The sequence below is a fragment of the Dasypus novemcinctus genome, chromosome 28 (genome assembly GCF_030445035.2).
Source record: "Dasypus novemcinctus isolate mDasNov1 chromosome 28, mDasNov1.1.hap2, whole genome shotgun sequence".
NCBI classification, from domain to species: Eukaryota; Metazoa; Chordata; class Mammalia; order Cingulata; family Dasypodidae; genus Dasypus; species Dasypus novemcinctus.
Window position 1 is genome coordinate 31,195,435 of NC_080700.1, and position 72,089 is coordinate 31,267,523.

Genomic DNA, 72,089 nt, shown 5'->3' on the forward strand with positions numbered 1-72,089 from the left:
TACATTTGGTGTTTTGGGGGATGAAAAAGTCATTATATGGAAGAGATGATGTCTGAAAAGTGATAAATATTTTCAAGAGTTTTTATGACTAACAGTTATGAACTTAAAGCCATTTATGTGAGGTAAGTGCATAAATAATAAAGTCCTTCTGTTATCGACTAGATGCCTCTGATGTGGACCAAGCATGGACATAATAGCCAAAAGGCTCAGTGCCAATCTCAATCACTCTAGTTGACCTCAGAGAGAACTTGTTTGGAGCCAAGAGGGGATTCCAAGAGACGTCCTGATGGAAAAAGATCACTACTACCCTCACATTGCCTAAGGATAGTGGGGAGGCAGGAGTTGCCATTGTTGGGTTGACCCTTGGCTGCTCATGGGCCAGAAATTTTGGCATGAATGCCCATGGGATTTCCCAAAGCAAATGTTCCCTTTACCAGGTTGGCAATGAACTGCTCTCATCTCTGTAGAGCACATGCCTTCTGCCAAGTTTTCCTTCAGTAGGGTGCACAGACTAACATCTTAGCTCAGCAGTGAGAGTTTCACCAGAGAAGATATTTCCCATGTTCTTTTCTTCTTCTCCTTCATGAAGACACTGGAGTTGTGGTTTACAAAGCATCTATATAACAGGGTGGGGAAGAAGTCATATTTGTTGCCGGTCTTCTGCTAACAGGCCTTACCTGAATTCTCTCTTTTAATCCTTAGAAGAATCCTAAAATTTAGCTATTGTCATTTATATTTTACAATGAGACGTACTTGGCCACAATCATGAAGCAATTAAGTGTTAGCGCTAAGATTTAACCTAGGCCTGCCTCACTCTAGGCCCATTTGCTGTGCAATCTATCATTCTACGCCTGTGGTAAAAATATCACTTGATAAAACACAGAAGATTAAGAAAAACCTTCATGATAAAGGTTTGTGCCCACCCTAAGAAAGAGTTGGCTGATTAATTACTGGCTTACTTGAGGCTTTTGAGCTCACGAGTACCTGCTGACTGAATTTACTTCCTAGTTCAGTACGATCTCCAGCCTCTTCTACAAACATGGTTCAAAAATTCATGTTGAATGAAATAAACTGGCACAAAAAGACAAACCTTATATGAATTCATTTTTAAGAAATACCTAAAATAAGGAAATTCATAGAGACAGGATAGAGTTTAGAGGTTATCAGGAGTTGGGGTGAAGGGGCAAGGTGGATGGGGAGTTATTGCTTAATGGGTACAGAGTTACTGTTCGGGGTGGTAAAATTTTGATAATGGATAGCAGTGAGAGTAGTACAATATTGGGAATATAATTAATGTCACTGAATTATACACATGAAAGTGATAGAAAAGGAAATTTTGTGCTGGATATCTGCAATCACAATAAAAAAATTTTAAAAATCACTGAATTGAAGTTCGGTAATTTTACATTTTGTGTTAGAACTCTTAAGCAGAAGGAAAGGCGAGAGAACTATGGAGCACTTTCTGTCACACTAAATCATCCTATTCTGCATAGAAATTAAGACAATAGGAGATGGTGTGAAAGAGGGAAGATGGTATGGGTATTTCAATTGTGCATCACTTTACAAAGACTTTAAAAACTCGTCCTACACAGAGTATTACATATTGTGTGATTCCACTTATATAAAATGTAAATATAAATCAATTCATAAAAATGAGAGGAGATTAGTAGTTACGTAGGTTTGAGGAAGGAATGCTAAGGGGAGTGGAGTCCTTCTTTTTGGAGTAATGAAATTGTTCTAAAATTTTTTAGATGATGAATGTACAACATTGTGATTATTCTAAAAGCCGTTGATTATACACTTGGGGTAGAATAGCCAGAAACAGCAACTATGTACAGTGGGGGAAGCATAGAGAGATTGAAAGATGAGGAATTTTCTTGTTTGTCTGTTGTTTATTATTATTATTGAAATAATTAAAATGCTTTAGTAATGATTGAAATTATGAATGCACAACTATGTGATTATAGCAAGTACCATTGATTTGTACACTTTGGATGAACTGCATGCTTCATTAATATGTATCAATAAAATTGATTTGTTTGAAAAAAAAAAACTCATCCTAAAAGATAAAGGTTCTGATGCCACTAGTGACACTGAAAAAGAATATAGCAGGAGGAAGTCATGGGGTATCAGGGAATCCCCCTGTTTTCAATGTAACACTTACGAAATCTAAAACGTTCAAAATAAAATTTAAAACAAAGAAAGTAGCAGGCTGTTAGAGAACTTACGTTTTTCAATAAATTACAGAAGAAATTTGCATGCATGGAAAATGTGTCTCATTGATTTAATGTCTGACTTCTCAGCTTCACTATATAAACATATTTAAAATTTTCATTTCATGAGTAAAATGTGCATTTAGGTTTCCTCCAAATGTTATCCATAATCCACCCCAAATCCCTTCCCTTATTATCTTGTGTCTACACTTTTCAAAGGTTTCCTGATTTACACATGTAGGCCTTGACTTTTCCACCATTTTCTGTAGCAAACACCCCCATTCTACAACTAAATTAGAACCAGGGGCTTTCAGTTCTCCTCCTGTCACCTCAGATGCCCTGTCCTATATCTTATTGCTTCACTGTCTGACTCATTCCAGCCTGCCTCCAAATTCAGCCAAATATACTTGTTTTTCTTCTCAATCTCTTTTTTCTCTCTCTTTCTTGCTCTCTCTCCTCCTATAGCCCCTGTCTTTCTCTTACTCTTTCCCCAGTATTTGCCTCCACCGTAATATTCATGAATTCCCCCCAAAAGCACTTGCAAACTGCAAGCTACAGTGTTGTTTTTATCTTCTCCTTCTATTGATGAACAGGAAACTTTTTAATGAATATGATAATGTGATATGGATGCTTAAGAAGTCTGTTGCTCCTTTAGCTTACTTTCTCTCTCACTCTCTGATTTGGAATGAGAGAGGGTCAAGAGAAGTACAGTTTGTATCAGCGAGGGATGTTCCTTATTGTTACATTGTTTTCTGAATCATTTCAGTGATGCTTGCCAAAATTAACTGAAAAATTCTGTTCCCTTGTTTGACATTGAGAAACAGTAGGAGGGATGATTGCTAAATGATTGCATCACATACAACATTGGGTGGGTCAGCAAGCTGTAATGAGGATTGTGTTATAGAGTGCCTCTTACAAGAGCCCGTAAATCTGTATTTCGACCTGTGAATGATAAAAAGGGAAAAATCTGTAACCAAGTAACAAGCTTGTAAGGGTTACAGGAAGCAAAATGTTAATACCTCCATATTTGAATTTTTTCTTCCTTTCCCCCCAAAAGGAACCCTGCCAATTATTTTTAAAAAAGGGAGAGAGATCGATTTACAGAAAATCTTTTTTTTTTTACAATTTATTTCCTGTTATTAATCTTTAAAGTATAAAATTGAGGCTCTAGCTAAATGTAGGACTTCAGTGGTGAAATTTTGACCACGTGAACAAATAAATAAATATTTACAATCTTTGGCAAAACAAATGTAGTTTCATTTACCTGTACGAGAAGTTTGTTTTAAGAAAACATAAATAATTTACAAAAATATGGTACATTCTAAATATTAACATCATCAACCCCACACCACTGAATGGTTTTGACCAAACACCACCAAAACAGCAAACCTACACATTCTTTACAATTGTTACATTTAATGAAGTCTCCCAATCCTTGGTTGGTCTTGGGAATACAGTTCCACAAAAAAAAAAAAAAAAAGTGCATCAAAATAAAACAAACAAAAACAACCTCAATGGAAGCAACAAAAATAACCGTATCAAAATGAAAGTGTGTAATTAAGACCAAATTATAGATCCTTTCTATTTGACGTAGAAATGAGATCACTATTAACAGAAATGGGAGAAAGAGTTGCCCCACATTACACAAACAAGAAAACCTTTTTTAAATTTTACCCCTTATGTGGAATGGGATTAACAAATATATTCTGCAGAAAGATCATGCAATGTAAAGAAAAAAGAAATCAAACATGGGTAAAGTACTGTATGGCTAGTTAATTGGTGTTTCTAGTAAGACTAAATGCTGGTATTCAGCAATCAAATTTCTTAAAAAATCCTATATACAGCAGATAGGTAGCAGTAAAAAATATTGCATTAAAATTATTGGCAACAATATATATTAAGGTTCCCTTTATAAACTCTTCATTATTTTTTATTTATTCTATTACATTTTACACAGGCTTTATTATGACAACATAATATGCTAAAGCCTTATATTCTGATAGGAACATATTTTGCTATAACTGTATCTATACATTATTATATACTGTTATATGTTTATTGCTAGAAATTATACTGCATATGTATTACTTGGTATCCTTAAAATAAGTTATTGGGGAATGGAGGTGCATTCCATATTCATTTAATAAATATTAACAAAACATTTATAACTGGAACCTTAATGAAATGTGTTACCAAATTAGTAAAAATAACTTTTTCATAGTTTGCAAAGCCTAGAATAGGAATTAGACGCCAAAGTGCATTTGCAATTTGCCTACTTGTCTCTTCTCCGGTAGCAGAGATTGGCAAAGAAACTTAAGCAAAAATTCATCAGAATGCAAAATCAAATGACAACTGAGAAGAATTCTTGTCAAGAGTGATCAACTTAAATTAAGGTACTTTTGCTCTGTTAAACTTCCACTTACATTAAGTTTTGCCATTACCAGGTTCACCTCTGGAATCAATTTAACTCCATATTGTAAAGATATTACTTTCTTGGTAAAACTACGTCTCAGCAGAATACAAGGAGTTCCATTGTAAGAGGAGAACTGGGGTGCAAGGAGGATTATATTAATTTATTTAATTATTTTTATGTTCCAGTTAGTTAATGGATTATCTTATATCACTTGATATCAGGCCATAGTCACTTATGGTTATCTTCTAACCTCTTCATTATTATGGCATCACTGCAACCTTGAGTTGACCCTTTTTTATATCATTGACCCGTCAGGATTTGCATTGTTGTGAAATAGCTCTAATCCAAGAAAAGTGATAACTTTAAGCACTGAAAGTGGTTTAACAATAGTTTTCCTGCTTAATTTATGATAATGGCTTATGCACAGTATTCCCTTCAACTCCATATACACATAAATACAATAAGTAATTACATTTTATATGTAAACGTCATCTTTTTAAACAAACAAGAAAAAAAACAATGTAATGTCATACTCAGTTTTCACTCCACATAAAGTCTCATACATTATGGAACTGTTTTTCCTGAAGTGGGTTAGATGTTCATCTTTGGGGTCCATTGATATTTATTCTCTGAAGGCACTTAGGCTTAGAGTCGATGATAGGAGGTGAAGAACCACTCAGAGCGAGGGCAAGCAACAAGAGGTGCTGCTAGAGAAAGAGAAGCTGGAAGTACCGGGATGAACTGAGGTGTCTAGGAAATGCAGCATATACAGTACGGTGCTGGAAATGCAGCAAATCTTCTTTAGACATCTTAAAAAAAAAAGGTAAACTGAATTAGGAACCCAAGACCATGGGTTGTACCTGGTTTTGTCTTACCTATAACCTAAAACATCTCTATTTTAATTAAAATTGTGACTGCTACCACACGGATGGATGGAAATATGAAATGTTTGAAAGGCAACCTAAAAAAGGGAAGAGAACACTTAACCAGAAGCAAGCAAAGAAATCAGGGGTCTTGTGGTACTTTCATCTCTTTACTATTTGTGTGATTTTCAGTGTGTGATTTTTGAGAAACATTCCTGAGCCTTACTTTCCTATCTGTAGATGGTCAATGGCTTCATGTCTTCTTGATGACAAGGGATTGGACCAAATGGGTCTCAAGCTCCCTTCCAGGTCTATAATATTATGGCTCAGATATATTCCTGAAGCAATAACTACAAGAATGTCCTCCCTCCCTTCCTTCCTTCCCCTAGTTCTTAATTTTTAACAAGGGTAGAAATCTAAAGTGCCCTCAGTGTTCCAGCAGGTAAAGAAAATACAGGGAGCTGTAGGAAGTAGTAGAATGGGGATGGGTGGAACCTGTGAACTACTGGAAAGTGTTTGTCTTGTCAAAAAGCATTCAAACTCAGTTTAAAACAAAGAAGCAAAAATTTTAAAGAGTGTTGTGTGGGTTCAGACAAAACACCTGCTAGGAAGGAGCCACTAGTTTATTATCCTAATTTTTAGCTTTTACAAAAGGAAACACAACATGTGTGTTTCTTTCCCACTCCGTGTGCCTCCAAGACCTCCCCAGGGAAGCGATGTTAGCAAACAAACCTCTGCATTCGTATTTGAGATCCGAGAAATAGACCATTTCTTGAGAGAAGACAAACAGTCCTAATCGTCCACCAGCGTAAGTTTGGTCATAGATTGGTCCTGAATCTGCCATGACCTGTTTGCCTTCGTGCACTAACACTCTGGAACAGAAATAAAGGGAGAAAAGAAAAGAGAGAAGTATTTACTCTGTAGAGTGCATTCTCCAAAGGGCTGGAGGTTGATGGTGGTGAGAGCTGTTGAGCCAGCAGAATCTGCCCATCTCTGCTCAGGGTTTCAGTATAACCAGTGGGAATGATGCTTATTTTTTTTCAACCACTGGTCAGTAGTTACCCAGTGCCAATTCAAAGCACTCCTTCCTCCTAACTCATGTCATTGCCACAATTAATTAGCCCACAAACAATCACCCATGCGAGTTTTCCGGTAGCCTACACTCTTAAGGACCAAAAGGCTGTTTTGTAGGATGAAGAGTCTTAGTCTATCTCAGGTGGAGTCAGCTCCTTCCTTTGGCCTGGGAGCCACTTTCTCCACCTGTTGGTCCTAGTTTTCAGGGCCTGAATCTTGTATTAAAACAACATACTCAGGGAGCAGATGTAGCTCAAGTGGTTGAGTGCCTGCTCCCCAGGAATGAGGTCCCAGGTTCATTCCCTAATAGCTCTTAAAAACAAAACAAACAAATGCAAAAACCAACTCAGGGGAGCAGGTGCAACTCAGTGGTTGAGCACCAGCTTTCCACATAAAGGTCCCAGGTTCAATTCCCAGCCCGGGTTCCTCAAAAAAAAAAAAAAAAAAAAAGCATACCTATTTTACTCTCTGCTAGATTGTAAGCCACATGAAAGCAAGGACAAGAGACTACCCCACATGCCTAGAGCAATGTTTGATAGTTCAAAGGTTCTCTGATGGGAGGATAGAACATGTGAATAAATGAAATGAAAGATTCCCCAGTGGAACACTACGGAAATGTCACCATCATAGAAATTAATCTCTGGAGATTTGTTTACTATTACTGAGGACATGTATACTTCTGGAAACTGTGAAGAATCCAACTGGGTCTTGGTTCTTAGTAACTAAATTTAAGCTTGCAAAAAACCTTACATTATCCACATTTTGTTTTGATCAAAACTGATCACAAATGCTTTCAAGCCAAGAGTACAAAATTACGTTGAAATGGCATTTGCAAAAGTGTTATTCAAATTTGTGTTTTAAATCCAGTCTCTTTATGTCAGAAATATGAATATGTTCTCCAAATGATGCAAAGCTGATACTGTAAAGATGCAGATATTTTGCTTGACCTTTCTGTCCCATGCCCAGGGCTTTATTTAGGAAGAATAATGCACATCAATTCTCCAACTTATTTAATGAATAAGAATAGTCTTATTTTCCTCTTTCAAATATATATATATTTCTTTGAGGTACCAGGGACCAGGATTGAACCTGGGACCTTATATGTGGAAAGCCAGTGCTCAACAACGGAGCCACATTGACTCCCTGAGTTGGTTTTTGCATTTGTTTTGCTTGTTGATTGTTTATTTGTTTGTTTGTTTTTAGGAGGCACCAGGAACTGAACCCAGGACCTCCTGTGTGGGAAGCAGGCACTCAACCAGTTGAGCGACATCCTCTCCCTTCAACAATATTTTTAAAATCGTTAATGTATAATAGAGATGTGAGACAGAAAAGAGGTGTTTAAAACTGAAGAATCAGGAGAAGAGCATACAAACTGCAATGAATTGGGCTCATTTGTCTGTCAATATTCAAAATTGCCATCAAAGGGCAAGAAGTTCTTGAATTAGGAAATCATCTGATAGAAATGTAGCTAGAAAGGAGAAGTCCTTACCTCATATAACCTGTCTTAGGTCTGTGAGTCAGATGCCACCTGTAGGCAGTATAATCTTTCCAGCCAATATTTTTAGGGTCGTGCCATAACGTACGCACCTGAGGGGAAAAAACAATGCTGTTGAGTACAGCTGGCACCCTGAATTGTAACCCAAGTTTCACAACACCAAATGGAAAGCAGAAGGTTTCCTATGTAAATTACCCCTGTGTCTGCATGGCCTATATCTCTCTTTAATACATTCCATAATATAAATCTCTAGTGTAGATACAAAATCGATTTACAAGAAGCAAAGTAGTCCAGTGTTAAGAGTACAGGTATCATCCCCAAATCCACAAGACTGAAGAATGAACAAACATAAGGGAGGAATGCAACTATGGACTAAAGTGGACTTATGATTATTCTAGCAATGGAGGAACTTGTAACACTGATATAAAGACAGTAATCACCAGAGGTTCTGAGGGGAGAGAGAGGGAAGAATTGGTAGAACATGAGGCATTTTGGGACATTGCAATTTTTCTGCATGGAATTACAATGATGGATACAGGCATTATACATTTTGTCAAAACCTATAAAAGTGTGTGGTGCATAGTGTAAACCATAATTTAAGCTATAGACCATGATCAGTAGCAGTGCTTCAAAATGTGTTCAAAATGTGAAGCAAAGGTCCAACACCAATGAAAGATGTTAATGTCGGGGAGGGGGTGGGAGGTATGGGAATCCCCTATCTTTTCGGTGTAACGTTTGTGTAATCTAAAGCTTCTTTCGAAATAAAAATAAACATTGAAAGAAAAACAAAAAAGCAATGAATAAAGAGTGCATGCATTTAAGTCGGAGAGTGATAGATTCAAATTCTGGGTCTGCTACTTCCTAAACGAGGGACCCTGTCCTCCTTATCTCTAGAAGAGGGGGTAGAAGTATGTCCAATATGCAAGAGGATTAGCAATTGTGTTCATAAACATAAAAACATGCATAGCATGTTTACTAAAGCAGGCACTCAATAATTTGATGGCTGTAATCGTTTTGACTGGAGTAAATATACATTTAAAAGTTGGGGCATCTTCAGAACAAGTTAGGACTGCCTGACTGAAATATCATGCCAAAAGTAAAGTAAAAGACCCACGTCTGCTTGCACCTCGTTTTGCTTACCTGCCCTTCCGTGTTCCCAGTGTGCCACAGGGCATTCCTTAGATGCTCTCCCGTGCCTGTCGTGGAGTTCACCACTTTGAGAGACACACCAGAATAGCCATAAGCCCGGGTGGGCTTGTCTTCCCAGTAGGTCTGAGTGACCTGCTTCCACATCACCACGTAGAAGCGGCTGCTGGATTGGTAGCCAAAGACAAAGCCAGCGTAATCATCATCCCGGTCGGTATTGACGTAAAACGTGCCACTGAAGTCAACAGACCCAAACTCGTCAAAACCTGGATGCCAAAGGGATTCAGTTAGAAACACACCTTAAGGAAATCCTTGAGTTGGCCCCCAGGTTATTCAAATGCAGAGAGCAAGAGGCTGGGGTGGGCTGTCCTCCATCTAACCCATGTTTGGGAACTGTAAAATCCATGAGGATTGTGTGATTGATTTTGGGGGGATGCCACTTTAAAGTTCTGGCATTTTTGTACTATGTTCTGGTAATAGATGTTTTAGAGACCAAGTCCATAAAATAAAATAAGAGTGCTCTTCCATTACAATGTAATAATAATATGGTGATACATGTGAAATTACAATTAATGTAACTTATGGATGATAGTTAACAGTAATATAATATTTTTGCAGCAGTGGAAAGAAGATACTATATCAATTCTAAGTGGCAACAATGAAGGGTGTGGGATTTTTTCCTTTTGGAGTCATGAAAATGTTCTAAAATTAACTGAGGTGACATCAGCACACCTCTGTGATGAAAATGAGAGCCACTGAGTGCAAACTTTGAATGGATTAAACAAAGCAGGGGGCTGTATGGTACAGTAAATCCTGTGGTAGATGATGGACTGTGGTTCACAGAATATGAGAACATTCTCTCATGAACTGTAACAAATATATAATACTAATACAGGAGGTTCCTAATAGGGTGGGCTGTTAGAAAAATGTACCAAATGTAAGTTAAGGACTACAATTAATAGGAATATTTTGATGACGCTCTTTCACCATTTGTAACAAATATGCCACAATATTTGTTATTGCCTTGTATGACGAGGTGCATGTTTGGTCTGTAAGTTTACAACTGCTACTAGACACTTATTGTTTACGTATGCTTGTGGATAAATGATATGCTTCAATAAATGTCTTTAAAATGACCAAAAAATAAAATGGCTTATTGCATATGAAATATCTGTCATGATTATTTAGGCCAACAGTTTTATTTCCATGCAAGGATGTGGGGTCCCAAAAAAATGACACTAAATCCCAGGTACATGGTTTTTAAAGAGCAGCTTGTGTCCCCCTTGATCTCCTTCCACTCAGGGAGCATTTAGAGCATCATAGAAGGTAGTTTGGAGGCTCACCTACAGCGATGCCAGGGTCAGAGTTGGCCGTCTGAACCAGCTCCTTGCCTTGATGACGAATAACCCAATTGGGATCAATCTGCGTAGTCCCCTTGGGGTCCAAGGGAACCATCTGGAAGTTCCTGAAGTCCGTTTCGCTGATGGCATTGTTTTCAGGACACACGTCATCAATATCTGGGACGTTGTCATTGTCAAAATCATCTTTACAAATATCACCCCGCCCATCGCCTAGTCACGAAGGAGAAGAGTAAAAAAATCATAATGAAAGGAAAGAAAGCAGCTCGTCAGACTTTGGTCTTCCTTTCTCTGTCTGAGAAAAGTTAATACGTTATTCTCTGAAAACGTAAAATGCTTTGTGATATTTTGTAGATGGTGGCGTCTGGACGCTCTTCATTGATAAATAAAGCAGCAAAGGGTAAGGGGAATCAAATTGCCCTGAGTCAACATGTCACACCTCAACTGGGGGTATGAAATCTGAAGGATAGTCAAGTAATAGCTAACTGAATTTCCAGCTTTTTTGTTCTGATTTTTTAACTTCTATCACTACCTGCCCTCCCCCGCCCCATCATATTTGCCTATAGTCTCTGGAATCTAAGGCACAATTGCTTTGTGAATGATTTGCCCTAGGGGTGATATGGACCCTCTCCCACATATATCCCCCCCCCCTTTTTTTGAAGGCTTCTTGACACATTTTTTCAGGGAGGTGATGGTAGGGGGTAGTGCTGGTGCTTAAGGGAGTCAGATACCCCATATCCTGTACTGGTATAGAGAGAGAGAGATGAACTAGCTGACCTTAGGAGCTCTCTATTTTCATGGTAATAATAAGAACCCTACAGGCACATCATGGCTTATTAAATTAGCCCATTTTAGTGCCTATTGTTCCAGAGGAAAAAAGATATCCAGTTCAATTGAATCACTCATTACTTTCTTTAAACTATTTTTTTCAGTTCTGTTCAATAACAAGTGTTGCATAGTTCCTGCCTGGCACATAGTCATGTATAAGGAAATTTTTAAAAAGTACTAAAACACTCCTCTGCATATCAGCTTCTCTTTATCCCAACCCACTTCCTGGGTCAAAAGTCCCAGAGTCCCTAGAATGGCCATGTCCAAGGCCATTCTAGGGTCCACAGGATGGAGGAATAGAGTATGGATTAGAGTGGACTTACTGATATTCTATTCATGAACTATTGTGATTAGTAATCGAAGAAAATGTGGCATTGGTGTGGAAAAAGTGGCCATGGTGGCTGCTGGGGGTGGGGAATGGGAGGAAGAGATGTGATGTGGGGGCATTTTTGAGGGTTGGAGTTGTCCTGGATGGTGCTGCAGGGACAGGTACCGGACATTGTATGTCCTCCCATGGCCCACTGGGTGGACTGTGGGAGAGTGTGGGCTATGGTTTGGACCATTGACCATGAGGTGAAGCAGTGCTCAGAGATGTATTCACCAAGTGCAATGAAAGTCTCATGATGATGGAGGAGGTTGTTGTTATGGGGGGAGGAGTGGGGTGAGGGGGGTGGGGGTATGTGAGAACGTCATATTTTTTTAATGTAACATTAAAAAAATAAAGACAAAAAAAAAAGCCCCAGAGTCTGCTCTTCTGGGTAACAAGCTAACGAACCTCCCAAACTGAGCAGCTGTGTAAGACTGAACTCATCCATTCTCCTATCGAGAGAGAGATTCCCGTTTTCTGCTAAAATCCTTTCATGATACTCTCGGAGATGGTGGACTTGGAGCTGCACTTCGGCTCTCAGTGAGTGTTTCCATGTGCTTCTTAGTCATGTTGGCTGAAAGACGCAGTAATTCCTTATCACAGTTGTTTAAGGACAGGTCTCCAGACTACACTGACGCCAGCCAGGATCCTTCTCTATAAGGTACTTTCTCACAGCTTCCACTAGAAGCCAGATGACATCCAAACTGCAGTTCAGCACAGCTGTCCACCTTATTTATTTATTTTTTGGAGATTATGATATGAAAGATCACAATTCATTCTGGTGGTTTTTTAAGTCCCTCCAGTTCCCGTATTGTTAGAGACCACTTGTTTATTTTAGCTGCTGGGTCAAACAGATTTTTCTCCTCTGTTTCACACCCCTGCTCTTTGACTGGTCTCGACCCTCGAAAAATAAATCTGGACTGTCACCTCACTGTCATCATGTGCCAAATTACTGTTTCATCCTATGTTCATAACTGTCATTTTTTTTCCTTAGAAGTTGTCAAAAGTTTTGGAAACTCTTGAGATGCTGATACATTTCCTCATCCCAACACACACAAGCACACACTTGATGCATATCATCTGCTGAATGATATACACACAGCAAAAAGCCACAAGTGTACTCAGCAGTTCAGGCAGCAAAGAATCCCCCAAACAAAACAAAACTAATCTTCCGCATATCTAACACCTGAAGACACCCACCAGGGTGGTTGTTGTTGTTGCTGCTGTTTTTAGGGGGTAAGGGGATGAACCCACGACCTCATACATGGGAAAAGCACCTCGTGTATGTGCTCAACTACTGAGCCACATACACTCCCCAATGGGAGTTGGGGTTTTTTTGTTTGTTTGTTTATGTTGTTTTTAGGAGGTACCAGGGATTTAACAGGACCTTGTATATGGGAAGCAGATGCTCAACCACTTGAGCAAAATCCACTGCCCCCACCAAGGATTTTGAGTTGATTTCATCTCATGGATACTTGTGCCTCGGCAGGGTTGTCCTCAGGCAACGCTCTCCCCAATACATGGACTCAGAGACAGCACTTACCATCCGAGTCCTCTTGTTCTGGGTTGAAAACGAGCCGGCAATTGTCCCTGTCATCAGGGATCCCGTCATTGTCGTCATCGGAATCACAGGCATCCCCCTGGCCATCATTGTCATGGTCCGCCTGGTTGGCGTTGGAGATGTAGGGACAGTTGTCCTGGTTGTTCTGGTGGCCGTCTTCATCAATGTCTTCGTTGTTATCACACTGGTCACCCACAAGGTCATTGTCCACATCAGTCTAATCAGAGAGGGCAAACGGAAAAAGGCAGATGTGCTTTGTGCATTGAAACGGAAAGAAAGACATGCGGAATGTGAGGTTGAAAGAAATCAGGGGAGTGTTAGGGTTTGATGACTTCATCTTATATCGTAAGTGACCTTATTTTATATTTCTAGTGTAAGAGGCTGAGAGCCAAGGAGAAGATATGATTTGCTTGAGATCACACAGCTATCAGAACTGGGACTTGAACCCGGGAATCGTGGTCCAATGATCTTACTCTTCTAGGCTACCTCTCTACCTCAATTCATTTTACTTATGCAAGACTTTTGTTCCTACATCAGGAAAACAAGAGTCCGTCAAATGCATAGTCCTTTTCTTACATTATCTGTTGTGATATAATCTATGAACTAGATTCTATGATCTAAGACAATGTCTTTATTTTCACTTGTCTCATCCAAAGGAAAATCTGTAAATGTAGCCAATTCCTGTTCGTATGAGGGAAATACAGAGAAGATTAGACAGAACCACTATCTCACTTTAGATAGTGAGACAAAGGCATCTGCTCTTTAATACAAGAGCCATGCTTAGCTTTGACTTCAGTAAATGTTTTCAATTAAAATAACTGAAAACTCTATGTTGTCATGGCTTGGCAGAGTTAATGGAAGATGATAAAGGCATATTTATACATGAAATGGATAAGTATTTCAGACCCTCACCCCCTCTTCTTTGAACACAAGCTAATCACCTGATCAGGATTGTGCATCAGGGGACAATTGTCACAATGATCACCCACTCCATCACCATCAGTGTCTCTCTGGTCAGTATTGTAGACGTAGGGACAGTTGTCTCGTTCATTGAAAACATCTGTAGGTATTTAAAGAAAAGTGATAGCACGGTCAATTTAGAAAGAGTGCACTGTTTTTCCTATGGCATTCAATTATTTACAGTCAAACTTTTCTTTAATAAACATGGCATAAAAATACAGAAACGTAAAATATTTTAAATTCACAGAAGAATGTACGTAAGGCCTCCCTAAAATTCAACTTTCCTTAGTTTAAAAGAGAAGTGGCTATTTTTTAAAAATATATTTTTGTTGCAGATATTGTGAACTTGCAAAACAATCATACAGATGTATAGATTTCCCATACAACTCCACACCCTGGTGGAATATTTGTTACAGCTTATGAGACAATATCATCAGACTATTACCACCAATTATGGTCCATAGCACACTTTTGGCACACTTTTTCCGTACACCTCCATTATCAACACAGTACAGCTTTGGCATTGATGCAAGAAAATCATAGTACTGCTGTTAACCAGAGTCTATAGGTCACACCAAAATAGCATGGGTTGTGGGAAAAACACACCTAATATAAGAGAAGGACTATAGTTGGTAGTAATATTTTGATGATGCTCTTGCATAGTTTGTAACAAATGTTTCACAACAATGCAAAGAGTTTGTGGAGGAGTGATGTATGAGACCCCTGTGTGATGTTATGTATGTTCATTTTGTAAGTTCACAATCTTTACCACATACTTATTGTTGACATGTGTTCAAGTATGAATGATATACTTAAATGAAAAATGAAAAATGAAAAAAAGAGAAGTGGCTCTTGGAGATTTCTGGGTAATGTTGCATGCAGAGGAGTCACTAAATGTGTTCTCACAGTGAAAATCTCTGAGCTTATTATATTGATTATTTTCCTTCGGTATCCACTGAGCAAGTATGTATTGAGTTCCTAGAATCCGATTAGCTTCCCAAGCTATGCTGCCTTATGATGTACATTAGTGTACATAAGTAGGAGAATAACAACAGCAGAGATTTAGGGAATTTTTGGATGTAATACCTTAATTCAAGAAATCTGAACATAGATAACGAATTCCATTAATATAATATTTGCCTTATGGAAAAAGAAGAATTAGCAGTGGACTACAATAGAACATCAGTAAAGAGGCACACATGGTAAACCAAAGCATCACAAAATAGTCAAAATAGAAGGGGTCTGCTCTCTGCCTGGAGGAGCTTGCACCAAGTCTCAGTGTGTATTTCCATCTTTCTCTCCCATTTCTCTGCAAGCTCTGTTCTTCTCCCCCATTTCCCATCCCAATAAATACTTTTTACTGGCCTAATTTTAAAAAAAAGAAAAATGGAAGAAATCAAGGCAAGGCAGGAAGTAGTGAAACAATAGGGGGTCAAGGCCAAGAGAGAAAGGATCCCCTAAAATTAAAGGAAGTCAAATGTAAGGACTGGGGGTCTGCATCCTATAATTAGAACCTAAATCATGGGAGTATTACAGAAGAGGTCCAGACACTGTCTCAGAGGTGTGGGTGAAAGCAGGAATAGATGCTAAGTGGCCTGGAAAAGCTATATTAACAGTGAGACAAAATAGGAGGATAGTGGGAATGAAAGGGGCTGATGTTGACAAATGGCTGGGGGGAGAGAACCAGCAAAGTGATGGAGAAGGCTGACAGCTAGTGCCAGTTGCGACAGAGCAGAGGGCAGCAAAGGAGCTTGCATATTATTTTGGCCCTAGCTGGCTACTGCCTCTCTAGAAATACTTGTTTCCTCTCCATATACACTTCAGAAAGGAGTGAACTAAGAACGTGATGCAGTGCTTTATTCACTGGGTAAAGTTACAGCTGATTTCAGAATAAAGTGACACTGCTTTCTGTGCCTGTCAACCTGGTATGATGTTAGAAGTTACCATGATACGCCTATAATGTTCCCACTCTCTGAGTCTACCTGAACCTCCTTTAGGAGGAGCTGTCATTGGGTGATAAGAATAAGGATGTGAATGAAAATATCCCAGGAGGGCTTACGCAAGAAAGATAACTCTCATCAGACCTCTTTAGAAGCACAAGAAGTTTGATGAAGAGAGAGAACTGGGTCCATGGAGTTTTGTATGGCATGTAGGTGTTAAAGAAGATGCGACTTAGAGGACTAGGAGGATGGGGCCAAAAAAGGAAGAAGCCAAATGCTTAGATTTGTAAAGGGTTGTCCTGAGGCTGCTTACCGGTTCAACCAACCCAGGGGAGAAGATGGGTCAAAGGGGCAGAATAAGGATGGGCTTTTTAGGAGAATAGTTTCATGGATTCTTTAACCTATATTATTAATACTACATAGATGAGATTGAGGTTTCCCAATAAAGCCAGAAGAAAGCATGGAGTCAGCAAATACTTCAAGTGGGGAACCTTACAACACAAGAAAATGAGGACAAGAACTGACCGTCCCCATCAATGTCCACCGAGCAGGCATCCCCCTCTCCGTTGTTGTCTGTGTCAATCTGCGCAGGATTGTGCACATAAGGGCAGTTATCACAGCGGTCCCCAACCTCATCTTTGTCGTAGTCGGCTTGTCGGGGGTTGAACAGCAGCTGGCAATTGTCCTAGAAACAAAAGAGGAAGACATTTCCGAAACAATGCAAACATCCTTTTTGGGTTGCTTGTAAAATTCCTTCGCACTGAAGTTATTTGTTCAAAGTAGATCGACATAGTCAATATAGAAACAAATAAAGCCAATTAGCTCTATTTGAAGGCTTGTTTGAGAGAACGTATTTTTTAAATTATTTATGCATCTGTCTCCCATTAGAAATTTTTTGGTTTTCTTGGACAAAAACGATAAACATCACGGTGAGGCTGGATATGTAAATGGCAAATGAATGTATGAGTCGATGAGGCCATGAAATTCAGATGAAGGAAAGCTGTGAATATAAATTGAGTTACCCATCCATGCTAATGCTGTATTCTGTACTAATTGGTTAACTATTTATGTTCCACAATTTTCTCAGAGAAACCATAATATTTAAATACTGCCATGAAGTCTAGTATATTACCGTGTTCATGGCTTGCCCATCACTGGCAGACCATAATAAAGAAGGTAAGTAAATAAGTTATCTTTTATGAAATTAAAACTAAATTAAACTATGGAAAACATGCCCAGACAGCTCTATGCTCTGGTTAATCTGCTTTTGTAAATGATTCTCTATTGTGACTGTTAGGAATTACAAGTTTGCGCAAATACTTGTCAAGATAATGGTATTTACCAGAGTAGTTAGTATAAAGCCCTCCTATGCCCTGGATTGCTCTGTTCCTCACATCAAGAGAAGACATTCAAGTGGCACAAGAACCGGCCTACCTTCTCATCAGTCACACCGTCGTTGTCATCGTCATCGTCACAAGCGTCACCGATTCCATCTTTGTCAAAATCTTCCTGCCCAGAATTAGGCAGATGGGGGCAGTTATCCTGTAATTAGAGAAAGTACCATAATTAAAGATTTATTTTATATGTATATAACATAAAATATAAAATCATATATTATCTGCTACTTCTTTCAGTAACATAGGTAAAATAAAATAATTGATATAAAGCTGAAGAGGTAAATGTCAGACATTTGTCCTTACTTGAATACATAAGAATAAGAGATATTTCGCCTGCCAGTCAGAGGCATATGCAGTTCTTTTTAAGTACTGCCTTAGAAATTATGCTTCTAGTATTAGTGACATGAGACAAAAGAAACTTGTTTTTTTGAGCCCCGGATCCCTGTGAAGTTGCCAGACAACTCCAGAAATAAGTTGAGAATAAAGAACTATTCCCCTGTGGAAGTGTAACAGCAAGGATAAATATTTAGTCTTCCCTTCCCTTCCCTTCCCACAAACTTCAACTCATAAATCAAAAAACCAAAGCTTCTAAACCTGTGGCCCTCATTAGCCAACAGGTTTCAAAGAAAAGAGCCTTTTGAAAGTGTATGCTATCTCTTCAGTAATTGAGGCTTAGAATTTGCAAGTACCTCCTCTATTCCAACTTTTATAGTACAGGGATAACACATGAAAGCAAAGTAACTGAATAAGTAAAGTCACCATTTCAGTCCAACTAGACTATAATTCAAAACTGAGCTGAACAGACACAAATGCTGTGAGTGAATTGGAAATACCTGGAAAGGGCAGCTAGCAAGGTATTTGTTTCAATTGCATTAACATATGCATTGCAGAAGCCCCAGGGACAGCTCCACCAAATGCATTCAGTGTGGATTATTCATCTAGAACGTGGACATTTCAGGTGGAGGCAGAGTTCAACATCGATTGGGAGATCCAGATCCCAGGGAGGAACTGGCAGAGTGAAAGGATTCTGGGGGGAGGAGTGGGGTGTCGGGGGTGGGGGGTATACGGGGACCTCATATTTTTTGAATGTAATATTAAAAAAATAAAGACCAAAAAAAGAATAACCAAATTGTAAACTTTATGGGATTAAAAAAGAAAAAATAGGGTGTCCAAAGAGCTCTAGAAGGTTCCTGTTAACAGATGTACTTTGAAATCTGTTTGTCCTTGTAAATCACATATACGTTTGGGAGTTATGATGTACCATTTTCGAAGCCAAGTTCCTGCCTGAAATTTTACAAAAATGAGAAAATGAGAATGTCCTTAGGGCGACATTGGCTTAGCTTCGTGGGGCAAATTCCCGTTTGCTTTTGTTGTTGCTGTTTTATGTTGTGGTGCCAAGTGTATCGTTAATTGTTAATGGAAAGCTGTAGCAATAATTATACCCAGGAGGCATCTACTCCCCTTGGGGGATGACCAATGTCGCCAAGTGAATGCTTTATTTAAGGGCATGGTGAGGAAAGAGGGGCTATGGGGGTTAGGGGAGGCACAGAGCAGGTTGGAAACATTGCCTCACTTATTTCAGTGTTAATTATTTTTGGTTTCAGTCATTTTGCTATCTTTAACCAAGAGGGCTTAAAAAAGAAAATTGAAATGAAAGCCTTTCTTAAGCAAAATTCACAAAAATCAACAAATGCCTATATTATACTACAAATGCCTATATTATACTTTTATAACTGATATGTTTTGTTGTAAGTTTGTAGCATTTACACTTCTGCAGTGATTATAGCATAAAGCAGTGCTAAGAATTTTGCTGGAGGACAGCTTGTAGAGTGGACCGAATGGTACGCCCAAAAATATATGTCCACGTCCTCACCTCCGTAACTTGCGACTATTACATTATATGGCAAAAGATATGATTAAATTAATGATCTTGAAAGGGGGAGATTTTCCTCTATTGTCCAAATAGGCCCTAAATACAGCCATATGTACCTTTACAAGAGTGAGGCAGGCAGTTTTTGGACAGACACATAGAGAAGAAGATAGACACCGAGGAGAAAGCCACGAGCTAAGAAAGCCAAGAAATGCCTGGAGCCACCAGCAGCTGTAAGGAGCAAGGAAGAATTCTCCCTTAGCACCTCTGGAGGGAGTGTGGCCTTGTCTACACTTTGATTTCAGACTTCTGGTCTCTGGAATTATGAGAGAAGAAATGTTTGTTGCTTTAAGCCACCAAGACCCTGCTAATTTGTTACAGCAGCTACAGGAAACTAATACAAGCTGCTATAATTCCTAAGGAATTTCCATTCTCCCAGGTGGCCAAATTGCTTTCTTTTACTATAGCACATTAAGGTCTTTGCAAAGAAACATGACTGACCTAATTCATCTGAAGATATTTTAGCTTCTCTATGCTTCAAACAAAGTGTGGACCCCCGCTACGCCATCTTCTTTCCTCCTCCTCAGTTATCGCAAGACTCTTATTTTATTAGTCAACAGGTTTTAAGATGCTGTTTCCCCTCCCAATTCCCCAAAATGAGCAAGGTAACAGTATGACTACTTTTTATAATGATCTCTGGAATGTAATGAAATGAATGAAAAACCAGCTCAATCTGATCACAAAATTCCTTTAGACAAGATGACTGGGAAGAACAGTCTGATGGCTCTAGTGACATCGACCCCACACTCCCTCCATCTCCACGACAGTAGGCAAAATGTGTGCACTCTCCGGTGTGCTGAGGTCTCAAAAGAGAAATGTAGGATGAAACTGGAAAAGTTTCCAGAGTGTTTCATTGTTTGGGGCGCTTTCATTATTTCCAAACCTGCTACATTCCCTCCTAACTTAGAAATACTAGAGTTTGGGAGGAATGGATGAAACATTTTAGTCATCATAGATTCTTTCCTCTCCCTTTATTATCACTTTCTCAAGCCTTTCCACTCACCTGGATGCAATGGGAGGTGGTATTGGTGGCACAGACCAGGTTCTTATTGGGCCAACCATCCAGATCAGAATCTTCCCCGCAGATGAGCCCATCGCCAGCATAGCCGGTCTGACACTCGCACTTATACATAGGATCGCTGAAGTGGCCCAGGTAGATGCATTCCGCGTGTTTGTGGCAGTTGTGAGTCTTGTCTTTGCATGGGTTTTCAGGTTCACACACCTATGGGAGGGAATGGCTGAATGGGTTTCCAGCAGGTGTTGCAACTTGCTGGGTAAAGATTGTGAGACCAGGTACTCACAGGCAAATACAAAGGTGATAAAGGTTCAGGCTGGTAGAGCTGTTGTGGAGATCATAGGCTCTATGCAAGAATCAAGAACCTTGGAATTTTGGTTTTTTTGGAGGTGATCCTGAAGCTCTTGGATTTATTTCACAGACCAATACGAATAGTATTTCTGAGCCTGCCTGAGGCTTACCATGTGATATTACTGAAATTTTCAAAAAAAATGTTATCTTGATCCTCCTGGGTTTTTGCATTACACAGCAAATCTGAGTTCATCATGCTGATAGAATCAGCCAGATGGCAAGCAGAGCTTAAGCCAGCTCTCCATTAGGATCCACGCAAGCAATTATTTCTTTTCCTTTTCCTCCCCCAAAATGGTGCCCCATTCCCTTCCCTGTCCCTGCCTTCCTTTTGTCTGGACACTTGTGCGATTTAAGAAAAAATTTTAAAGCTTTTCATGATAGATACAGAAAGAGCCACATCACTTACTTGCTTTTCTGACCTGGCAGCCTCCAGGCCGACCCCGAAGGGCTGGCTCCCTTTGTAGCGTGGGGGACACGGCAGGCAGTGGAAGCCAGGGTTGGTGTTGACACAGCGGGGGGCCTTGTTTATGGAGAAGCAGACATCTGCGACCACTGCGCACTGCGGGAAAACAAGCAGACCCATGTTCTCCTCGCGCTCTCTGATCTCCACGTGAAGTTCCACTGCCTGACAAGGGCCAGGGAAGACAGGGCACCCACCTCATCTAAATCCTCACAGTGGGTGCCATTGCCGAGGAAGCCAACTGGACACGAGCCACAGGACCACGAGCCGTCGGGGAAGCTGTTACATTCTGCTCCAGGAAAGCAAGGGTTGGACAAACACCCATCTGTGTCAAGAGGAAGCAGAGTAGAGTGAAGGCTCACTTGTGTTTTAATTAAACAGCAGACTAGCTCACAAAGGGATAAAAACACTGGCTAGCCCTGGAGAAGCCCTTCCTTTCTCTACTGCCCAAGGCTTAGGAATTTAGTTATACAAAAATTAGGTGAGCTAAGACTATTTGGGGGATGTGCCTATAGCAGAATAGGAGAGAGTGATCAAACGTTAAATCGCTAAGAACAAATGAATTCTTAAAGGTAAAAATGTAGTAGGGTACAAGAGAATGTGCAGATTATATTCCCTACGGTATACAATACTCGATATAAAATTGCATAATTTGAGTTTTACATAAAATACTAGAGGCAGCTATATAAAGCAGTGAGAATAGAATTGTTTTTTTTTCTTTTTCTTCCCTAAGTTATCTATGCATTTTCCAAAAAACAAGTATATTTTTAATTAGAATAAAACACAGTTAAGGCTTAAAATGTGCAGGTTCCTATTCAGAATGATGAAAACGGTGGTAATGGATGGTAGTGACAGTTGCTCAACATTGTGAATGTAATTAACAGCATTGAAATATATATTTCCATGTGATTAAAAAGGAAAATGTCAGATTGTATATATGGTAACAAAATAAAAATTTTTTAAATATCCTTGGAACTACATGATACAGTGAATGCTAAGTTAAACCATGGACTATAGGAATAGCACAATTATAAAAATGTGCTTTCATCAATTGTAACAAATGTCCCACACCAATGCAATGTGTTAATAGTAGGGTGGTAAATGGGAATCTTGTATTTTATGCATGATCCAAGATCCAAGTTCACGGCATGGCTCACTGTCATCCAGTGTATACCCACCAACTGGGCAGCTCTTTTTGTTGCACATCTGATGCTCCTTGACATCCCCCACACAATCCTTTCCTCCATACTGGGGCTCCGGGCTGTTACAGACTCGAGTCCGCTCCCGAATCCCTCCAGCACAAGTCACTGTACAGGTTGACCAGGGGGACCAGGGGCTCCACCGACCATCGACTGTGGGATCAGCACACAAAGAGAATGGTCAGGAAGAGCCACAAAGCAATTTTACCCACATGTGGCATCAGAAGCAAAAGCACAATGAGATAAGTGCATTGGGCTCAACCGATAGAACATCCACCTACCATATGGGAGGTGCAGGGTTCAAAGCCAGGGCCTCATGACCCATGTGATGAGCTGGCCCACATGCAGTGCAGCCACATTCCAAGAGTGCCATACCACACAGGGAAGTCCCCTGCATAGGGGAGCCCCACGCACAAGGAATGCGCCCTGCAAGGAGAGCCACCCTATGCAAACAAAGTGCACCCAGGAGTAGCATCACACACATGGTGAGCTGATGCAGCAAGATGATGCAACAAAGAGACACAGATTTCCGGTGCCACTGACAAGAATGCAAGCAGACACAGAAGAACACACAGCGAATGGATGAAGATAGCAGACAATGATGGGGAGGAAGGGGAGAGAAATTAAAAAAAAAAAAAGCACAATGAGGCAATGTTGCTATATATGGGAGAAAAATTGGTTTCATTCTATTTTGATTGGACTGCAGGTAAGAATGTGACTGTGCTAATAAGCCCTTTCTTGATAAGATTCGGGTCGCATCAGAGATGATGAAATTTCAGGTGGTTTCATTTTTACCTCTTAGAAGAAAAATTCCACAACCTTTTATATGCAGAAGCATAGGACTGTTTACAAAAGGCATTACGGGAGCATCACCATAATAAAATGAGGTGAGCGCTTTTCTGAAAAGTTGTTTAAAATTTCATTTCTTTTTAAAAGGTTACCAAGAATCTTTTGCACAAATGAATTGTAATGAAAGGGATCATCCTACATCCCCCCTTTTTCCTGAGTGTTAATCTTCCTTAAAATAAGTTCTGTGGGTTGTTAACCCTTTGAACTGCATGCTTTCTGCAAACCCTAACACTAGCTCACCCCAGATTCCAAAGGAAAAGGCCATTTTTTATGAGCCACATTGTACTACACCATCTATTGTTTCAGCCAGTCCGAATTCACTACTGTCACCATGTGCCCTGCTCTGGTGTGTTTTTCCTTTCAATGAGGATAGAAGTCTCTGTTAAGCATAGATGAAAGCAGAATTAATGCATGCAACTTTAGTGCTGGGTGCAGGTGACTGCCATTAATTCTGAAGGTCCAGTTCCTAATACAAGCCAAGTCAAGGTGATTGTAGAGCATTTTATTATATCCCTCTGGACCTGTATTGGGCCTTTACTTTATTAAAGCTGGACTGGGCTAAAAACTGACCACGGCATCTGATGACCCAGTATCTGCAGTTAACTCAGAGCTTTCTCATGAAACCAACAAGCGCAAACTACAAAGGATGCTGTATCTCACACACACTTACTTGGGCACGGGGGACCCTGGCAGGCTTTTGTCTCCCTTCCGCTTCCTTTGCAATTCTTTCCCCCCATCTGTGGGACCGGCGAATTGCAGAGACGAATGCGCGTGATGTTGCCAATTCCACAGGTCACGGAGCAAGAGGACCACGGGGACCAGTGACTCCAACCGCCATTTTGTCGGACTAGCAGATGGAGAAGCATGACACAAAGACATCAATATTTTGTACCATTTAGCGAAACAGGAATTGAAACCAAAAATTCACCCAGAGGAGTTGACCCCCTACCAGATATCTGCCTTAATGACTACCTGGTATTTCACAGCTCGAAAGGAATGCACACGAGAGCCATTATCTAAGGATGGAGAAATGCCTCACCTGGTCCAACCCCTTGGACACAATCAAAAGGCCAGTTCCCAGCCTATCAGAACCTGCGGAATATGATGCTGGCCCTTACAAAATCACATAATTTGAGACCATGGCTTGACAAGAGCCCTGCTTTCCTCCATCTTGCAGGTATCAGGACTGAAGGAACAAAGAGGCGCCCTCTGGCACTTACTGCGATGATCACATTTTCCAAGACTGCACACCCTTGTCTGGATGGAAGGTCCTAGGCAGGTGTTGCTGGTAACGTCACATGACCGGCCTCTCTGTTGAGTCCCAGAGCCACAGGTGACGGAACACTCGGTCCACTCTGCCCATGGAGACCAGCCCTCTTCACTGTCCAAGACTGTGGCCCGAAGAAGCAACAATAGACTTTCGTTAAGCTTTCCACTGGATGGATTATTTCACAAAACAAAATTGATAAATGACCCATGGAGCATATTTGCTTAGAACACATGCATTCCAGAGTCTGAAGATACTGTACTGCTTTCTGGCAGGTGGCATAAGACTGCTTGCTGGTGAAGAGGTAGGTCCCTTAGCAAACAAATCCAATGTTACTAAAAGTCTATTACCTGACAGAAGTTCAGGGACTATCTTCCAGGTAAGGAATGAAAAGATATTAGTTTGCTAGATGTACGTTTCGATTTCAGTGATTGAAGCGTAAGGTGGACTGTACAACCAGAAATTTCAGTGTCTATTTTCTGAGTGATAAGGAGATTTTAACCCAATCTATGACCAGAGAAGTTGTTTAGTAGATTTTTTAAAAAATATTATACAAAAAAATGTGCTGAGTTGTCTTTACTGAGGCTCATCAAGGTTAAGATTTATTTCCATTTTAACCGTCTTTTGCAGAATTATGTATGACAATTATTAATTGAAATCACAGACTAACAAATGTAGCTCTAAACCATTTCAATTGGGGAAAATGAAATAAAAAGTTAATTTCCTACAAAGAAATCCTTCACAGGTAATTACAAACCCTAAACAATGGAAAAGATAGTAAGATAGTGCAAGAGTTGTTTCTGATAAATAGTAAATGATACTATTTATTTTATATATCATGTTCAGGTAGTAGGAGAACCCACTATATGAATGTTCTATAATTAAATGTTGCAGAAAGCAGGGAAAAATAGTCAAGGAGGTCCTTTGCTGTGCTGTTTTGCTCTTAATAAGCATAAAACATTTCCCTCTAATCTGAGTGTAGGCTCTTAGATTATCAAAAGAATAACTGTATCCTATCCAACAAACAATCAGATTTTGTGAACATCTAGTGAACACATAGTATGTCAGGCACAATCACGTATATTGTATTGCTTCTTTTCAACATCAGACTAACTGTGGTCAGGTGTAATTATTCTACATTTTACATGTAATGAATCTTAAACTCAGAAAAACTACATTTTGCTAAAATTCATAGAGAAAGCCTCAGAATGTGACTCCAAATCCATTCTCCCTCTACATCCAGAGATTAAGAATACAGAGGATGTCATAAAAGTTCTGGGGCCACCAGAAAAAGAAAGATTAATTTCCCAGCCCTGTGCCTTTCCCACCAGGCCCAGCAACTAATGTGAATCTCCAGGTTAAGGTCATTTTAGAAATGGAGGAATTCCAAAGCAATAGAAGAAACCTGGAGGGAAGCAGGTACTAAAACCAAACTTCTAGTGGCACTGGGAAACAGAATATGGCCCAAGCCTTTGTTTCATCAATTCCAAAGCTCCTACCCTAGGAGTATAAAGATGAAAAATAGAATAAGAATGAACCAGGAATTTCTGAAACAGATATACTATGAACTAACCAATTCCATTCAATTCTGCTGGAAGATATGAGAAAGAGAAGATAAGTGAGACACAGTGCCTATATTTAGAAGCAGTCACGTCTCATGGAGGCAAAATTCTTATCATAAAAGCAAAAGGACAAGTGTCACTGGAGAAACACAAAATACTATGGGGGTTCACAGAAAAGGGAAATAAAGAGAATCGGGAAATGTTTAGTGGAAGTGATAGCTCTGGAATTGCCTTTAGATGGATGACTGCGAGATTGGAAGAGTGGTGAATAAAAAAAATAGAGACAATGTGTAAGCAAAGACATAGCAATGGGAAAATTCTCTAGATGTTTGGAAACAGTGAGTAGTTTAGTTTGAAAGGAACATAGCATGTCTCCAGTGCAAGCAGAGCTTTGGATGCTGACCTAAAGTATCTGTTAAGGACCTTGGCAATTGGGAGCCACTGAAGGATTAAGAGCATTGAAATAATATCAATAGAACTGACTTTTGAACAATTAATTTCAGCAGAAAGTATGGAATTCAATGCAAAGGCTTTGAGTGAAACTTCCATGTCATTTCAGTCCTTTGAAACACGTTGGGTTTCCATAGTATTCTGGGAATTCTAAGAATAAAGACATGTCATTTCTTTCCTCCTGAATCTCGGTTTCTGTTGCTTAGAACTTATTCCTAAAACTGAGAATTCATTATGTTGGTAATGGTGTATTGTTTTTCTTTGTCGTATTTTCTGTTATCTTTTTTGGATGTGCTTGCAATGATTACTCATTGTCTTAATAAAGTGGTAAATTGAAGTTGTGGTCTCTGACTCAGTGGTCTGTATTTATTTCAAGGGTTGACTCTGAGTCAGAAATGCAGGACTCCTTGATCTTGGGCAAATAGCAGCCTCATTGGGACTCAGTTTCCTCATCTGTAAAGAGACTTGACTACATAAAGAGTCATTTGGATGCCTGAGTTCCCAAGACTCACAAACTCTTTGCTGGTAGTCAGTTAGCAATGAGAGTGAATGACTTTGGGAGTAAAATATTTTTCTGCTTCTTTTTTTCTCATCTATTTGTATTAACTAACCTTAACCTCATTCTTCTCTGCCAGTATAATAGATAGGTAAATATACCAGCTAGTTAGCTTCATACAAAATAATAGATAGGTAGATAGATAGAGATATGATAGAGATATATTAATAGACAAGATGATAGATACATTGAGACATAGATGGATGATTGATAGATAGATAGATAGATAGATAGATAGATAGATAGATAGATAGATAGATAGATAGATAGATGATAGATAGACTAAAGAAACCCCTAAAAGCACAGAAATCCTATTCACTTTTCTTATAGTACTTACCATGGAAGCAGGAAGGACAACATTCACCTTCAACAAAGGATGGGTTGGCACAAGTCACTGGTGGGCAAGTTATTTGGTGGCAAACAGTTTTAAATTTCTGTAAGTAAAAGAGATATTCACATGACATGCATTTATAAACCAGCTTTTTGAAACCTTACTACAGGGGCTGGTTTGCAGAGAGTCAGTGGAATGGTATAATGTTTTTGTTTTTATCACCCATAGATCTTACCTATTACAAACAGAAGGGATTTGAAAATATCAAATCTCTTCCTTTGTCAGTGCTTGGAGCCTAAGATAAACAGCAGCATCCAAAATGGCACATTATGTCCTTGTCCCAATCTCTAGAGGATGGCATTACAGTCATGACAAACACCTTCCACATACTTTGGGTAGGAGAGGAGAAACGGGGAGACAATGTAAACATGTATTTTTTGGTTTGAAGGCCGTCACCAGTGGAAACTGAATAACGTTGAATAAGGAAAAGAAATTACATTACCTAAAATATTTTTTGAACATGGCTTGCACTTCCCCAAGTTTTCTGCTGAGCTTCAGTGCCATAGCAGAATTACACACAAACTTGGAGGACTCCCTGGCCTGGTTATAGTCCAACTCTGTCTCTAACCACCTGGATGACCTCGGCCAAGTCACGTCACCCCCTAGATTTGGGTTTCTTTATATGCAAGACAAAGAGATTGAGTTAAATCATCTTCATTCTTGCTTCTCCATCTAAGACTCATACTCATGTGTCCTTACCTTTCTAAACACATTTGGCATTTGCCAATTGAATATTGTCAGTTTTCAGATGATGGAGATCTACCAAGTATTAAATGGTGGTGAAAGAGGAACTGTAACTTGACATCTTTTTCTTGCCACACAAGAGAAATGTCTTTGGCATCTCACCTTGCAGGTGCAGGTGGTACAGCTGTCCACCACCCAGGTTTCATTGTCTGCAAAGAACCGGCCATCCTGCCAACATGCTGACATGTTCTTCATCTTAGGACGGCCACCAATGAGCTCCCAGAGAAACTGGTTATCATTCGACTGGAAAATTAAGTTAAATACAAACAAGCACATTTGTGGATATAAAAGAATGTTCTTCCTGACTTAAGTAGTAAAAACTTGCTTGGGAAATGGTAGAGCTTAATAAAGGTAGAGGATCAAATCTATGTCAAATCTTCTCTTAAGTATATTCATATTACAGAGCCCATAACTAAATAGACTGTCTCCATGTTCATTGTTGATTTTTCTACTGCTCTCCACTCATTCAGAAGCATTTACTTAATACATATACTTAAAGGCTCATTGCCTTGACATAGCCATTTAATGGGTTCTAACTACTTGACTTGAAAGACGCTCTTTTTTTAATACAGTGTCAAGGAAAAAGACAGACATAATTCCTGTGGTCCTGGAACTTAGAGACTAGCAAGGGAGTTAGGAAGTTAAGAATCAGATGAGTAAGTGAAAATTACACCAATGTCCTCTACATACGTTTACCTTCCTCTTTCTAAGTATTCTCCTCAGGCTAATGTTATATGGGTACGTTTTCCCCTAATGTGGGGGGCTAATGACACTTTTGGGAATTTGATGAAAGACAGGGATATCTCTTACACAAAAGGACAGTTGTTCACTCATCCTAGATTTTTGTGCGATTTCAGGGAATTCACAGATTCCCTAAACCCCAGAGTCTAAGCCGAGTGACCTTTTCCTAAAAACTCCTTTCAAAGTGAGAGTGAGAAACAGCCAGGTGATATGCTCATTTCCTCATGTCTCGTCCTTTCTCTATCCTGAGCTCCTATGCACGTGGACCCTGTGACCTGCATACACAATCAGCATTTCAGCAAGACGGAAGCAGACTAATTTCCTGACATGTTCTGGAATTAAAAGTGATGTTGTGTACCACAAACCATGTTGATGAGAAAGCTCCACTGCCATCCTCATCCCATGAAGCAACTTGTTACCTTTAGATTACCCACAAAACAGAGCAACCTCATATTATATGTAATATTCTTAATTTCTCCTTGAGGAAGTAACAGCTACTCACAGGAAATGAATGAGTGGAGGAAGGAAAGAGTGCTGTTAATGCCTTCTGCTTTCCTTTACTTCCCCAATGCCATGTAAATGTGGGAAATTCCAGAAGGTGCTCTTTATCACTTGGTTGTTTCCTGAGCTAGCTCTTCTGGACTTTGACACTGCATCAGCCCTTGTTCTGCTCCCTCAACCCATTCTCCTGCTCTCTGCCTCCCAATGGAATGGAATTGTGTTGCCCCATCACATCCGGGGCCAGTGTCCAGCTTCTAAATTTCCCAGAACCAGACAACATTTGGAGACTCCTTTAATATGGAGAAGAGGATGGAAACACAGACAGGGGCCAAATACTACTTGCAAAAGTTGTCAGAGCCACCTCCACACCATACACACACACACAATTTCTCTCTCTGCTCAACTGTAGGTCTCTTCCCCTTCATTATTCTTTCCCATGGTTCTCTCCTGACATCATTTATTTAATGTCCTTTTGGTGTCACATTAAGCAGTTTTTACTGTGCTTTAGCTTAGACAAATAGACACCACGGGATTATGTGGCTGAAAAGAAACTCATCACTTTCAGTCTTCCTTTTTTAAGGGAAGCCATCTTGAAGCACTGTCTTTCAGGACAGGTTCTACTTTTCAAACTTCTTCAGCTTTTCCTCACAGCATTCAAACCTTTATATAAATGGATCTCCCTCTGTATTTTCAGTTTTATTTATTGGTTGTATTTATTCACAAAATTCAGAATTCATTTTGGAGAATTTCTCTCCCATGACTGCATTTTTATTCAGGATACTTTATTAACATCTATAAAAATTTCCTCTAACTTCCCTCTATACTAAACAGACATGTCCAATGAACTTGGCATAAACCTCTATATATTAACCGTTACTTTTTAAATAGAGTCCAATGTCTTTTCTGACAAGCACATATTTAGTCGCCAAAAAGACAACTTTAGCTGGACTGAGGAGGGCAGACTCCATCTTATTCAAGATGCCTACTCTTGTTGATCCTTACTTTCTTTTGGAGACACTTACCACTTTGTTTAGATTTTCACTGAGCTGGTTCACAATGATGTGAAGTCCAGAGATTTCGTTGATCATGTTGCCCAGCTCTTCACAGGAACGCTCGCACACTTCAGGCTTTTTCTCCGAGCTTTGGCCAACGTATTCAGTGGTCACATGAGGACTAAGACGTAGCGTCTCTGTGTTTTCGTTGATGGCGTTGACTTCAGCTGAGGGGGAAGCACGTCAAGAACACTGAATGGGATGGGCCAGAACTGGCCCCTGATGCTGACGACAGTTTGACCTTAGAATTGTACATTGGTACCCAGCGGTGAGGATGACTCATTTGTTTTCTGAGTAGCTTAATGCTAAATGATACCCAAGAAAGCAAGAATCAACGGTAGCCGTTGTCAATGATGACCCTTGCTTTTGAGAAAGGAGTCTGTCCCATTCTGTAAGAGTACATTTGCTTAGCAGTTAAAAATAGCTCATTAGTGAAGCAATGTTTTCATTTAGGAGTAGAAAAATGTAACAAACATTAGATGCTTTTACACTTAGAAATGCATTTGCTTGATTTATGTGTCATGTACCTTATTCAAACTGAGGCAGCACTAACAACGTCCTGGTTTTTTAACGACGATTTCCTATTGACAGTCAAACCCTAAATCTGTTTCTGTTTTCAAAGCAGTTTTATTGAGCTATATCAACACACCAATCAATCCATCCAAAGTGTATAATAATTGGCTCTCAGCATAATCACAGAGTTGTGCATTCATCACCACAATAATTTTTAGAATATTTTCATTATTCCAATAAAAAAACCCATACCTGTTAGCAGTCACCTCTCAATTCCTCTATCCTTCCCCAGCCCTACATAACCACTTATCTATTCCTGTCTCTATAGATTCATTTATATTTACATTTTATACAAATGGAATCATACCACCACTAGTACTTTTTGTCTGGTTTCTTTCACTTAGCATAATGTTTAACTGATTATTATAATTAAAAATTTTAATTAGAGAAATTGCAAGTTTACATAAAAATCATGTAAAAAATGCAACATTCCCATATATGCCCCCTCTCATTGTTGGCACTTAGCTATTGGTGTGGCACCTTTGTCACCACTAAGGAAAGAATATTAAAATAATAATGCTAACTATAGTCCAGAGTTTGCATTAGGTGTATTTTTCCAATATTCCCCCCTATTATTAACACCTTGTAGTAATGATGCACATTTGTTATAATTCATGAAAGAGCACCCTTTCATTTATATTATTAACCACAGACATCGTCCACAACAAGGAAGACTGTGTTATACAGTTCCATGTTTTGCCTCTAGCTTTCCTTCTTCAGTCACATATTCTCCATATATTCTGATGATTTCTCTCATCTCTTCATTTACCCCTATTTTCCACCCCAAAACACTCTTTCTTATGGCTTCTTGTTCTATAGTAAAACAAAGTTGGTTGTCTTCATGCTCAAACAAGAGATTTCCTCAAGACCTCACCTTTATTTTTCCGGATGTTTTTCATGGCATTTTTCTACTGGGCTTCAGTGTCAATTGCCCGAATTCTAGGGTAGACACTCACAGAATCCTGGCCATGAGTACACTACTTCTCACTCCCTCAGAAATTGTACCAAACCTTTCTAAAGTCTTAGTTCATGGGAGAAATGTGGATATGACAAATAAATTGCAAAATTCATTTTGGGCAAGTCCAGAAACAGAAGTCATCATCAGATCAAGCTGGAGCTATTTAGAGTCACCAGTGCCAAGGGCTCCAGGCAAGAGTTCATCTTATTTATTCACAATTCATGCTCCAATTTCCTCTCTGGGGTGATAATAAAAAATTTAATATATTTTAGTTCTTTCAGACATTCCATTATGGAGTTATTATTTTAAAATGCTACAATTCTATCAGGCATTCCTTTATTGAGATTTTATTACTAGGTCACAAAGTCCTTTGCAATTTGCATTAAGTTTGACAATAAGCATTTAAACTTATAATCATCTAAGCCTATAAGCATACAAACACATATATACTATGTATGTGTATATGCGTTTGTATGCTTATGCATGAGTATGTGCATGTGTATATGTGTTAGTATGTGTACATGTGTGTGTTTTGCATTTGTATGTGTATATGCATGTGGGTATGTATTGTGTATATAATATGTGTATGTATGGTTATATATGTGGTACTATATGTCCGTGTGAGCATGAGTAGCAACTTCTAATCAGGGTATTTCAATTTCATTTAATAAAACATTCTTGACTTATCCAGGCTATTTTTTTTTTTTTTTTTTTTTTTTTGCCTTTAATAGTTTAGCAAACATTAGTAAATTTCTTTGTTTCCCTCCCTTGGAAATTCATGTTGACCTGGAAGCAAAACCTCCCAACTAGACTACATTTTCTTTTGTGTTTTGGCCAATATTTTCAATAATGAAATAATAACGGCTTGACACCATTTGCAAAGTTAATCTAATTTTTTAATGAACAGTAAAAGGAGGGAATGCAACTATGGACTAAAATAGATCTAATATTATTCTAGTAATGGAAGAACTTTTATCATTGATGTAAAGGCAGTGGTCACCGGAAGGTCTGAGGGGAGGGAGAGGGAAGAATAGGTGTTACATGGGGCATTTTGGGGACACTGGAATTGTCCTGCACGACATTGCAATGATGAGTACAAGCTGTTATACATTTTATCAAACTATAAAATTCTGTGGTACAAACTGTAAACCATAAAGTAAACTATAGTCCATGCTTAGTAGCAATGCTTCAATATGTGTTCATCAATTGCAACAAATGTACCACACTAATGAAAGATATTTTTAAGGGGGGAAAGTGAGGCAAGGGGGTATATGGGAATCCCCTATACTTTCAATGTAACATTTATGTAATCTAAAGATCTTTAAAAAACAACAACAACAATGAATAAACAATGCTGTTCTTGTTTGCAAAAAGTTATAAATTATGTTGAACACAATAGGCTAGTTTTAACCCCTAACCTCCTTGATAACTGACTCATTATGCCATCCATGATGTAGCTCTAATTTATCTTGACCTGCATCAAATGTATAGTAAAGGGAATTTTTGTGGTTAGGAACATTACTAAGGGTGTATTTTCTCTTCATAAAACTACGTTTTTATATATTAATGCACTTCTGTGTATATGTGTGTGTGCTTGTGTAAATTATGACAAATAATTTACAAAATTTATTTATTGCAACAACAGCAAGAAGTGCTCCAAAGTCCAACCCCCTGGACCCCGTGTCCCAAGGGAAGAGCACTGCATTATTTAAGTTGTGCCCCAAAGTACATATTACTCAAGAAAAGATGATTCAGGGTCAGTGCTAAGGTTAGTGTTAGGGTTAACGCTGGCTTAGGGCAACTTCCCTTCTCTTTTCACTGATGATAAAAATGTCTCCCTTTCCCTTATCTACCACAGGTTATCCAAGTGTTGGTCTAACTAAAGCACACCTTTTAAACTGATTTTCAGCTTCTTCACTTACATAAAGACAAAGCCCTCCTTCTAGTTAGGGCATTGAGTAAGCACATCTTTTTCTGTGCTTTCGGGATCAGATTGAACTTTTCCCTGTGGGATTATAGTCTGATATCATTTGAATGTCTTCGCCTTTTCCAAGCTTTTACCATTTCAATGGCTGTGCCCAAAAATGGGCAATGACTTCACCCAAAGGGACTGATGAGTAGCACTTTAGCGGAAACTGGAAGATAAGGAATGAGATTTGGTTCTGTACTGTAACTGCTCTTGCCAATGAGGAGTTTGGAATTGAGAGTATGTGTGATATAGGGGTTGAAAAACATCCCTCTCCCCTCAACAGTCCAGCCAAGAAACTATTTTAATTCTTTCCCTATTTGTACTTCAAAGCATATTATACTTCAAAATTTACCAACAGACTGAAAGAGACATAACCTCAGATTGAAAAATATACAGATCTTAAACTCAGTCAGTAACTCATAAAGCTAAGGAGAAATTTGAGAAATTTGCTTAGAGCACAGGAAATGGACAATATTTAGAAATCTCAGTAGAACTGAAAAATCAGAATAAGAGCTACCATTTCGGATGTAGACTGTTAGATCACATAGCCATAATTTGCATTAAGGACATCAAACCCTACATATCATTGCATGCTGATCCATAAAAGAGCAATTTATATTTGTCATAATTTACAATTGAAAGGAACATGTTGCCAATAATGAAAAAACATACAATTGAAATAACATAACAAGATAAGAGTTATGGCTTTGGAATCATCTCAAGGCTAGATTAGTATCTCAGCTTCATTGCTTATTAGATAGTTAAATTTGGCAACTAGCATAACTGATTTGAGACTCAGTTTCTTTATTTGTAAAATAAGAACAATAAAAGTAGACAAACAGGTATGCACCTTAACTGCAATATATCATTGTATTTAAGTGACTTTCATAAATTAAATGCTCAAGAAAATGTTGTCAAAGTATGGTTGGATATATAATTCCAAATGGTAATTAGTTGACAATGTGGATGATATATCGATGAATCAAGTAGCACAGATTTTCATAATTTGACTATATAAATAACTAAGAAAACTTCCATAAATCAGGATTGACAAAATATTGGTGGTGTTACCTTACACACATTACCTTCAAACACAAAGAGACTGGAAATCAAATAAAATCAACTTAAAATTCCAGTGATTTTTTTTTTGGCTTATAAAGTGGAAATATTTGGGGGTTTATTAAAATCTAGCTACAATTAATACTTCAAGCCATTTATCATGTTCATATTTCAACATGTCTAAGTTGACTAGTCAACTCACTCTAGTACAAAGATGGTACTGTATTCGAAGATTTTTATTTAAATCCCCACTAACACACCTTTGCACATGTACACACACACATACACACACATCACGAAATTCAGTTCAAGATATGAAATGAGATATATTATTCAAAATATACTTACTTTCCTGGCCTTGCTGGCAACCCTTCTTGCTTAGAACATCTTCTATAGAACTTTCAAAGACTAAGTAGACATTCTGAAGTAAACCCTGAAAATATACACAAAGAAAATAATGGACATTTTTACTGTCAAGCAAAATGCCATTTTAAAAATACAAATTTTATCTTAGAGTAGAATGTTTTCCTCTATGTTTTATATCAACGGGTATGAAATCTCTCTAAATTTATTTTCTCCAATATATGTTACTTTTGAAATTTCATTTTTAGGCATGACACAGAAAATAAGATTACCAGCTAGATGAAGAAAATGATCCGTACAGAAAAATGAGATTGCCCCCAAGACTGATGATAAATTCTAGGCTATTTATTTTTCTTTCCTGGGGATTCTTATGATTACAGGGTTCTTGCATTGGGCTAAACACCTTGGAAATTTCCCTGGCCCAGTCACGATTCCACATAGACAACAGGTCTACAAGAGTCCCTCCCAAGCCATGAGCAGTAAATCATCTTTACAGGAGTTGGATCAATCATATTTAGCCATGTGGAGCTCCATGATGAGTTTGGATTAATCCAATAACAAGGTAAACATCTCTAGGCCTTTTATTCAACCGAAATTAAATACATATGCATTTCCCATACACATCTGGAAGAGAAAAAAATGTACTAACATGTTTACTACATTTTTACTAACTAGAAATATTCTCCTGCAAAATATATTTTAACAAAAAATGACCAAAGAACTATTACCTTATAAATTAATATCCCTTTCATCAGAAATGTAGACTTGTTAATACTCTTCAGTACAATCTTTACTATACTAAAACAGGAAGCAATGAGTGGTTTCATCTGTCATACAAACGTGCCTGGAGTTACCAGAAACATTTGAATGGAGTCGTTTGCTGGATCATTAAACCAATAGCCAATATCTGCAGAGGTCAATGACTGCCTATGCAGGTAAAAAAAAAGGTACCTGGTGTGACATCTTGCTCTATTTACTTCTGGTTCAGAAGTGTGTGTGTGTGTGAGAGTGAGCAATGTTTCAAAAGGGCCAAACTTTACCTACTCCATCACAGAATACTGCATTAAGAGATGCAGTTGGCCCTACTTTGGAATTCGTGTTCCTGGGTGTGATGGAGTTGGACTCAGATGTGACCTTTGTACACACACCTCTTCTGTCACTTTAACTGAACCTGTGGTTGGCGCTAGGGTTGGTATATGCTCAGGAGACTTGAATCTCTGGACTGTCCATGTGCCAGCTTGGCCTGGAGCCTCAGCAGATTTGCAACTCCTACCCTCTGGCTTGTTGGACTTACCCAGCTCAGCTAACAGGGAGGTGAAGATGGTCAACTACCACACCTGGGAACCAAGAGTGCCTACAACTGCAAGCAGGAGAATCGTGTCCATCAGCCATGTGGGATGTAAGCCCCCTCTTGATTTAGAGGTGGAGTGGACATCACCATTCCAGGGTCCACAGGATGGAGGAATAAAATATGGATTACAGAGGACTAACTAATATTCTACTGTGGAACTATTGTGACTAGTAATGGAAGAAAATGTAGCACTGATGTGGAAAAAGTAACCATGGTAGTTGCTGAGGGCAGGGAAAGGGAAGAAGAGGTGTGATGTGGGGGGCATTTTCCGGACCTACAGTCGTCCTAAATGATATAGCAGGGACAGATGCAGGACATTCTATATCCTGCCATAACCCATTGAATGGACTGGGGGAGTGTCAACGACATTGTAAACTATAATCCATGGGGGGCAGCAGTGCTCCAAGATGTAGTCACCAAATGGCAATGAACGTGCCACAATGAAGGTGGTTGTTGATGTGGGAGGAGTGGGGTTGGGGGGGTATATGGGAACCTCTTATATTTTTTGAATGTAACATTAAAAAAAAAAGAGAAAGATGCACTAATTCGCCATTTCTCAGAAAAACGTCTTCCTCCCACGTGGCCATGACCCTGGGAGGTCCCTACCCTGTCCCTACCCTGAAGTGATGCTCCCGCGTTGACCCTTTCGCCACGTACATCCTGCTTTTCTCCGTTTTCAGCTGCTCGTAGAAGGGTTCGTCCAGGGTGAAGCTGTCCACCAGGTCACAGCCCACGTACAGGCTGTAGGTCTCGCCGGACACCTGCACGGTGACGTTTTTCCACTGGGAGTCAGCCAGGCCCACGTCCTCGAGGGAGATGACGTGCTGGGCGCCATCTATCCAGTAGGTGAGGTCCAGGGTGTCATCGGGACCATTGGAGACGATCTCGAACTGCCTCTGCGAGATGCCCGGGCCCTCCAGGGCCACCAGCGTGCCCTTGGACTTCCGGTCCTGCTTCAGGGTGGCCGTGAGATAGAAGCCCTCCTTCTGTCGCATCAGCTTGGTCATCTTGCCCAGTGCATCGGCGTTCACCGGTGGGATGTAGTCAAACCGGACAAAGCGATAGGCGGGCACGGTAGGGTCCGGCCCTCGGAACTGCTTGGCACCGATGGTCTTTCGGTTTATGTTGCTAACAGTGAAGAGGTCGAAGGCGCTGTCGTCCTCCTGGCCACCAGCTGTCAAAAGGAAGAGCAGCAGAGGAGGGTTACCAACACACGGGGGGCGAGGGCTCTCGAGGACAGGTGTTATCAGAATAATGAACCTTAATTTCATGCATTCTGATATTACAAGAAAGCCTGTGCCCTGTTTTCAATAAAACCCCCTATTTATCCCAGTGGCACTCAGACATAGCAGCCCGTTTCCAATGTTGACAAGTTAAAGAGCTTGTGCCTGGAGCACCGATGCCACCAAGCAGAGCATTTGGTTTCACTGACATTTGTCACAGAAAGACTTTCTGGATGAGGAAAGCCACATGTCGATTTATGTTCTGACACACGTTTTGTATCTTGCAACAGGCAGGTTTTTGAGTCCCACCGATTGCTCCTGTACTTCTGCCAGATCTAAAGCTGAATTGCAACCCTCCTAACTTATACCATTTGATTTCTCAGAAAGAAAAACAAACCCCTAGAGAAGAAATGAATATTTATCCCTGCGATTGAGATCTTTTAGTTGAACAAACTATGCTGGTATTTAATTTGTAAAAATACGTTTTCCCACTCATTTTGCATGCCCTGTGTAAGGAGTTCAGACAATGAGTGGTCCCAAGTCATTCTCAATGAGATGCATACCTTTATCCTCTAGAAATGAATGGATTTAAGTTGCCAACTGAAATGCTGGCAAGACAATTTACCAGATCTCACCAAAATAATAACTCTTTAGATAGTTCAAAATAATTTACTCAAATGTGAAGTTTAAACAAGGCATAAATTTTCATCTAATATTTGGCAAGTTAAAACATTTTAATACACATTGTTTCAGATAAAAGTATGAATGGACAACCATTCACTAGGGCTAGTTGGTAATACCTAAACAAATCTTTAAGATAAAGAAAACTGTTGAGTCAGCAATTCTGCTTTTGGAACTTAAACGCTAACCATATCATCACAAATGCTAGTAAAGATTTATTCCCAACAGTATTCACTGCAGCCTCATTTATACTAGTGGAAATAAAAAAAAAGAAAAAACCTAAGTGGGAACTGTTCTTTAAAAATAGGGTTTAAGGAATACCATACAGCCATTAAAATTCATGTTAAGAAAATAATCACATGGGAAAATATTTGTGATGTATTTTTAGGCGGGAAAAAGGAAATTATAAAACACCAAATGCTTTCAGTGTTATGAATACAGCACATTTTTGAAAAGGCTAAATATATGCACAGCAAAATGCTGTATCTTAAGGTAGAAGGGTATTTTTCTCTGATACCTGACTATTACAAAATAAATCATTTCATATCGTAGATATTCCAAAAGTAAAGCACCACTGTCTCTAAAACAAAATGAAGACGATTCTAAAAGTTAGATACTTCAACCCAGTTTTACTTCATCTCTCATCTTTTAGTTAAGCTACACCCTACAAGTCCAGTTGACTGGAAGGCTTTGGTTAACACTCACCTTGAGTATTGCAGAACACCCACAGAGCTAGCAGGAGGAACCTGCAGAACATCCTGCCTCTGAGGTTTATCTCCTGTGAATAAACCAGACACTTGTTAGTTCTGAATGGAATACACAACTGCAAATTTCAGTGGAACCTGGAATTTTTCATCGTATAACCACTTTTAAAACTAGGTATTTTTTAAAAATCAGAATCAAATGGATTTGGAGGAAGCTAAAAGTCTAGAAAGAAAATTTGCTGTTCAAATGGGTTCTTCTAACAAGTATCCATTGACTGGCAGGGTGCTAATTGCGTTCCGCGTATTTGTATCATCGAAGCCTCACAACGACCTATGGGGGGAAAACAATTATTATTATCCCCATTTCACAGCTGAGTAAATGGAGGATCAGGAAATCGAAATCCTTCCCCAGAATGATGTTGCTGATAAGTAGGGTAGCCAGCATTTAAACCCAGAAAGTCTGAATTTAGAAAATACCCATTATGATGAAAAATGCCTATGAAAGACTTTTGTGCAAATACCCTTTCCCCCAGAAAACACGGCACATAGTGCATATCTTAATTATATAAAACAAATATTAACTGTATATAAGAGGGAGAGGTAAAGTTAAGTTGGTGTATCATACTTAATGAAAAACATAACGCTTTACTCAGTAACACTTTCTGTCCTGCTTTCCTATTTTCCTCCAGGCCTGTTTTTCCGTTCTTGAGGATTTTAAATTGGCATGGCTCAGCGGACACTGGACCAGAATCAGGAGCCCTGGACTGAAGCCCAGATTCCACTATTAACCCAATGCTGGGCCCTGGCGTGGAGCTCATTGGGACTCAGTTTCCCCATCTGCTAAATGAGCTGGTGGAGCAAAGGATCACTAGGGTCCTTCCTAGCCATACGTTTGCATCCAGCCCTAAATCCAATCTAAAATGTATATCCTAACTGCTCCCAGAGTTTGAATGTTAAAGGTCCTTACGTTGGTATAAAAGAAATCCAAGGAGACTCCGTCTCCAGAAACGTTTGGCAAATGGAAAACAGTCCTTTTAGAAATCGAGACATCTTCCCCAGTTGAAGGCAAGCACGTTTTGCCGTACCCTTGGCTCACCTTCCCAGAATCTAGAGGTGTATTTATCACAATGCTGTACCCAAATAAAACCGTAACACATGGCCCTTTGTTGGTCGTTTTGAACTACCTTTGTAGGAAGCAGCATCACACACTGAGTATGCCCCAGACAGCCTGGGTTCAGAGCTGCACCAGCTGTGCACACGAGGGCATCTTACTTAACCTCTCTGGGCCTCAGTTTCCTCCTCTATAGAAAGAAAATAGTCCTTAACAAGATTCATTTCATGAAGTAGTCAGGAGGAAGATATTAAGCAAACTACTATTTGCAAATTGCTCAAACAGCATGGAGCGTAGCAAGCTTGTAGGTATTTGTCAAATAAGGTGTATAGACCAACACATCTAGAATGCTTTCTACTATAACTTTTTAGCAATGATGATGGCAAGGAGGAGGATGTTAATAGGAGCTTTTTGTAAGCTTCTTGAGAGGATTAAATTAGATGCACAAACCCTTGTACTTAGACTAGTACGTGGCACATAGTAAGTACTATATAAATGGTTTTAAAATAAGGAAGTGGATGGTTGGAACATCTGGAATGCTTTTTATTGTGTCTTTTCATGATTTGACCAGATGCATACTGTCTGGCAGGCATCACTTCGCTATTGTCCAGTTTATCCCTTACTTAAAAATCGCCTTCTGCTATAGACTGCCATGTGATTGCTGGCTCTGAGAAAAGTACACCCATCTGAAAAAGCAAGCTTTAAATCTATAGATACCCAGCTTTCTGGGTTCAGACTTAAACAGCGCAAATAACTCATTGTCAAAAATATCAAATCATCAGCCTGTCTCTTTGACATGAGACAGATTCCTTGAAAAGGTAGAAGGATTAGAAAGTCTCAATAGTCTGTTATTTGAGACTATAGTGAGAATGATGATCCTGTCTCATGAGATTGTCGAAACGAAGAAGAAAAAAACAGTATAGTTATTACAGCATCCAATGTTGTTAAGTTAGGAGATAAACATTATAGATACATAAACACACATCATTCTCATGGCTGCACTTAAATTTTATTTCATGCATTTCCACTGTATATTGATGTATATTTTCCAAAGGAAAAGAATCCCAAAGCCTTCCCACAGCAGAACATAATCGGGATTTGTCAAGATCTGGCCAACTTCTTTTTATATCAATAATCAAAGCCAAAAGTAACTTGACCAAGAGATAGTTATTTACCTCCATAAAGAGTGAAATGAGTAAACACTGTTCTTCAAATTGTTCTTGGGTTCATATATGTTGTCAAACAAGCCCAACTTTCCCTCTGTAGCAGTCACGCAAGTTATCATAAGCGAATGATCTCCCCAAACTTAAATACAACTATTTAATAAAACTACATTCCACGGCAGCAATAGTACTTCTCATAGACTTGTTATCAATTACTAACAATGCTCAAAAACATTCTCAGTCATTTGCAATGTTTAGAACTGGAACCACTGATTCCTTTTCACCTTCTCTGGGATATTGTTTCTAACTCCTTTTTCATAGCCCTCCTCATGAACACACTTAAATAGGCAGACTTCCTATTCTGGATTTGAAAATATAAGTATTTACATAAATTCACAAGTAAGTACACAACATGAAAATAATAACAGGAATCATTTCATTTTAAAGTGGGTTCACTTCCTGAGTTTTTAATTAAGGAGTAAAAATCCAAAATAAAGATTTTCTTACTACAGAGTTCATAGATACCTCAACCCATGTTAAATTATAAATCTATATTATGCTTTTCCTCTCCCTTCTTAGAAAATAAAAACACTCTCAGAAAATCCTGGCTCAGTGATATGATTTAGTAAATTAAATATATATTTTTATATATCCTCACCTGGTGTTTTGAAAAGATGCAGTGATGGCTGATTTTAACGTTCCAGAGCAAGTCCCAAAAGAATATGATTTTTGCTGGAGTGGAAAAGGAAACTCAGAATCTCCCACTGTGCAAACCAGCTCTCTGGTGGCTGGGGCTCCTCTTACTGGCTTCCAGGCAGCCGTTCGCTTCTTTATATCCTCTTTTTTTTTTCCGTGTAGGGCTGTCAATCATATGCACGAGGAAGCACGTTTAATTCATTTCTTCTAGGAATGACATAATTCCCCCTTCTGATCTCACCATTTGCTCTGAGTACCTGGTACTTGAATCCAAAGCCGGCCCTTTCTGGGCTCAGCGCCGCCCCCTTTCCCTGCTCTCACCCAGGAGCAGGGCCAGACTGCGGATGAGGCGGAGCCAGACGCGAGAAAGGGAAAGCCGAGGGCTTACTTTTCCTGTCTTCTCTCAGGAAATAAAATGCTATAAATAAAATCAAGATTGTCTGGAACTCCCCATTTTGCTTTAGAGAAAGAATGCAAGCGCTCTGCTTCGAATGTGTTTCGAATTACCAGCTGTGGTCGTGATGCTCGTAAACCAGATCAGTAACCATCAATCAGATGGCGTGGGTGTGGATACTGCGTTGATTTATCGAGGCAGTTATTAAACGCTAAATAAATTAATTTTGTTCACGTGCAAAAAAACAAAAAATGATATTCAATCTAAAAGGACGCTGACAAATTTTATTGCAAAAAAAAAAAACCTGACAACTGCAAAAGAGTATTACAGCTTGGGGAGCATTTATTTTAATCCAAAACCCACTTCATTGGCTCATGTTGGATTCCATAGGATGACTTCTTCCTGCAGAGATTTCATTACCTGGCCAGATCCATTTTGTACACATTTTCACAACAGCCTGGGACAACCCATCATCAGAGCCCATAAGTCTCAATTAGAGGGACAGCCTAATGTGTGGGTTGTGCCGAATGAAGACTGGAGAAAAGTAAAAATAGTGACAGTAGCCAGACTGCCTGCCACTTGCCCCACAGTGTACGGGAACCCCTGCAATCTCTCTGTCTGGCTGGACAGAAGGAGGGCAAGCCGTTCACCAAAGGTCAAGACGCACAGGCTTGGGTTCCCGGCAGCCCGTCAGGACACCTGGCTGTTAAATCTGAGGCTGATGTGGGTGGCAGTGGAAACGTCACCTCTTAGCTAAAGAAGATGTGTGGAGATTGCTCTCATCCTCCTTGCATCTTTGGCAGGGGGCAGAGCTGAAGGAAGCTGGCATTCATTGGCACTGGGTCTGCGTCAAGTGAGGGGCCGTAGAAGATGGGAGGGGCAGCAGGCACAGCAGGGCGGCAGCAAGAGCTGACAGTGCTGCCAGAGCCCCCATCCAATTCAGTACTGGGGTGCAAGAGGAGAGGGGAAGGGCAGGGGGAGAAATCGCCAGTGAAGGATGATTGTCCTTCACGCTTTTGCATTTTTCAAAGCTTTTTTTTTTGTTCTTAGGACAACTGTTCATTCATCACCTCTGGACAATACAAATGTCCCCTGTGTAGAGAGAAAAGAGACACAGCGAAAGTATGTGTCTGTCTTTTTTTTAGGATGAGAAGTTACTCTCTTGCTTAAGGTCAGCAAATTGGTGGCCAAGTCTGAATTTCTGGACTCTAATGTATGCAACTAAATTGCTATGTTATCTCAAATTTCAAAGGAGGATGTCTAGGCACCCTTTTTCTTTAAGTAATTTTCGGGGGATAATTGCCAATTTATTCGTTTCTCTTACCTTATTTATAGGTTGGTCATTTTTGTGGCCAGAAAGTGAAGATTTGGATCTCTCTGTCTACTCTGCCAGCTGAAGATGGTTTTCTCTACATTTCTTCCTTTATCCCTTCCTTCCTTTAATAATCACAGAACATAACTGTAAGACACAAAGCACGGCTAAATATCTCAATAATATGTGGGTGAAGAAGACAGGAATACTGCCTTCAGAGTCTGTTAGGAGAAATGAGCCATAAATAATGATGCTGCATAAGTAGAGATCACCAGCCACAGGAGAGAGCAGCACAGGTTTACTCGGCTTCAAGGGAAGAGATTGCTTCCAGCTGGAAAAATCAGAGAAGGCTTCCTGGAGGAGACAGAATCTGAGCTGATGGAAACATGGCATACGGAGAGAGGTGGAGAAAGTGGCCCAGGCAAAGACGCCGAGATGAGAAATCAATAACATGCGAGGGAAAAGTGAGTAGGTATTATCTAGAGCAGCAGATGCACAAGGCTTCAGCCTAAGGTTTTTGAAACTCATTTCATAGATGATAGAAAGCAATGAAAGCTGTTTGGGTCACATGATGAAGGTTGGACTTTATGGTCACATTGCACAGCTGGATGAGAGCAGGGAGAGGTTGAAGAGGCAAGACTCACTGTCAGCTTCTCACTTGGAAATGCTCAGAGCTAGTGCAAGGGAACCTGTGATGATAAACCAGCAAGGTAAAGTAGGAGGAAGGCATGATGGGGCAGCTCTTTCTTGGAATGGAAATAGAGATTTGAATAAAATATCAGTTTCCAGCGTGGGAAAAGCATTTTAAAAGAAAGAAGGAAGAGAAGGATCAAAGCAGGGCCATATTAGGCAAAGGTGCATTGACTCCTGAAATTTCCATTATTACAGTAATTATTATATTATTTGTTTCAAAGCCTTGATTTTATTTTTATACATCATCTATTTAGAAACTTAACAAACATGGCAGCTGTGGCTGTGTCTTTATACATGTTAAACCAGATTTCTATAAATTGAGACAGCATGACAATTCCAAATTACTCTAGTACAAACACAGAATCAAAGAATAAATCACAGTCATTGAACTGTGAAATATTTGAATTCAAATATCTGTGTAATTATAGGACTTATTTGCATAGTCAACACTGTATAGCACTCTATAAAATATAGGCCCCAAACTGGGGTTTCCAAGAATCATGAAGAAGCTAAACAAGTTAAAATAATGGCTGATAGTTTTGTAGTAAGTCAGAGCAAGTATAAAATACAATGGATCATTGTGCTATTAAATTCTTGATATGTTTTAAACTGCTGTGTCAGTATAGTATCCCAGGCCTTCAGGGAATGCTGTTAGACACAGAGCTGCAAGAAAGCAGCAGAGAAAAGAGGCTGAAAATAGGTCAAATTCAGAAATGGGTTTTATATTAGGATTTACATTGAACTAAGTATGACAGCAATTACATTTCAGAAAGAATTTTAATTTTTAAAATGTCCATACCATCACACATCATTGATCCTTCACCCATACCCCTTTGAATCTTGTACTGGATTTCCCATACATTGATTTTTACTGATTATTTGAAGGGAAGTTCATTCTTTTCTCTTTAAATTAAGAAATCATTAATGTCCCTCCCATACCCCCCATCTATAGGCAAATATCATTAGCGATAGCTAAGGAGGGAGAGTGTAAATTGGTTTAAAATTCAGTCCTATAAAATAAAATTTCTTTGTGTATTAACTAACAATTTTTTTTCCTAGGTTGCTGGATTTGTGACTGTTTTCAGCAAGTTCCCCCAACACCCAGAAAAATGGGCAGCAGGGAGAAAAACAGCAAAAAGGGATAAAATAGTTTTTAACCCTAAATTGTAATATGCATTTAAGTGAAATATCCAGTGCCAGTTTATTTACAACATTCTCAGTTTTATGCCCATAAAACATTTTTAAAACCAACTTTATGCTTATAATCTGCAAGTTGAGTTATTTGTGTTATAAGCTATTCTTACCTTTCAAACTAATTCCAGGTAGAGAAACAGTCATCCCCCAAAAGATGTTCCTCTCTTAGTACTTCAGCTATCTCCAAAAATTCAGTGGAAATATTTAGCGACTTAATTTTAAATACTTAATCTATTCTTCCATTAGCCTGAATAATTATTATCATTTTTGTTAATGTTTCCTATTTTGTATTATTTGTTCTGACCCACTATGAGTAGCATAATGAAGTTTACTTTAAAAATGTAATAGGTAGCCCAAGATTATAAAATTACAAAAGGCCTAATAAAACTTGGTGCCTCTGGATTTAGAATTGTCATTGTCTATAAGAATGAAACTTATGATATAGACACGGGATATAGGCATGGGGTTTTAGTCCATGATAAAAGAAGTGTAAATAAATCACCTTCATTACATTTCAGACTTGATTTTACCTCCCTTGAAAGCTTATACATTTTAACTTCATTTAGAATCTTTAAAGTAAAATTATAAAGTTATTTACCTTTTCATCTGATCTGTGTAACTGCCTAAAAGTTTGCTCTATTCTGATTTTTTTTTACATAATCTTGTACTACTTCAATCTCTTTCTTTTTAGTCACCTGGCAGACTAAAAAAAAAAAAAGGAGTTTAAACATTCTATTGTGTATATTGCTTTTAGAGGAATTTTGATATTTAAAGCAACAAATAATGTTCTTGCTGCTTTCCCTACTTTTGGGACAACTGTGTGACAAAACTGTGTATGTAGCCAGAATCTCAAATAGGTAAAAGTAGCAAGGTTCAAAGCAAACTGCAATCAACTTCACAAATTAAGGATATTGTATTCCAGAGTATGTCCAATGACACAAAAAAGAATTTCGAGTACCAGTTTCAAAACACTAATTAATATTGTCCAAAGAACAGATTCCTCTTCTTGAAATGCCTCTTCTGGAGTGTAAGTATGCTTTTTACTTGGATCTGCTCCATCTGAAGGAAAAGCAGTCTCACCACAGATACTGTCAACTGTTCTATCATAATATACTTTCATTTCAAATTCACCCTCATGGTGAGATGGATGTCCATAGATACCTATTCCCACAGAGCGTTGGAAGTGTGCTGGTATAAATACAATATCCTGGCCACACGTAACAGATTGTAATTCATAGTCACCAAAACTTGGATGGAGGATGCTATCAGATATATACAGGTTTGCTTTACTTCTTAAGCTCTGCATTTTAAGAATTATGATGCCCTCATGATTTAATTTCAAATAGCTATAATTCCCAGCTCCTTACGAGCCCTGAACATACAGAAGGATCTATTTTTCTAGAACTTCCTCCTCTTCAAAGCAATTCATTAAGGTAGAACTTGAGATGCGAGAAGTATCAGAAGAGCTCTCTTCCAGGGGGCCATCATCATTGGTGAGTGCTTTACTTCCTGCAAGGCACAGAGCCACACCAGGGCCATCTGGACACTCAGTGCCAGCCCACAGTTCCCCCTTCATGATGGAAATTCCTATTAAGAGATCACACGTTCTGAACTACTCTATCAGAGATGAACTTTGTGGAGGAGGAGCAGGGGATGTTTGATGGTGATACTATGGCATGGAGGGAAGATGGATGGAAGGCTAGAACTAGGAAAATAACAGAACAAGAACAGAGTGTGGCTCTGTGCTCAGGCTGGAACTGTTGAGGGTTTCCATCAATGACAGACCGACCACATGGAGAGCACGGTGAGCAAACTTGCAACTGTGATGAAACTGGGAGGCACATCCATGCACATCAGATGATGGAGACAAAAGATCTTGACAGGCTGAAAAGAATGGACCTAATCTAATTATCTGATTGGCAATCATTGTCAGAATAAGAGGTTAGTTTGCTCTCAATAGGCACAAGGCTAAGCCAGACTATTGTCTCTGACTTCTGGAAACCAAACACATACAAATATGGCAGGCAATTGAGAAGTACAGAAAGACAGACCAAAAGGGAAAAAAGAATCCAGATGGATCTCATCATCTGGGAACAACAGGGAAAAGTGATAGCTGGAAAACGTGCTTATTGAAATTTTTCACTTAAGCAGCTGTGAAATTTCTAAAACTAATTAAGCTAGTTTACTATTCATCTAATTTTAGAAGTTTACTCTTTACCCTTAGTTCCATGAAGTAACCAGACCTTCTCAGATTTGCTTACAGGATTAAGATCATGTCTCAAAGCAAAACCAGACAGAATGGTGTAAATCCATAATTTTTCTCGGGACAAAAAGCTTGATACCTTTGAGTGATTAGCTTAAGAAAGGAGCCATGTAGACTTTGCTAACCTGTCGCTAATTAGCCACTTACGATAAGTTTGATGTGCTTGAGACAACACAGGACTGAGAAATTGCACTTACCCTCCTCACTAGATCCCTAGCATCACTCATTTTTCTTATCCCCTAAACCCTCTCCTTTGTCTATAAAAACCCTAACTCCCGTTCTGGTTTTGGGAAGTTTCCCCCAGTTCTTTGCTTGTGCACTCACAGTAAGTCACCTTTTTTACTGAGACATGTTTTCCCCTTGCGGTGCTGGATTGTGCGGGCCCTTCTATTGGAGAAAGCTTATGGTAACACAGGCACTGGGAGATGGTCCTTGAAGATAGTCAGCATGCTGAAGTCCAGCAGGTGGACAGAACATAATCCACAAAAGTCAAAACCCATAGTTTACAGAAAGTCAGTGAGACAAGTGGGTGCAATGTGAAAATTCTGGATGAATATCTGAGTCAGACCTTCAGACTTTAGAGGACAGAGAGCAATCAAAACAAAAAGGTTCTAGTCTTAAAGGCAGATAAGCAGTCTCAAAGAAAGAGACATCATCCTGGTAGTTAATTGAATTTAGTCAATATATATCAAACTACTGCTATGTGACAGGCACTGGCTAGGACCTGAAGATATAAATGATGAAGATAACAGATCTGGTTCCCACCCTCTTGGAGAATATAGACTAATGAAATCAGGAAATAAGCAATCACACCTCTGCAGAGCAGATCAGGAAAAGCTTCACCCAGTGTTGCCTGAAAATGACTAGAAATTAGTAGAAAGTTGAAATCAGGAAGCCAGGATGAAATAGCGCTCCAGGCAGAGAAAGTAGCATATAGAGAGGCCAGGTTGAGGAATGAAAACAGATTCAAAGTGCCATGGACTTGGTGGTTGAGGGGGTCCTGGGGTAAGAGATAAAACTGGAGCGGTAGGGAGCAGACAAGAAAAACAGCAAGGAGTGGACAACATGCAAAAACAAACGAGCAGGAAGCAAATGTGGCTCAAGCAGTTGAGCACCCACCTCCCACATGGGAAGTCCCAGGTTCAGTTCCCAGTGCCTCCTAAAGAACAAACAGACAGCAAGCAGACAATGAGCAAAAACAATGAGCAGACAACAAGCTTAAACAATGAAAAAAACAATGAGCCATTTCAGGGAGAAAAAAATGGAGGGGTAGAGAGGAGCCACCTTCAGGATTTTGAATTTTATATTAGGGCCGGTGAAAGGCAGGCGCCCACACATGTTTGCATTTTAAGAGGCTTGTTCTGGATCTCCCATAGACAAAGTGCTGAGAAGTCAGTTAAAAAGTTGTCACACAAATCTTCTGGGCAGAGACAGTGGCTGAGAAGGTGGAGGACACCAAATGGACTTAAGGGATGCTTAGACTGTAGAATCAATAGTATTTAAAACTGGGTGAGGGGAGGGCATGGGGGATGTAGAAGGAGGTCCAGTAGCTTATTGAGACTGGGACTGTGTAGGGTAACTGCCCTCATGGGAAAAGATGAATTGTTTTTAAGTGTGCATTGAGGGTTTTATGGGACATAGAAGTAGACATATATGGTAAGTAGAATACATAAGGGCCTGAAGCTTTGAAAGCTTCGTTTAGGTAACACCTGGATGACTATTAAAGTCATAGAAATGATTACACACCAGGAGTGCAAAATGGAGAAGAGAGAAGAAATGAAAATAATAGGGGACTAAAGACAGAACCATGATCATCAGAAAGTCAAATTGGGGAACTGGTTTCCAGAATCGGGACCCAAAGTCAGACTTGGGCCAGCACCAAAATTAACCTGGCTACTGAACTAGGGCTAATCAACATCACCTAACTAGGGAAAGCGTGAGCCCTGAAACATATCTGAGTCTGAAAACGGGAAATAAGAAGGCCTTATTATGAGGAGAACAAATAGAGGGTCTAAGCGGATCCTTATAACAGGACAATGACAAGTCTTTCCTTAGGTTCAAATCAGCTCCACTTATGCCATCCTAAGTGAAAGGCAGAAGTAACTTCTGTAGGTTCCTTCACAGTTAAGGTGGTTTTTGGCTATATTCCTAGAGGGAGTGTTCAGAGCAATGAAAATATAATCTCTCTGTGCTCCTTGATGTTCCAACTTCACTAGAATACTGTGCTCCATTCTAGGTACTGGATTTTAAAAGGGGTGTGACAATTTGGTTGCCAAGTGGATGGGAGAATGAGCAAGATGGAGAGCAGTCAAGGGCAAAGGCTGCAGGAACTTGACCTGAAGACAGCTTAGAAGGGACATCACCACTGACTTCTACTACATGAAGAACTGTTGGAAAAAGGACCTTTTTTTGTGGCTTCAAAGATAAAATTAGAATATGGCATGAAGGATACAGGGAAAAGAGTTCTGCTGTCACTAGATGTGCCTGTGGGGCAAGGAGCTTCTTGTCACAAAAAAACATTTACGCCTCAAACTGATGACCACCTATCAGACATGCAGAAGAGGGAAGTTATGAATTAGGTAGGTGATGGGACCATAAATGCAAAAGCTTGTTTATGTCTCATTCATTATTGTAGCCTTAGATCCTACAAGTGCCTGGTATGTATTTGGTGAGGTAGATGCTCAGTATATTAGTCAGCCAAAGGGGTGTTGATGCAAAGTACCAGAAATCTGTTGGTTTTTATAAAGGGTATTTATTTGGAGTAAAAGTTTGTAGTTGCAAGACCCTAAAGAGTCCACCTGAAGGTATCACAAGAGGTGCTTTCTTATCAAATGCCAATCTATGTGAAGGTTCAGTCTCCCTTCTCCCTTTTAAGGTTCCATGGTCTCAGCTTCTTTCAGTCTCAGCTGTAGGCTGGCATTGGGCTCATCTCTCTCCCCGGGGCTCGTTTCTTTCAGGGCTCAACTGTTCTGGTCTCTTCACAAGGTGAGCTATAAACTTATTAGACGAATGGCTCATCTCTCTTCCCCAGGATAAAAGCTAACAAAGTTCTCTCCTCTGGTATCTATGGCGCTTCTCTCTTCTCCTATGTGTCTACTTCTGTGCATCTCCTTCATTGATTGTCCATTTGTATAGCCAACAAAGGGAGCAGGGACTCAAACTGAGTCACCCTAATGATGTGGTCAAATCAAAGCCCTAATCTTAACATAATTTAATAAAGCCATCTCAGCTGGATCTATTATAATCAAAGGGTCTCATGCTCAGAGGAACAGAGCAGTTTACAAATATAATCTCTCTTTTTGGAACTCTTAAATAATCTCACACTGCTACAGTCAGTAAAGATTTTTTAAAAAGTAAAAGAATAAACAAATGGATAAATAGACAAAATGATTTCACTGTTCCTTTCCAAATGACTACACTGAGGCTATGAAGTTTGGATAGAATCTAAGAAAGATGGATAATTCCTAGCACTGTTCTCCATTTGAGAGCTCTAGGCAAGCCTAAAGGGAAGACTCCTTGGTCTGTCTGTGAATCCTGGGTATCTGCAAGGTGAGGAGCTGGCCCCAGGAAGAGGCTTTGAGTCAAAGGGCAGAGAAGACCAAGCTGGCCTTCATTGACCTAGCCAACTGTGCTTTGAGGGATTCCCATGGGGAGATGCTCAGCAGAGGGTTCCAGGACAACTTCTGTGCTTTATGACATATGGTGAAGTCTTTGGGACATACCAGGGCCCTGATGCTCCAAGAGTTGGGAAACAGTGAGCTAATAAAGCTGTTGGGATGCAAAGTGTCACAGCTGCAGGCATCTGTTTTCTCTTAGTCCATCCCTGGGCTTGAAAAACACTGCAGGCCTTGTGAGTAAGTAATAGGCTTTCTCATCTCCCTACATTGGGTGGGGAGGGGGGCGGGGGTTACGGGAACTTGCTCTACCATAACTAACCACAGAGGAGAAACAGCAGTTTGTGATTTCTTTGTGATTATGCCCAGGATTGGTAGCAAGAGAGAGAAAATTCCTGAAAAAAAGCTCACGTGGATAGAGGCCAGACTAGATTAGGTAATGGGTTATTTCCATTCTTGGTGTGCAATGAGCACTCACCCAAAAATGCTAGAGCTTGGCTTGATGAGGCCCAGGATGGAGATGGATTCCATCAGGCATTTGTGAGATGGGGTAGACGTGAGAGAAACCCCCTTTTTTCCTGTGAAAGCGATATAATGTTGTGGAGTAAGAGGCAGGAATCAAAAAGCCCAAGTTTGAGTCCCAAACCAGTTGTGTGGCACAGCCAACTTCACTTCTCGGCCCCTTAGTTTTCTCCCCTACAATATGGTGAGGATAAAAGGAGTCCCTTTCTGTGCAAGCATGCTCTAGACTGCAAAGCACTAAAATCTTGTTACTCAGAGTGTAGTCTGTCGGCTAACCAGGGAACTTGTAAGAAATGCACAATTGCAGTTCCAGCCCCAAATGTGCTGAGTCAGAATCTGCTTTTGAACCAGTGCCCCAGGTAATTTGTATGCACATCGTGGTTTGAGAAGCACTGCACGGCAAGTCAGTTCACTTACTGTTTTGATTATTTTAAAATGCTCCAGGCAGTCACTCCTCTCTGGGATGTGCTTGGAAAGCAGGTGACATGATAGTGTGGTCCCAAATCTGAGAGTAAAGCAGGAAGAGAAGATTTATTAAAACCATGGATTCAAATGGGCTTCCAAGAGTGAAGCGCAGGCCTTTATCTTGCAGCTCAGCGCTCTTCTTTCAAGATCAGGCTGTTGCTTGGTTGGGAAATGCAGTAGCACCAAAGCCTCTATGAGCTAAATGTGTTTGATTTCTTTTAAAACCTTCCGAGATGTGGTAAAAAGAAACACACACACACTAGAGGTTTACTCGCTCTCTGATTTTAGTTAACAGACATCTGGATTATGTAAACGACAAATCAGTAGAGGGGTAAGAGGAGGCAACAGAATGAGGGTGAAATCCCTCCTTGTGGTTAGATTACCTTTCCCACGGATGCTGGAAAGTGTCCCTCTGCTGGAATTCAGGATCCAATACAGTGGTGCCAACTAAACCCTGAAGAACAGCTCAGTCCAAATGCTGGCATGCCAAAGGCCTCCACCTGGGCCCCCTCTGTTTCTCCATCTACATTTTCTTCATCCTGTCCCTGGCTGTAAAAATCATCCTGATGTCAAAGGTCATCTTGTTTGGCTTAAATTTATATAACCAACTTCTATTCAAATGCGTCGATCAGATGTAAAATTTTTCATGTCCGCCAACACAGCCTTGATTTCCGAATGCTCACTCAATCCCACAGTAAAAAGCTCACTTCTGTTCAGATTGGTAAATGTCCCTGATCACAAGCTTCTCAAGCCAACAACCTATGAGTCATCTCTGATTCTTGACTCTCCTTCACACTCCTCATCCAATTCATCTGCAATTCCTGTCAGAGAAACCCCAGAACTCATCCCCGAGCTGTCATTTCTTTCTGTCATCACTTCAATAATTCTAGCCTTTGCCACGGATTTCTCTCTCTGGATTGATACAATGTAGAAAAATCATTATGATGGAAACTTCCAGGCCTGACTCCTGCAGCGTCTATCCTTATTCAACTTTAAGCATGAACCCCCAGGAAATGATTTAACACTTTTGGGGATTGAATCATGTCCCCCTTAAATGGCAGGAATAGGTCCCAGTGCTTGATCCTGTGGGTGTGAACTCATTTGTGAATAGGGTCTTTGAAGATGTTATTGGTTAATCTGTGCCCAAACTAAAAGAGGGTGGGCCTTAATCCAATATGGCAGAAGTCCTCGTAAGCGAAGGAAATTGGACATGGAGGAAAAAGGCACAGGGAGCAGCTGGAAGTCAACAGAAACCAGAGAAGAAAGGAGAAGACGTCACCATGAGCATTGCCATGGGGACAGAAAAGCCAAGAAACCCCCAAAATTGCCAACCAGCCAGAAAATATTGTTCCCAGGAGGAAGCAAGTTTTCTAGCCTCTGAAACAATGAGCCAAAACATTCCCGTTGTTAAGCCAACCCATTGCATCTGTGTTAATGGTCCTGCTCTAGGCCATGAGTGTGGGAGATGGTTAATAGGGAAAAGATGGAATATTGTTAAGTTGTTCCAGCCAGACTTCAATTTGCCATAGCCATATGTTATCAGAGGCAGAAGAAATTCAGATTATCCAACCTAAATTAACTAATGTCTCTGTCCATTTTCTTAATCATTAAAAATTCAAGAAATTCATAGGCCAGGGACTATGCCAGTCAATGAGTATTTATTAGCTATAAACATAATACCCAGAACCCTGCCTTCATGAAGCTGAAAATCTAATGAAATGAAGAGTTTTAAAAGAGCTGCTTCTTATAGAATTCCTTACTTAAGCTTAGAGGAGATATCAATTGCAATTCTAGAAGAAAAAAAAAATTCTAAGATACTACTACCCTGAATCCAGAAAAATCCAAAGCAATGGATGGACTGCTTCTCCTTCAGAAAGCCTCCATTGACATCACTCATCTCAGCTGAGCTTTCATAGTCATGTGCTCAAAATCATACTTCCTGATTAGAACCAGAAAGCAGCTCTTCAGTGTTTCCAGTTAAAGAGAGAACCAAATGGTTTGATGACATGCTGAGGTGGAGATATGATTGGCAACCACTGGTAATACCAGGATTGTTAAACAAGGACACGTACGTGCATTGGTGGCCAACCCACCTCTGAAGGGAAGGATGCTGAGAATGCACTAGTACTTTTCCTAGGAAACAAAAATTTCCAAGAGAAAAAAGGAAAGAAAACAAGGGAGTGAATCTGATTTACAAATGTGAAGGAAGAGGATTAGATTCAATTTGACGTAAGTTAAATTCATGGCACTATTGGGCAACAGATCTATTGTACAATAAAATTGTCATGATATTTTCCTATCTGTAAATAAAAAGAGGCATTTTATTCTTATGTATAAAGAAGATGAACAGATTATCAAAGGTTCAGCCTGGTACTTATATTTTTATATTGATTTATTTTCCCTATTATTTCACATATTAATGTGGAATTGAAATACTGGTGAAACAGACTTCACTTGCTTCAAGTTCTTTAAAAGTTGAAATATTGGATGTTGTAGAAATAGGACAAAATGCAGAGTCAAGAAATCCATATTCTGGTTTTAACACCCTAACTTCATGTACTTTTCTATAAAATGTGTCAGGCAAAACAATATTCAAAGTATTTTCAGATCTATAATTTTTAATTTCTATAATTAAGAATTTCATATGTTGACACTCAGCTTCTTTTCTTCCCATTATTAGTTTTTTGCAGATTAAAGCATTTTAGATAACTGTACAATCTTTTTAAAATCAGTTTCAACAAGCAAATACTAAACCCCCCGACCTGCACAAATTCTACTATTACAGTCTTTATCTATTTAACAAATACGTACTGGGACCTTCTTTATGTCAAGCACTGTTCTGATATCTAAAGATACAATGATGAGCAAAAGCAATAAAAAATACCTGCCTTCATGAAATTCACATTCTGTTGGGGGAAAAGACAATAAAGAAATTAATTAAGCAAAATTCATATTATAACCACCACACCAGGGAGCCAAGAGTGCCTACAACGGCAAGCAGGAGAATCGCATCCATCATCCATGTGGAATCTAAGCCCCCTCTCGATATAGAAGTGGCGTGGACATAACCATCCCAGGGTCCACAGGATGGAGGAATAGAGTATGGATTAGAGTGGACTTACTGATGTTCTACTATGGAACTATTGTGATTAGTAATGGAAGAGATTGTAGCATTGATGTGGAGAAAGTGGCCACGGTAGCTGCTGAGGGTAGGGAGAGGGAAGAAGAGATATGATGTGGGGCATTTTCAGGACTTGGAGTTGTCCTGGGTGGTACTGCAGGGACAGATGCTGGACATTGTATGTCCTGCCATGGCCCACTGGGTGGACTGGAGGAGAGTGTGACCTACAGTGTAAACTATTATCCATATGGTGCAGCATTGCTCCAAAATGTGTTCACCAAATGCAATGAATGTCCCATGATGATGAAAGAGGTTGTTGACGTGGGAGGAGTGGGGTGAGTGAGGTGGGGGGTATATGGGGACCTCTTATATTTTTTGACTGTGACATTTAAAAAAACTGAGAAAAAAAATTCATATTATAGTATATGATGATAAGGAGATAGAGATATGGCTATGGGAAAAAAACTAAGCTGAGAAAGAGAACAGAGATGGCTGGAAAGAAAAGTGGGAAATTTAAACAGGGTACTCAAGAAAGCCCTCCCTCTCTAATAAAAGGATGATGATGGACAATACCCATCCCCAAAAACAGTATCTATAACTGCAAACAAGATAGTTCCATCCATCTGACCTATAAGAGCTAAGCCCCTGTAACCAGAAGGAGAGTGGGCATCACCATCCCACAATCCTTGAGATTGAGAAATGAACAAACATAAAGGGGGAATGAAACAATGAACTAAAGTAGACTTATTATTATTCTAGTAATGGAAGAATTCGTAATATTAACATAAAGGCAGATTCTGAGGGGAGGGAGAGGGATGAATAGGTGTAACATGGGACATTTTTTGGACATTGGAATGGTTCTCCATGATGTTGTAATGATGGATACAGGCCGTTATACATTTTGTCAAAACCTATAAAATGGTGCAGTGCAAAGTAAACTATAGTCCATGATTAGTAGCAATGCTTCAATATGTGTTCATCAATTGTAGCAAACGTAACACACTAATGAAAGATGATAATGAGGCAGTGGACTTGGCCCAGTGGTTAGGGTATCCGTCTACCACATGGGAGGTCCGCCGGTCAAATCCCGGGCCTCCTTGACCAGTGTGGAGCTGGCCCATGTGCAGTGCTGATGCACGCAAGGAGTGCCATGCCATGCAGGGGTGTCCCCCACGTAGGGGAACCCCACGCGCAAGGAGTGCGCCCCGTAAGGAGAGCTGCCCAGTGGGAAAGAAAGTTCAGCCTGCCCAGGAATGGTGCCGCACACACGGAGAGCTGACACAACAAGATGATGCAACAAAAAGAAACAGATTCCCGTGCCGCTGACAACAACAGAAGTGGACAAAGAAGATGCAACAAATAGACACAGAGAGCAGACAACTGGGGAGGGGAGAGAAATAAATAAATAATTTTTTTTTTTAAAAAAAAGAGGATAATGAGGGAAAGTGTGGGAGGGGAAGGAACTGGGGCTATAGGAATCCCATATACTCTCAAAGTAACATTTATGTAATCAAAAGCTCCTTTATGAGTAAAGAAATATGAATTTTAAAAAATCTTCACTGAGATGGTGGCATCTGAGTTAAGCCCTGAATAAAAGGAAGTGTCTCTAGGAGAAGAGTTTTTTGGCAAAGGGAGAAGAAATTCATAAGCCCCAAAGTGAGAACAGAATTGAGGTATTCTAGGAGTCACAAGGATCCCACTGTGCTAGAATACTCAGTGGTCATGGTGGAGAGTCATGGAAGGTAGCGTCAGAAAGGTAATATGAGGTGTATCTTATGGGCAATTTTACTTAGAGTGAATTAGAAAGATAATATGAGGTGTACCTTACGGGCCAAGTAAAATGGGCCATTTTACTTGGAGTGAATTAGAAAGTCATTGGAAACATTAGAATGTTGTGAAATGACAATATTTTTAAAGGATAACCCCCTCTCAGACTTGCCCCTAGAATTTGTGCAGAAAGGGGTGAGGAGAACAAATAGAAGTCCAAGACTCTGTCTATTCTTCTACACCCTTGTGTCCTGCACCATCAGGAGCTTCCCAGGGATGTATGAGGACAACAAACTCCATTCCAAAATCAAAGCCTAGCCTCTTTCACTATTTTAGAGGTTTCTACCTTGGGGAAGAGAGTGAAGGTCTAGAATCAGGCTTGAGTCATTTGTGCAGAGAAGTAAGGCTCCCAGATACAGTTATCATGGTCCAGATGGAAGAAACAACCTTTAAGTGGGCATGGTCCCATGAACACTTGCTCCCCTGGGGAAGAACATGAAGGCTAGAGAAGGTGCCCTTAAAGTGTGGAACCTTGGGCAGTTTTTCTTGTTGCATGGATCTAAGGTGAGTACTGCTAGCTTCTCTACAGAGTAAAGAGCAAAGGAAGAAATACAAAGACCATTAGTCTATGATCCCATTCCAGGTGGAAAATAGCATCCAAGTTGGTAGCATTGGACACAGTGAATATGGGTCAGATATGAGATGTATTTTTAAAGCAAAGCCAACAGGATTTTCTGCCATTTGTTTGTAGAATGTCAAGGAAAGACAGAGGACAGGAATGTTCAAATATGAATCCAAAGTCTTTGGTCTGAGCAATAGAAAGGAAGAAGTGCCAATGAGATGAGGAAGACAATAAAAAGAGCTGTTGAGGGAGGAGGAGGAGATCAGTTTTGGGCATGTAGCCATGGAGATATCTATTAGACACCCAAGTGGAGGTTTTTGTAGGCTATTGAGGATATGAGTCAGGAGTTCAGCAGAGAGGCACTGCCTAGACATAAATTTGTAAGTCAGCAGCATTTTGGTGGTATTTGAAGTCATTAGACTAGGGAACATCAGCAAGAACATAGGAAAATGCAGGTGGAGGAAAGAAAGATCCACAGACTGGGCCATGGGACCTCCAATATGTAGAGATATGTAGAGGTTGGCAAGATGAGGGGAAACCTGTTTAAATGAGACCAAAATGGTCAGGTAGGTAGGAAGAAAACAAGATGAGAACGGTGTCCTGGAATCCAAATGCTTCAAGGAAGGAGTGATCACCTGTGTGGAATATTACGTAGGTAAAGAAAATAAAGACTGAGAAGTGATGATTTGTTAAATTAAACAGGATCAATTGATGGAGTGGTGAGGCTAATAGCCCGATAGGAATGGGTTCAATAGAGAATGGGAGAGAAATCTTAGACTTCAAATTCAGCATAAGCCCGGAGGCTGATACTTTCTGTAGTTTAGTTTCCCTGTGCCTAAGAGACTTCCAAATCATTGATCAGAAAGCATGGCCAACTAATAGCTTAACTAATTATGTTCCTGTATTTATATTATTTAATAATATTTTTATTAGTACTAAAAATCAATTAAGGGAAGTGGACTTGGCCCAGTGGTTAGGGTGTCCGTCTACCACATGGGAGGTCCGCGGTTCAAACCCTGGGCCTCCTTGACCCGTGTGGAGCTGGCCCATGTGCAGCGCTGATGCACACAAAGGAGTGCCATGCCATGCAGGGGTGTCCCCCACATAGGGGAGCCCCACGCACAAGGTGTGCACCCCATAAGGAGAGCCGCCCAGTGCGAAAGAAAGTTCAGCTTGCCCAGGAATGGTGCCACACACACGGAGAGCTGACACAACAAGATGATGCAACAAAAAGAAACACAGATTCCCGTGCCACTGACAACAACAGAAGCGAATAAAGAAGACGACGCAGCAAATAAGACACCGAGAACAGACAACCAGGGCAGGGAGGTGGGATGGGGGGAGAGGGGAGGGAAATAAATAAATCTTTTTAAAAAATCAATTAAAATATTCACTTAAATTGAATTATCACCCTTTGAACATTGCTAGGAGACAATTCTTTATGAATATGTTCATGTTTTTGCACAGCCCAGATTTTCTGAACAACCAGCACTATTAAAATTGGCTAAATGATGACTGAATGAGAAATGTCTTGGAAGTTCAAGATAATTATTTTCTTTGGAAAAAATTTAGTCTATCTCCCTAGAACCATCTTCATACATTCCAGGGTAGATATATAAGCTCAGAGTCTCATCATTTTGAGACTCCTCTCCCATGGTGCAACTCTCCTGCACCTCGAGGTAAAAACTGGCCCTCATCACATCACCCCAATGGGGACTGGGACATGGGGAACCATCACAAGGATCCTCCCTGAATAATAATCAGTCTATTCTCTGATCCAGAAGTCTCATGTTTCTTTTCAGAAAATAAATGCATAAATAAAATTAAAGAGCGTACACTGTAGAAGTATAGGAGTACAACCACAGCAAAGGAAGCATTGTATGGTCTCAAAAATCACTGCTTCTGTAACCAAAATGATGATCCCTAACCATTGCTTCAAGGTAATTTATGCACCCAACCAGGACTTTTGTCACTTCTGAATGATGCATAGCCCATCAGGAAGATGGATCATGCCCACTTAGGAGATCAAATGTTACAATTACCTCCTATCAAAGAATGTACTCAAGAGGGACAAAATGCTGTACTCAAATAACAAAGATAAAGAAGATAGTCATTGGAACCAAAGAGGGTACAACTAGATTGCTAAAGACTTCTAAGAAAAAGAGGAAGTATTGGGGGCCAAATGATCAAGAAAGGATTTTATGGGAAGGGTTATACTTGGGTTCATCTTAAAGAGCAGATCAGATTTTGATAAGTTGGTAGAAGATAAGGTGGAAAGGAAACAGCCTTAAATATTTAGCTCAGAAATAAGAAAGCATAGTGTATGTTTGCAAAACAGAAGTGGTCCAGTTTGGAGAGATATCTGAACCTGTGGACTGGCATAAGATTAATTTTGGATGCCAGGCCAAAGTGGTCTTCATTAGGTTCTCTTCAAAATGGAGTCCCGTCTTTAAGATTGTAGTTAAGGAGAGATATTATCCAAATTGTACTCGAGAAAGATTATTTTTCCTTCTGTGAGAAGAACTTAAAAAGGTGGAAAGACATAAAGCAAGGCAACAAATTAGAACGTATCCAAATCCAACAGTAGAAATAAGAGTAGAGAAAATAGTTCGGATGCAAGAAATACTAGGTTGGTAAATTACTAAAAGTTAGAAACTCATTGAGAATGTATACATATCTAAATTTGGGGATAACTGCATTCTTTTGGATCATTAATAAAGGGAAGATGTAAACCAGGAAGCACAGTAAATTTTATTGGTAGTTATTTATTGCCCACTCTGTGCTAGTCTCTCACTTGACATTTAAAATATGGCATCGCAAATTCTCCCTAACAAAATCCAAAAGCTTAAGCGATTTGCCCAAATCGACAGTGTCTAAGCTGACATCTGAATCTAGGTCTGCTTGCACCAAAGTTTTACTCTAGTCCCTGCATCTGCTGTATTTCCTAAAATGTTATGGAGACTATGGGAATGTGTGGCATACTTGGAAATGTTTATGAAGATTTCAGGTAGAATATACGACATAACACCGAAAACAGTGCCCTGAGGAGAAATATTAGAGCCTGGAAACAAATGTTAACGTTTGTCTTCAAGATACCATTATGAGTTAGGTAGTGAAGGATCCCTTCGTTTCTCTTCTCCTTAATCCAGAATCTAGCACAAAGGCACTTAGGGAATATTGTGAAAGAAATGACTGACTAACAGAAGTGGGTAAAGAAACAAAATTCAGTGCCATGTGAGGATAGAGAGTTGTGAATTGTCATGGCAAAGAATGTAAAGGGAATGGACTTGAAGATAGAAACATGGAAGCATTCCAAATTTATGAAGTGGCAGGATAAAGAATCCTTGACTTTGAGAAGATATTTATTTATTTATCTATTTATTTATAAGTTTCTACCTTCTTATTTATATTTTTTCTCTCTTTATATTTTTTTAAATGTTACATTCAAAAAAATATAAGAGGGCCCCATATACCACCCCTCACCCCACTCCTCCCACATCAACAACCTCTTTCATCATAATGGGACATTCATTGCATTTGGTGAACACATTTTGGAGCACTGTTTAGACCAGCACTTGAAACCATTCAAAGAAACAATCTTAAAATTCAGACATGATGCTTTGGTCCATTAGAAACATCAGAAATGTACGAGATGGCAAGCCACCTCAGGGCAACTAATGATAGATTTAAGAGCAATAACGCTGAGACATGGAAACAATAAATTTATTTTCAAAGACCAGGTTCATTACTTGGAAGGAAGGAAGTGGATGTTATGCTTAATAAAAATTGAGTTATCAATACTATATGCTGTATATCCATCACCTTGGGCCTCTCATGACTCACAAAAGTCCCAAACTATGAGTCTTAGTCACTCGGTAGCGTTGTATTTTATCAGGGGTGGGTTCAGCCCTAAGATGCACCTGATACTTCAACAAAATAGGAAAGTCAGAAAAAGAAGCAGGTTACATGGAATGAGGGTTGGAGAAACTGGACAGCTATAGAGGCCAGCTCTGACAAAGCAGATGGAAAGTTATAACAAATGCAGGTATTATGTAAGCAATTGCTCACATCAAGGTTTTTTAATTCTGCAAATAAAACACAGCCATAGAAGATGGTAAGGCAGCAGTAAATATTTGAAGTCAACTAGGCTGCAGTCACAATGTCAAAGTGCTTGACAAGCTGGGAATCAGGATCTGATCCCTCTAGTAAAAGATGTGAGAAGAACTAAGAGGGACTTAGGGCTTATATTAGAGTTCTAGGGAAACAGAATCAACAAGAGATATCTGTCAATAGTATGTGATTCTACAAGAGTCTCTCACGGAGCTGTGGGGATGCACAAGTCCAGGTTCCACAGGCAGGCTGCAACCAGGGGCTGCAATGAAAGTCCAGTGAAGGTTCTTTATGAGTTCTAGGAGATGCTGGCTGTCCAAAGATGAGTTGGGAAATTCTCTCTCAATGCTGGAATCACTTCCACTTTTAAGGCATTCAACTGATTGGGTTAAGCTTCACTCTTGCTGATGGCAATCTCCCTGATTTATGTAATTATAACCAGCTATCTATGATTTACACTGCAGGAAAGTCAATGGTGACTAAAGTCCATACATGCCCTTCTATTACAGTTAGCCCAGGCTTGCTTTACCCAACAATTGGGCACAATTACCTGGCCGAGTTGACACAACAGCTCTTGGGAAGCCAGTGCAGATTCAGAAAGGGCATCAGGCTTAGCTGAGGAATTGACATACAAAAGAGATAAACCGAGGAAATCTGATGCTGACCAGTAGGTTCCAAAATGGAATTATAGGCCTAGAGCAAAGATCAATTCCAGGCCCAGGACACAGTGGGTCTGAGATGGCTGACTCATATCCTACCCTGTTCAGAGCAGATTAAGGCTCTGGGGGATAACTGGGCTTGGAGTGGCAGCTGCCATGGGATGACACTGGGAAACAAAGACGGGGAAATAAGACAGGGAAAATGACTTGGGGTCATTTCCTGTGACTGTGTGAATGCATATCATTAAGAAAAGAATATTCTCTTCCTCAGAGAAAAATTGAACTCATTCATTCCAAGGCTTCCTGTGTGTGGGCGGGTGGCAGAAAGCATGTGCATCATTCATTGTACATAGGATGGCAACACATTTCATGAGGACATCCATGATTAGGTGTCTACAATACTTTTACAAGGCAAAATAATCTCAGTGTGTCTTACAGAAACTTGAAAAAATTGCTTCTGAATGAACTCGTATGGTTTCATTTGTTATTGACCTTGCAGAACTGCCCACATTCAGTAGAGCTCTGAGAACAAAATATTGGCATAATTTTAAAATAATGAGTTATTTACACAGGTTCATAGTGCTCAACCTAATATAGATTACTTGTGCTTCTATTTTTCTTTCAAGCATACTGCCTATCATCCTATTATATAACTTTCTAAAAGCAAACCAGAGTATTCTTAAACAACCATAGCTTGAGAAGATGAGTAACCATTTTAAATATAGTTAAATCTATTTATCATACGAATGATTAATAAAAGAGGTATTAGTATTTGCGTCACATTTCAATATGATTTTGCCCTCATTTGCTTGACTTCAGTAGTGTTTTGCTCAATATTATTCTTCTGGGGGGAAAAGTCTTGATGCTGAATCATCCTCTTTGTATGGTGTCCTAGGAGAATACACACATGGCAGTGGAGTTTTCACAAACAGATTCATGTGACTGACGTTTACACAATATTTTTGTAATTAGACAGGAATGCTGAGCATGGAAACAAAAAAGGAAAATGTTCGGACCAATCATCTTTTTGCTAACTACTCACTTGCTGTGTGCATGTGCATGTGGGTGCTTTATTATTATGGAATTCATTATCTAGTCAAAAAGGGCAAAGGATTTCCAGTGATTATAAAATATTCCAAATAGAATGAGAGATATAAATATAATTTCCAATATTGAGTAAGCGTAACCTTTTGCAATGTGCAATCATAGAAAAAAATTTAGAAGTATCTTCTTTCTTTTCAATGTCATTGCAAGTTAATGATAAGGCCAAATGTTGCAAGATGTCCTCAATTTCATGAACTCATAAGAAAGACTCAGGTCCTTCATTTTTCTCTCCAATTATGGGTTGTTTTGAAAAGCACTTGGCAAGCCTTATATGGGCAAAAATTAAAAACTGAAAGAGAGACTATCAAAGAGATACTTCTGTTAACTGGCGTTTCTCAATGGTTGCAAGGAAGAGTGAGCCATACACATATATTCAGAATGAATTTATTCCTCAAAGGCTATTTTGAAACCTCAGTAAATGGGAGGAATGAAAATTAAGTTATATTTTTAACAGAGTTTAACAGGAAGTTCTTTTAATTTAAATCTCTGTAACTGAAAGTGTTTTTATCATGTTCATTAACTATATTACTCTGTTTTTGAAACCATTGAACAATGGAAAACATGGGAATATTCTCTGATCATAAAGTATTACAAATTATTTCAATTTTTCATTCAAAAGAGCAACAGCAAGACCTATATTTGTGATTCTTAAATTAGAATCAATGTCAATATGTCTAAAATTTCTGATATTATATGCAAACATACCTGTGAATATGTGTCTGTTATTCTTGGGAGAAGGGCTAGATATTTCTATCAGATTATCAGAGAGGTCCATGGTCAAATTAGATTAAATTTTAATACTCTGTATTTACATGTAATTTTGTATATCATTAGAAACTTTCCCACTAGAAGGAAAGCTCAATGAGTGCCTTTCACATAAGAGGTGTTAGGATGAGTTCTACATGGTTTCCTCAATCTTATTTTTACATCTTCCCTCTGAAGTAAACTATTAACCCTATTCTGAGGTCACAGAAGCTCAGAGAATTTAAGTGTTTTGCCCAAAACTAGTCTAGCAGACCAGGATTTTGATGCATTTCTCTCTGCCAATTTAAGCTCAATCCACTAACTCATGAGACAATAACTGATGGTGCAGATATCAAGGGTAAAAGAGGAGGACTGCAGGGACATTGATCTTGGGTTATAGCCAGAAGCCATTGTTCCTGTGTCATTAATGAAAGCTAAGCTCCTCATTCCAATTTGTTTTGTGAACTCTGTCATAAGAGTAAAGATAAAAATTAACAAAATAAGGAAATTCCATGGTCTAATCATTTGTGTCCCAATGAAATAGAGTTTTGCAAAGCAAAACAAAAACAAGAAGGCTCTAGTCCATGTTTACTATAGTAAGTGAGAATAATCTGGGCAAAAGAATCTAAGCTGGAGAAAATTTTGGAAAGAAGCACTTCCGCTTGCTACTTGGGAGTTTATGACAGCAGAGACAATGAGTGCTTAAATTAGAAAAGAAGAAAATATTTGGAGATTGACTATTGTGACTGTAAAAGCAATGAAAGTGGAAGCAGAAAATATAAGTTCAGTTCCTGGTTCAGAGAATATATTTGCCTGCCCTTGGGCAAATGATTTAATATCTCTAAAGGTGTTTTGCCATTTCTGCCATCCAGAGGCCTGTCCAGAATTAAATGGCATAATCCCATAGATAAAAATGCAACGATATGGATTAATATTGAAATATGTGCTCATTCTTACTTGCACAGCACTTGCAAAAGATTTCTATATGCAAGGCTTCATTCTAATAATTGTTTTGCAATTATTAATTCATTTAATTTTATAATACTGTATATGGTAGAAGGAATAATTCTTTCATTTGCTGTTTTTCTTAAATCTGTGTGCAACTCCATTCCACTTTTCCAAGGTGGGATAAAGCCATACACCAAAAGGCAAGTCCTAAGACATAGAAGAGGTTTTTCTCCCAACATCTCCTAATTTAAAGTGGAAACCTGGGTTGTTTCCAACTTTTGGCAGTTGTAAATAATACTGCCATGAACATTGATGTGCAGATGTCTGTTCATGTCACTGCTCTCAGTGCTTCTGGTATATACCCATAAGTAGTGATATTTCAGGGTTATGTGGCAAATCTATATTCAGTTTCTTTAGGAACTGCTGAATAATCCTCCACAGTGGCTGTACCAATAGAAAATATTGTGCCCAGTTTTGTACTTTAATTCTTGGAGCCATTTCTTTCCTACAAAATAATGCCTACTAAGGTATCATTCTCCTGTCAAGGCTAATCATAAATTTAAAAACAAACAAACAAAAAAAACCATACAAACAAAAAGTAAGGACTGTTTCACTTCCAGACAACTAAATAACAGTGGCTGGATTTACCTTCCCACTTGAAACAACAGAAAAACAAATGAGAATAGGTTGTGCAACTCTGCTGAGATTCAGGTCTCAACTGGCATATGAACAGACCAAAGATTTAAGTCTCTGGGGCATATATTTAACAAGTATAGTGCTATAAAAGGGGCAGAAGAGCCATATGTAGGGAAATTATAAATGAGTCTAACTCTGTTACATTGGGGAACATAAATTCCATAGTAAGGTCCACTGACAGTATGTCTAATTCCTGAGATTGTCCACCCTGAGTATAGTGTATAGATGCCTCTAGAGCCCTCGGGAAGTCTTCTGTTTGAGGCACTGTTTATTATGGCAGTCAATGAGATTCTGCTGAGATGTGCATAAGTATAACCTCTGGGATGACCTCCTGACTCACTTTGAAATCTCTTAGCCATAAAAACTCATTTGTATTTACTGTTTCCCTCTTTTGGTCAAGGTCTTTATCCAGATGCATCACAAGTTGGCCCTTGGTTATAATCCGTTGGTGTCAGGGAGGTTCATCCCTGTGAGTCATGCCCCATGCCGAGAGGAAGGTAGTAAATCTACTTGCTGAGTTTGGCTTAGCAAGAGGCCACATTTAAGCAACAAGGAGGCTTTCAGGAGGTAACCCTTAGGTAATATATAATACTAGTCTAAGTTTCAATTTCACAAGGAAAAGTTCATAAGTACAATCATCAATATTAAGGGCCTGGTGAAATGGTCTTTCCTCCTTCACTAGGCACTGTCCATGTATTTGAGTGATTCTCTATTAGAGATTGTAACAAGACTTCCTAGGATGGGAATTCAGTATTCTTTCCATTATTGTGTGGGTCTCCACCCACCAAGACAATGCCCCATGAACACTTGATCATATTCACATGCCTTAGAGGCATGCCCCAGGTGCACCCCTCCCCACATCACCCCCCATCACTGACACCCCACACCAGTGATTCTCCCATGCCACAGTTATGATCCTTGTGTGACCCAAAACCTCCCCAAAAACAAAGCCAAAAAAATAACCAAATAAAATTAATGAGAAAATAAAATAACAAGAATAAATAACAAATAAAATACAAAAATTAAAAATAAATAAATAAATAAATTTTTATTCCATTGTGTCTTTTATCACTGTAAGATCTGTTAAGTACAGTGACAGTTTTTTCCATATGTTCCCCCAGTGTCTTAATTTTTTTTTTTTCTTTTGCTTTGTCTTCAAAGAAGCTTTAGTTTACAGAAAAGTCACACCAAAAATATAGGGGATTCCCATATACAAATGCCTTTTCCCTCTTTCACTCTCCCCTATTAATAACATTTTACATGTGGATGGTATATGTTACAGTTGATAAACAAATATTGAAGAATTGCTACTAACCATGGTCAATGGTTTACTTTATGGTTTGCATTTTATACTGTATACTTTTATAGGTTTTGACAAAATTTAAAATGATCATATCTGCTATTGCAAGATCATGCAGAACAATTCCAATGCCCTAAAAATACCCTATAATCCATCTACTCTATTCTCTCCTTCACAATCTATGGTAACTACTAAGCTTCAATTTTTGAAGAACAATGTTCATAGTTCCATGCGATAATACTGAGGTCTTGATATGTTGGTCTGGTTTCTTTTATTAGGTACTGCCTATGTTCTCTAGAGATTCTTGCCCCTCTAATTAAGAACATAGTAGGACTCCCCAGGATGGTAGTTCAATATTTTCCTATTTTTTGTGTGGGCCTCCACCCACTTAGATAACAAACCATGATATGATGAACACTTTCATTTTTGATACAGGCATGCCCCAGGTGTGACCTATCCTGCATATTCCCCCACCCCCAAAGCCCTACACCACTAACCCTCCCCTGCCATATACGCCAAAGGAACATTCCCACTGTATTAGTCTGCCAAAGTTGTGCTGATGTAAAGTACCAGAAATCTCTTGGCTTTTATAAAGGGTATTTATTTGGGTTAAAAGCTTACAGTGCCAAGGCTGTGGAAAGTCCAACCCAAGGTACTACAAGAGGTACTTTCTCACCAAAGTCAGCTGCCATATGTTGAAGGAAGATGGCGGGCGATCCTTGACTGGCCTCTCAGGGCTTCCTATCTCAGTCTCTGGCATAAGGCTCATTTCTTTCCTGGTCTTCTCAGCTGCTCAGCTGATCTATTATCTTCAGCTGCAAAATATCAGGCAAATGGTTCATCTCTCCTCCTATGGCTCTAGGATCAGAACTAAGGAGGTTCTCTCCTCTTCCTGTGTCTTCTTTAGTGAGTATTCATTTATATAGGCCTACCCAGAGATGGGGACTCCACCTAAGTCATGCCCTTTTGACTTGGTAGAATCAAAAGCCCTAAACTGATTTTATCAAGTATGCTTAAAACCTTTGAATTTAATATAATTAAAGGATATCACACCCAGAGGAATAGATTAGTTTACGAACATAATCTTTCTCTTTTTGGGATTCATAAATAATCTCAAACTGCCACACCCACCATTGTAATTTTTTTAACAAATCAATTTTATTGATACATATTAATAAAGCATAAATCTATCCAAAGTGTAAAACAGTGGTATTTGGTGTAATCACATATTTGTGCATTCATCACTTCAATCATGCTTAGAGTGCTTCTATTATTTCAATAATAATAAACAAAAATAAACAAACCTTGTCATCTCTCCATCTCTCTATTCTTCCCCTGCTATATATAGCTGCTATTCTTTTTCCTTCTCTCTGGTATATTTTTGTTTATATTTTGTAACAACAGTTTTATATATGCAATATCACCCATATTCATGTTTTACATGAGGTTTTACTATCTTATAGAGTCCCATGTTACAGTTTAAACACAGGCCTGCAAATCCCCAGAGTTCACCTGATCCTTCTTCCAACACTTCCTTTAGTTCCATGGGTAGCTCAACCCAACCACCACACCCTACTCCCCCTCACATTCCTCCACCCGTAGAACTCAATCACATCACTGCACCACTATCACCCCCATTCACTACTGCCCATCTACACCCTTCCATCTTATCATAGATTTTGCCCATATTGAGCATCAGCTCACCACCCTCTACATCCTTTCTATCTCTTACCTTCCAGATTCTGTGAGCCTGCTCAATTTGCTTAAGTCGTATCAGTGAGGTCATGTAATATTTCTCCTTCAGTGACTGACTTACTTCACTCAACATAAGGCCTTCAAGATTTATCCATGTTGTGGCATGTGTTAATTCTGCATTCTTTCTTACAGCTGAGTAGTATTCCACTGTATATATATAACACAATTTGCTTATCCATTCATCTGTTAATGGACACTTGCATTGCTTCCAAATTTTGGCATTAGTGAATAATGCCACTATGAACATTAGTGTGCATATATCTGTTCGTGTCCCTGCTTTAAATTCTTCTGGATATATATGCAGAAGTGGGAATGCTGGATCATATGGAAGTTCTATGGCTTGCTTCCAAAGGAACCACCAAACTGGCCTCCACAATGGCTGCACCATTCTACAATTCCGCTAGTAGTGGATAAGTGTTCCCTTTCTTCCACATCCTCTCCAACACTTGTAGTCTTTTCTTTTTTTAATAGTGGCTAGTCTAATAGGTGAGATGAAATATATAAGCAATTCTTCAAACCCTAGATAGCAAGCAATGAAGGATAGTAAAGGCTGAGAGACAAGAAATAAACAAGGAGTTCTGCCATTTTTCTAGGTGATACCTGATTGACTCTGTGAGATATGAGATGCTGGGGAGACAAAGTAACTAAAATTCACAGGACAGAGTTCTGGAGATGAGAAATCTGAATAGAGGAATATTCCAGAGAACTACAGAGGGTCCCCTCAAGTATTTAACAGAGGACTAATTAGAGAATGTGTGTGTGTAAACCACCCATTACATGGTAAATAACCACCGAAAAGACTTACAGGGAAAAATATCAATTCTTACACAGGGCCTAGACTTATACCACACTCCCCACTAACATGGAAAACTTCACCTTTTATGAGATATGGAAAACTTAGAAAACTCTAATCTCAGTAGTGGGGATCGATTATTCCCAAACTAAATGCTACTTCCATCTTTTCTAATGAATCTTAGAAGCATGATTAAGCCATTTCCAAGAAAGAAACTTAATTGAATAGCAAAATAGAGTTCAAGAACATTTATAGGAATAGTAATAATGTCCAACTTCTCACAAAGTAAGATCTACAATGTGGGTATCTAGTCAAAGATTGATAATAATACAGAGAATAAACAAAGTAGAACCCATAATGAGAAGAATATTGAGTCCATCAAAACTGATCCAGAAATGGCACCAATTTTACTATTAGAAGAAAATGATATTCTATTTTTATAACTTTATGCCATATGTTCAAAGAGTTAAGTAGAAGTATAGAAGATATAAAAGAAATATCCAGATATAACTTCTAGAGATAAGAAATACAATTTTTGAGATGAAAAATATGCATATGCATATTTGAAACTGCAGAAAAAAAGGTTACTGAACTTGAAGAAATAGCAATAGTCACTATCATAATAAAACACAGAAAGGAAAAAGGATGTAAAAAACTGGAAAGCATTAGTGAGCTGTAGGACAATTTCAATTTCAAGCAAACGTATCTTAGTAATTGGAGTCCCCAAAGAAATGGAACAGGAAAATAATGATGCCAAACTTTTCCAAATTTTCTAAGCACTGTGAAGCAAGAGAATAATGAACTTCAAGAAACACTAGTCGTAAGTTACAAAGGCAATTCAGTGGAGAAAGGATAGCCTTTTCAACAAATGGTGCTAGATTAATTGGATATACATGACAAACAACAACAGCAAAGAAATAACTTTGACCCACAACTTGAGCTATATATTCAGGTTAACACAGAATGGTTAAAGGAATTACATGTAAACCTAAAATTCTAAAAGTTTTAAGAGAAAACGTAGGGCAAAAAAATCTTTACAACCTTGATTGGGGCAAAGGACGAATAAATGAATGAGTGATGGTAGTCTTAAAATGAGAAAACATAGGCGAAATCTTCGATAACTAGAGAGCTCTGTAGGAAGTAATGATATAATTAGTCTGTTTCTGAAATGAAGGAAATCACTTGAATGCTAAGTGTTTTAGTTTCCTAGCTGCTCAAACAAATACCATGCAATGGGACAGCTTAACATCAGAAATGTATTGACTTACGTTGCAGATGGTATCTTCTTGCTGCCCAGCGATATTTGGGGTTCCTTGGCTTTTCCGTCACATGGTAAGGCACATAAGGGAATCTTCTCCTTTCTCTTTGAGGTTCCATTAACTTCCAGCTTCTGGTTGCTACCATAGCTTCTCTCTTTTTCTTTTGAATTTCATGCTGCTCATTAAAGGACTCTAGTAATTCAGATTAAAGCCCAATCTG

At 39.3% G+C, this 72,089-nt stretch overlaps 1 protein-coding gene and 1 pseudogene across 1 annotated transcript; both read right to left on the minus strand.

Moving 5' to 3' along the window:
• Positions 1-3,448: 3,448 nt before the first annotated feature.
• On the minus strand, positions 3,449-42,880 carry THBS2 (thrombospondin 2). The gene is made up of 22 exons (XM_004447891.5): positions 42,497-42,880; positions 39,566-39,638; positions 37,574-38,130; positions 35,591-35,675; positions 30,654-30,850; positions 28,492-28,632; positions 27,592-27,688; positions 24,640-24,810; positions 24,090-24,266; positions 22,550-22,723; positions 21,569-21,696; positions 21,318-21,470; positions 20,549-20,767; positions 17,653-17,760; positions 16,744-16,903; positions 14,260-14,378; positions 13,301-13,535; positions 10,548-10,775; positions 9,199-9,470; positions 8,053-8,150; positions 6,222-6,361; positions 3,449-5,435 (listed from the first exon to the last, which is right to left on the minus strand). The coding sequence occupies exons 2-22, from the start codon at positions 39,615-39,617 to the stop codon at positions 5,428-5,430; spliced, it is 3,519 nt and encodes a 1,172-aa protein (XP_004447948.1). The 5' UTR covers positions 39,618-39,638; positions 42,497-42,880; the 3' UTR covers positions 3,449-5,427.
• A 4,142-nt stretch (positions 42,881-47,022) lies between these two features.
• Positions 47,023-47,615, minus strand: LOC101441638 (UPF0669 protein C6orf120 homolog; annotated as a pseudogene).
• Between the last annotated feature and the right edge of the window lie 24,474 nt (positions 47,616-72,089).

Bases quoted from the DNA above. Each gene is read 5' to 3' on its own strand.
- THBS2 (XM_004447891.5), bottom strand. From the start codon at position 39,617: ATGTTCTGCAGGTTCCTCCTGCTAGCTCTGTGGGTGTTCTGCAATACT. The intron at 24,267-24,639 runs GTAAGTGCCAGA...TCCATCTGCTAG, and splicing joins TGGAAAATGTGATCATCGCA to TCCGACAAAATGGCGGTTGG. The intron at 21,471-21,568 runs GTGGGTGCCCTG...GTTTTCCCGCAG, and splicing joins ACTGTGAGGATTTAGATGAG to TGCGCAGTGGTCGCAGATGT.